The sequence below is a fragment of the Amblyomma americanum genome, chromosome 10 (genome assembly GCF_052857255.1).
Source record: "Amblyomma americanum isolate KBUSLIRL-KWMA chromosome 10, ASM5285725v1, whole genome shotgun sequence".
Taxonomy (NCBI): domain Eukaryota; kingdom Metazoa; phylum Arthropoda; class Arachnida; order Ixodida; family Ixodidae; genus Amblyomma; species Amblyomma americanum.
Window position 1 is genome coordinate 77,284,472 of NC_135506.1, and position 72,089 is coordinate 77,356,560.

The 72,089-nt window shown below is 44.1% G+C and overlaps 2 protein-coding genes across 4 annotated transcripts; both read right to left on the minus strand.

The window, feature by feature from the left end:
• Positions 1-12,509: 12,509 nt before the first annotated feature.
• LOC144107272 (uncharacterized) lies at positions 12,510-34,407 on the minus strand. The gene is made up of 6 exons (XM_077640277.1): positions 34,225-34,407; positions 25,430-25,606; positions 21,910-22,065; positions 15,865-15,991; positions 15,764-15,811; positions 12,510-12,701 (listed from the first exon to the last, which is right to left on the minus strand). The coding sequence occupies exons 3-6, from the start codon at positions 22,056-22,058 to the stop codon at positions 12,510-12,512; spliced, it is 516 nt and encodes a 171-aa protein (XP_077496403.1). The 5' UTR covers positions 22,059-22,065; positions 25,430-25,606; positions 34,225-34,407.
• Positions 34,408-37,132: 2,725 nt separating this feature from the next.
• Positions 37,133-59,697, minus strand: LOC144106838 (uncharacterized). Of its 3 annotated transcripts, none has more exons than XM_077639783.1 (4): positions 59,549-59,697; positions 59,351-59,448; positions 52,811-52,980; positions 37,133-37,315 (listed from the first exon to the last, which is right to left on the minus strand). In XM_077639783.1, the coding sequence occupies exons 1-3, from the start codon at positions 59,634-59,636 to the stop codon at positions 52,849-52,851; spliced, it is 318 nt and encodes a 105-aa protein (XP_077495909.1). In that variant the 5' UTR covers positions 59,637-59,697; the 3' UTR covers positions 37,133-37,315; positions 52,811-52,848. The 3 variants fall into 3 exon arrangements, with proteins under 3 accessions (XP_077495909.1, XP_077495911.1, XP_077495908.1); XM_077639785.1 differs by lacking the exon at positions 37,133-37,315 and adding an exon at positions 47,009-47,213; XM_077639782.1 differs by lacking the exon at positions 37,133-37,315 and adding an exon at positions 47,009-47,280.
• Between the last annotated feature and the right edge of the window lie 12,392 nt (positions 59,698-72,089).

Below are 72,089 nucleotides of genomic sequence, written 5' to 3' on the forward strand. Positions count from 1 at the left end.
TTTCTACCCGGATGGGTGCCCCTTGTTGTTGGAGTATATATAGTGGAACGAATGTAAACACATACAGCACTCCCGTAACTTGACAGTTTTTAGGATGTTTCTTGGGGGTGAGCGGGAAGGAATGGGAGGGCACAACCAATTTTAATGGCTGCCATTTTAGATTCGAGAAGCTAAAACTATTCCGCCATTTCGTCCCCTGACGTCATACTCACATAGTTCCACCTCTATCCGCCATAATGGTTCGTGACGTCATCATTGGCACGCGGCAGGTGGTTGTTTCTACAATGCTATTGTAGATGGCACTACAAGCCTCCAAGTGAGATATGCTGTTTTCTAGTGTCTGCCACAGATGGTGCTGTGATCGCAGGAATCTCGAAAAGTTGATAAGAGCTAATGCTCTTAAAAGGCAGAATTCAAGAATACGAACCCTTATCACAAGGGGCACCTTCACCATACGAATACTTTTAAAATTTCTGTAGCAAACCAACCTTTGAGAATATCGGAGTACAATTTTTTATTCATTGCATTGTGCTAGACCCTGTGAGCTAGAGGCTGGAAATGCTGGGAATGGGGTCGAGCTGCTTCTTATTCACCACCTCTAAAAATAATCAGTGCTTGTATTCAATAAATTCAAGAATTAGAGCACTGGCCTGCACTCACTGAGAAAAAAAAAGGCAAGCTGCGTGTCACGTCATTATCGCATATTCCTGGTAAGAACAGTGACACACACTTCTACTTCAGCAAAGATAAGCATGGTTGCTAATCAGTTGATATTAAAATAAAACAAATCACCTAACTAAGCATTTTGCACCGACTAAGTCCCACTTATTCCATTTGGGATCTTGCAAAAAAACTGATAAAGAACAGACGAAACTCCAGCTACATTTTTTAATTATACCCTTCCGACACATGCTAGTCTCTGGATCATCAATTTTTATATTAAGCAGTCATAATTTGGGCCAGAGAGGGTTAATCGAACTTAGCTGCTAGTGAGTAGATGTCCAGAAGCGTTTCAACATAGTGGAGTAAACTAGACGTTCCAAAGGTTTCTGTTTTGCAGCAATAAATTATATTGCTTTGTCATTCTTGCAATTTTATTCGTCTTCCATTATCTGCCTAAACCCTCTTAAATGGTTGCATTTGTTCTTGATTATTCCAGCGGCAATGAATTCAGCTGTTTTCAATATGTACAATGGGGCTTTGTGCCATTTGCCACTTCAATTGTCCTTAATATTTTCTGCGCAATCAGTACACAAGTGTTTACAGGATGGGAAGGTGTCTGCATCAGTTCATTATTGGCTTCTATCTAGTTATCTATGCAGATATTAATTCAACGGTCCTGTATATCTTAGAACAACCCTTGCCAAATTACCATTTTCTCTTTTTCTCTCTTTCCAGTTTCCTTACTCATATCGCTGTAAGCCTTTTAAATGCTCACATAATTTTAATTCCTTTTACAGCCACGTTCATCCATGTCATCAAAACACTGTTGCATTTCTCTTTATTTGTGCACCTTTGTTCAAAAGGCAAATTTCAGAGATTTTGTTTTCCTGGCCCTCCTAATATGAACATTTAAATAAATTCGCCAGTTAGATTTTTCATGCAATTATTCACTAAAAAATGTCTCGCATGGTTTAGTGAGCTCAACACTAAAGTGGAGAATGGCGGTAGTGTCGTGCACTGCAGAGAAAGGGGAGAGGGGAGGGTGACACGCTGGCCACCGCACCGGGTGCAATTGACCCTAGTGATGCCACTGACTACAATTTTTTATGTTAGGCATCTTCATCCAAGCTTCAATGCCTGAAAATTGTTAACAGAGGGATGCACACATTTATAACAGAAAAATGTGTTAGCAGGAGCAGCTGAGCTGAACTTCTCAAACTGAGGGTTTCACACTGACATGCTGTATGCCTTCACATCTTAGAGTTAGTTAACAGATAACAGTTGCACATTGGTCCACCATAATGCTCTCCAAAGCATCCAAATTCTGTTACAAAACAGACTTCTGCATGCATAAGGCGGACTTGGTCCAGTGGTCAGAGCGAGTGCAGGCTTAATCTGCTTGATTGTGGCTGCCAAACTTGCTTTATTCTAGGTAGATTACTGTTGCACTGAATAACACAGCTTGCTAGTAATGCGGAGGCTGCACAAATGCTTATCTCAATAAGTTACAAACAAAATACTCGCCATGTTGATGTGGTTAGCAACCTTTTGTAAATGCCACAAATCACAAACACTTTCCTCTTAAAAATCAGTGAACCCTTGATAAATTTGCATGTTACTGATAAGAAAACATTGTTTTCTGTGAATATGTGCACTCGGACAAAATAAAATGCCGCGAAGCACAAGAACAGTACGTGTGCTAATGGCCTTTAGCAACGATGTAGTGCTAAACAATGCAAAAAAGTTGCCTTCTCCGCAATGCATGGATGCTTTTCACCTATGTGATCGTGTTTAGTCAATAGACGCGCTAGCGGCGCAGGGAACACAAATGCACAACTCTAGGAACTATACAGTAACTAAAGCAGGTTTGTTAGACTGAATGAACCAAATTCTAGCCATGATTATTAAAAATCCTGGTTAAAGTGTGCGCACCCCTATCAACCAGTGTATGATCATTTGATGTCCTAAGCATGTCCTTCGATCATTGAATATACGGATATCCATGGGAAATCCGCCAATGTCCAACAACTCTTGCACATACCTCCTATGGAGGTACAAATATATTTCCGCCACCAACAGATCTATCCCAGATATCTGCCAGCAGATATTTTGACGATCTTTGCAGGCAATGCCTTCTCCATCATCGTAGTGCAAGCCAGAACTACAACCACCAAGTACATCTTTCAGGGCCCATGGGCTTATTAAAATCCCACAGAAGGTCCAAAATCAGACACACACCTTGCTGTATGTCATATGCAAGAATCTGTAACACAATTCATCAACAACCAAAGTGGCAGTGTATCAAAATAGGGATGATTTTATTGATGACATAAAATGCCATATTCAGTTTTCACAAGAAGTTCTTCAAGCTGGCCATAAACATGGTTTACGCAGCATGAAGATACTGCACAGACCATGGATGAATTTTTAGCCATACTCATTCATTCAAGCAAGCGAATTTGACAGACCACATTCACTTCTATGCAGTAATTCCACAATGCCCAGTAAGTTAGTCATCTGTAGCTATGAGAGCAAAATAACTCGTAAGGTGTAAGCAACGGAGGTGAGCATATTTCTTGAAATAGTTACAGAACTGGAATGGTGCTGAGTTTTTCTGGTTGGTGCCGGTGTTATGATGAGAGATCCAGACCAAGTGCATTATGTATTGAGAGAAATAAATTCTCACCTAAGCTTTCTTCTTCGATGTTCAAGTTGTTCAATTTTATTGATCTCCATTAATGTGGTTGGGGAGACAGTCCTTGCATATTTATTAAAAATAAACCTGAGAGCTCTTCTCTGTATTCTTTCCAGACTTTTTTACATTAGATTTAGTATACGGGTCCCACACTATCCATTCATATTCAAGTTAGGTCGAATTATTGAAGAATAACAAAGTAGCTTAATGTTAGGAAGGTCATTTTTTAGTTTGTCTTAAAGAGCGCAGTTTTGGAAATGCGGAAGAGCAGATATTGTTTAAGTGCAAGTTCCACGATAGGCTCCTACTTATTCTGAATATTAAATTCATTGCTGGTAGAAATGTGATCGAGTTAATTTTGTCATTTGCAAAATGGAACTTCTTTCCAATTTTTGTCTGAGGAAAGATGAAATATAAATGCCATGATGTTTAGTTCACATTCCTAGTGGGATATTTGGAATTTAGTTTAGTTTAGTTTATGGGGTTTAACGTCCCAAAGCGACTCAGGCTATGAGAGACGCCGTAGTGAAGGGCACCGGAAATTTCGACCACCTGGGGTTCTTTAATGTGCACTGACATCGCACAGCACATGGTCCTCTAGAATTTCGCCTCCATCGAAATTCTACTGCCGCGGCCGGGATGGAACCCGCATTTTTCCGGCCATCAGCCGAACGCCATAACCACTCAACCACCGTGGCGGCTGGGATATTTGCAGATGCTCCTTGAACATACACCTCTGGATGCCCTCCAGCCATTAGTTAACGAATGTCCCTTGGACCACCGTTTATAAAGCCTCGGGGCATACACAGAATTCCCGAAGCGTATATTCCGATGTGGACGTCCATAGGATGCCCTACCGAGCATCTTCGCCTGGCACTGGATATTCGGAACTTACTCGAACCTACCACGGATATCTGTGGTTCACTAGTCTTGCGTAAAAGTATAGAATTACTTACAGATGCGCGTTTTGACATGCTTTTTGTGGAACAAATAACTTCGCGCCCCTTTCTGAACTGAGTGAGCATTAAGGGGTAGCTCATTCTTAGTGGCATCACGTATTACCAGCACTGGCCATTTTCCTACTTCACTGTGAACTAATTAGTCTTCCTGCATTGACCTGGTCCCACGTTCTAATGACAAAGCATATACTTTCACTAAAAATGGAGCTTTTAAAAGCTACAAAAGGCAGAAAAATAAAATATAGGAGTCGGCATCATAGACACATTTCAAAAGTAAGCTATTGTGCATCGCCACAGATATTTAGGTGAAGATTCAAGAGGCAAAACTACACTGCCAGTTACTTCAAAGCAGTGGGCACATAGAGTGGTTTTGAATGTTGACAAGAGAAGTTTTATTTGGGTTGAGGGATAAATTTTTAATGCAATTCTTTCAGCAATCAATACATCTTTTGCTGCCAGACAAACATCAACACAGCCAGAAAGATCCATAGAATCAAGTTTCACAAGCAACAAAAATGGAATGCAGTTGTCCTCCATGCACCTTTGGAAAAGCAGCACATTATTAAAGGCATGACACATGGCTGTCAGTTTGTGCTAATCAAAACCACAAATGCCTAGCATGGCAGCATCAGGTGCATATGATGAATGCATGGTTTCTGTAGAACAAATAAATGAAAAAAGATTGCCCGGAGGTTGAGACGACCTATATAGCCCTCGAAATTTCTGAACACTGAGTTCATACTGCATCCTCATTATTGCAGTGGTGATTTCTACATGTAACTAGAAAAAAAAACTGGAGGGGACACTTAAGCTGTCTTGAGGATGTGGAGTCTTAGCAGTAATAAGTTTAGTACCCACATATGCTGAATTGCTCATTTTCTAGCTTAAATTCATAGATCGCTGGTACTAGTCCTCATACCACCCCTGGCAGTAGTTGTGCAGCAGTTAAGCAACATGCCACTGCTGTGAGATGGCAGGTACTGCCATCGGTAGAGCATCTTTATGCATCAAGTTTATGGGTTTATAGAGGTTTAATGCCCCAAAGCGACTGAGGCTATAAGGAACGGCATAGTGAAGGGCTCCGGAAATTTCGATCACCTGGTGTTTTTTAACATGCACTGACATCGCACAGTACATGGGCCTCTAGAATTTTGCCTCCATCGAAATTCATGCATCAAGTATTAGAATAATGATGCAAGGTTTATACCTTCTGCTTCATTCTTCAAAGTGAAGCCTTGAAATCTTGTTTTTATAAAGAGTACTTTGTGCCTGACCACGAACTATACATCTATATTTCCTGTAGACTAGACTAGCTACCACTGTAAGCCATCATCACCACCCTGACTGCACCCACTGCAGCGCAAAGGCCTCTCCCATGTCTCTCCAATTACCTGTCATTTGCCAGCTCCACCCACCCTACGCCTGCAAACTTCTTAATCTCATTCGCCCACCTAACTTTCTGCTCCCCCTGCTATAATTGCCTTCTCTAGGAATCCACTCCTTTACCCTCAAGAACCAGCAGTTATCTTGCCTTCACATTACATGCCCTGCCCAAGCCCATTTCTACTTTATTTAAACTAGAATGACATTAACCCACGTTTGTTCCCTCACCCACTGTCTGCTTCAAGTCTCTTAATGTTACACCTATCATTTCTCTTTCTAAGGCTCGCTGCATTGTCCTTAACTTCAGGTGAACCCTTTCCATTAGCCTCCATGTTTCAGCCCCGTAGGTGAATACCGGTAAGATACATCTGCTGCAGACATTTCTCTTGAGGGATATTGGTAAACTGCCATTCATGATCTGAGAGAACCTGCCATATGCACTCCAGGCCATTCTTATCTTTCTATAGTTATTTCCCTCTCATGATCCGGATCAGCTGTCACCACCTGCCCTCTAAGTAAATAGATTCCTTGTATTGCTTTATCACTTCCAGCACTTTGCTACCAACTCTGAACTGCTCTTCTCTTGCTAGACTGTTGAACATTACTTTGTGAACTAAACCATTGCAAGGCAGTTTTTTTTTCAATGAAAAATTTATCCACCTTCACTGTCTTTTCAGCATATCATTGCACTTTTGTAATGTGACTGAGAAATACTCCTTATCATTTCTTGTATGTGGCTTAATCCTGAAAGTGTGCGCATAATTTTTTTCCACGAACTTATGTCATTAGTTCATATGGGATATCATCATCAGCCTGACTATGCCCTTTGCAGGGCAAAAGTCACTACTGTGTCTCTCCAATTAACCCTGTCTTTTGCCAGATGCACCCATCACATGCTCGCAGACTTCTTAATGTCATCCGCCCACCTAACTTTCTGCCCATATGGCATATACCTTGCCGATTTTTAATATTCTGCCTTTAGTTGCAACAGTGGTTCAGTGGTTATGGCGCTCGGCTGCTGACCCGAAAGACGTGGGTTCGATTTCAGCTGCGGCAATCGAATTTCGATGGAGCCGAAATTCTAGAAGCCCGTGTACTGTGTGATGTCAGTGCACATTAAGGAACCCTAGGTGGTCGAATTCTCCGGAGCCCTTCACTATGGCATCGCTCATATAGCCTAAGTCACGTTGGGACATTAAACCCCCATAAACCATGAACCAATATTCTGCTTTTGTCGCTTCATGTACATGAACGTCAAGTTGTTAAAGAAATTTAACAAATAATATATGGAATACATACCAAATGTCAATGTCTCTAACATGGCATTCATGCTCATTAAAAATGTTTAGGCATTCACGCTGGTGGTATGGCCAGGGATGCGCTCATTATAAAATTATTAAGACAATGCGAGCCACTCCTTGGTGGTGAAATTTTCTTGCAGTATTTATTTATTTACAACAACCTCAATCGTCGAAATATTGCAGAGGGGATTGGGGTTGCAATGATATTACATGCAAAGAAAATGAATACATGGCGACATCTGCTACAGCAGTGAACATTTGTGAGGCCTCTCGGTCAAAGAGTAGCAAGTTGTACGCAGAAGACTTCAGAAAAACCAGTATTAATAACCAAACCGCGACAACAATAGAGTAAACAATAACAAACCATTAAAAAGAGCACGACATAATATTAGCAACAAACACCTAAAAATGAAAAAATGTACATAACAAAACAGACAGTTCAAATTGGTTCTTTCGCAAGTGCGAAAACATAAGTATGACGTGTCTTGGTGTTACTACATAGCATAACTACCCCTTTGCAAAGCAGTTGTTTCTACATAAGTTGCTCATAAAAACATCAAGAGAATTCAACAACTTGTCGTCTTCAGAAAAAATAGAACGTTATCAAAGATGGAGCACAACTTCCTAATGCCTAAATTGTTTCATATGTCTTGGTGTTACTGCTAGAGGTGTGTGAATATTAAACGTTGTGAGATAGAAATATTAAAAATAAAATTGGTTGTGAATCAAATAGATTATGTTCAAATAATTTAGGATATCAGAACGGGTAGTTCAAAGACGAACACTTTTCTATAAAACACAGCTAGCTATGAAAAGGAACATATATTGCTGAAAAATTTTGTTAGTCGCTGTTGAGGAATGGAAATGCCGCAGTGACTGTCTCGCTTCTTGGTGGACAGTGGAGGCGCCATAATGGAGGGCTCCAAAATGAATTCAACCGCGTCCTCAGTCTTCATGTACCTATTACCAAGAATTATATATGGGGGGAGGGGAAAAAAGTAATACCTTAATAAACAGTATTTTGGAGACTAATACCTATTTTTAAAGTTCTATAAACAAAAGGTTGTATTCAATAAAAGTACATCACAGTTTGACTTTTCTCTTGTACTGCAAAACTAAAAGAGTTTTGATCATTGAATTGCATTCCTTTTACTACCTTATAAAAACCTCCACACGTATTACTACAAATAGTGCAATGGCAATTGACTTATTACTAATCTTCCTCATAATAATTTACGAAGTGGTACTTAAGCTGTAGTAACAAGTGATAATTTACCAATATTTGTAGTTGCTGATTCAAAAATTATGCCCACAAAAAAACATATACCAAGTTTTATTATTCAGAATATTATAGAAAATACACTTCAGCTCTTTTGAACTGAAATAGCTCTTATACAGTGGGATGACTTGCTGTCTTACTCTTCACTAAATTTTATTTCACTGTTTTCTTCAATATACAAAAAGCACTTTCCATATAAAGTGGTAAATAAGCCAAAACGTGCACAAAAGCCCTGGATGACTAATAATTTACTAAAATGATAAAGATGAAGACAAGGCTTTATCCCCATTTACTTGAGAGTCGTGACCCTTAAGTTCTAAAGGATTTTAGGAAATATTGAAACTTACTAAATAAATGTTTGAAACATGCAAAGCGCCATTACTATGCACATATATTCAAAAGAATTACGGATTCAAAACAAGCATGGAAAAAGCTTAGTTCAATTCTGCCCTCCAGGCATCAGAGAAGAATTTTGGAAATAGAAATAGATGATCAACAGCATGCAAGAAAACCTCTTGCAGAAAAATTTAATGATTATATTCTATCATTAGTTGAGAACCTTTATAACTCCGACGCCCTGCAGTACCTACCTGCCCCTTAGAACATTCCGTATTTTTAAATCCCACTGATGAGTGTGAAGTCCTCAATTTGTTCTCTGCATTGAAGAGGAGCAAATGCAAGGACATAAGCGGCATGAAAATGCAGCTGCTTAGCTCTGTGATTGATCTTATTGCCTCATATCTAACTGATTTTTACAACCTAGTTTTGTATGCTGGTCTATTTCCTGACCAACTAAAGAACGCCAAAGTGACAGTATTCTACAAAAGTGGCGAAAAAGATAACTTGGGAAATTATAGCCTGATCTCAATAGTGCCAATATTTTCAAAACCTCTTGAGAAAGTAATAGTTAAAAGACTTAGTAGTTTCTTTGATGCTAATTCTGTTGCAGTGTCTTTGCAATATGGCTTCCGCACTGGTTGATCTCCTGAGGCAGCTCTACTTCATCAAAAAGAACTAATTTTAGACAATATTGAAAGATGACAACTGACGCTAGGACTTTCGTGATTTTTCAAAGGCATTTGATAGTATTAATCCCAATATTTTACTCGAGAAATTATCTTGCTATGGTGTTCGTGGTATTTCTTTTAATCTGTTTAAAAGCTACTTGACAAATCGATATCAAGCAACATGTATTGGAAATAAAATGTCCTTACTACAAAAAAATAGGCATGGCATACCTCAGGGGAGTATTCTGGGCTCAGTGCTTTTTAATGCTTGCAGTATTGACCTTATATCTCTAGATAAAACCATAAATTATGTTATATGTGCCGACGATACTAATACATTCTTTACAGGAAGCACTGGAAATGACCTTGTCAAAACTGCCAACATATTTTTGGACAAACTATATAAGTGGTAAAATGCATGTAGTCCAAAAATAAACTTTTTCAAATCAAAAGCAGTCCTCTTTAGGCTAAACAAACAAATGTTCGCTTAATTCACTGAGGTGCACTACTACTGAAATTGAATTTTCTTCATCGGTAAAAACTCTGGGCATTGTTTTTCATAAAAATATGCTCTGGAATTTTCACGCAGACAACATAAAACTAAACATTGCAAAGCATAAGGTATATAAAGAAAAGTGCAGCACTTTTTATTTTCCTCCAAAAGCTAATGCTCTATAACACATACTTTTTGCATCACATCTACGGTATTGTCATTTGGTTTGAAGTATAATGGCACCAAGAAATCAGTCACTAGATTGGTTATTTTACAGAAAAAAGCAATTCGTGCAATTGCAAACTCTCCATACAATGCCCACACTCCTGATCACTTCCGTAAACACAAGACTGCAAAACTTTCTTCCCTTAATGAGCATCAGCTGTTTACTTCTCTGAAATTCAAAATCCATAAAAATAGAACAACACTTCTGGCCGTTGCCAACATGCAGATCAGCATGTCATCTCTTTCCACCTGTCATCATGAACATTGGCATGTTCCACGACCACGTACGAACTACGGTCTTCAGATGCTTCGAAACAGCCTGCCAAGTGCACTAAACAACTATAAGCTAACGGAAGAGCAGCTGCATGCTTTAACAAAGAAAAATCTATTTGACAATATTAACTGAATTTTACTGTATTATCTGACTGTAATTCAACAACTGCACTATTTATTGCTTCCTTTTTTTGCACTTATCATAGTATGTATATTTTTGCTAAGATGAAATGATTGCTCCTTGATGTTATTCTCACTACATGTGTACAGTTCTTTTAAAACTGTTTGTGCTTGCTGCCATGTTGTGTTGTGTGGTGAGGCGGGGCCAGTCAAGCTGCCCTTGATGCAGCTTTTATCCTGTCACCCTCATCACACCTCATACATGCCCTGTACTTGTTGTGGGAAATAAAATGAAACTGAGGCTGACTTTATGCTCACATAAGCAGCAATAATGACATGAAGCATTGTAGGTTGGACAGATACCCCTATCTGGACGAGTGCACATCAGCGGTCGGTTATAGGAGGGGCAAGGCCAACACTTTCTATGGAGAAGGTGCAGTCCACTGGTGGCAAAACATAACAAAACAGCTTGCAAGAGCTTGCAGCAATACACATTTTAACCATTCCCCAAAAACACTTGTGGAACACCCATAAGGGAGGGGATATATACGCGAGTATGAGCTCATATGCTATTACAATGAAATTGTACAAGTTCCACGTGGGTGCAAGTTGTACGTATTGTAGCACTTTATTGTAGCTCTAGTTGCTGCTTTTTGAGTGGGGTTTAAAGCTGTACTTCCATTCCTACTATGGGCAGATGTGCATGGACTTGCAAGATGACTTAACAGTTTTACCTTAGCTACGAGTATTTTTTGCTATTTTTTTATGCGTGCTTAACGTTTCGGATGTTAGTTTAAGGAGAGACGCGGGTCTTGAAATGAAAATTTTTATTATTGAAGATATCATAATGAAATTGGGTGTGCACATGTTTGTTCTTCCTGTTTTCAAAAATATAATTAGTTACAGTATACCTCAATTAGTTCTCATAATAGGCAAAAATATCGAAGCCTTTAGCTAAATACTTAGTGAAAGCTCGTTAATTCGACCCCCGTTAATTCGGACAATCGGATAATTCGACCTGCACGCATGGTCCCTACAATTATATATAGGAGTCTATGGGGCAAAACTCTCGTTAATTCGGACAAATTTTACCGCCCATCGGTTAATTCGACCTAGTTCCACGGCCCGCCAAGAGCGGCGCTACTGTAAAGTTGGAAAAAAAGAATGTAGCGTAGGCCATCCGTACGGTCATCGTCATCAGCAGTGCGAGGGCGAGGGAAGCAAGGTTAGCAGTGGCCGAAGCGACCGGCGTCTTTCTTTGTGCTTCGTTGCCTCTTGCAGTCATGCTCAGTCGTCGTGTTAAACCTATCTTCAGCAAGTCTCGTTTTGGCGTGTGTCGTAGTTGCCCAGTGTTTCTTGCTGCTACGATCGCAGTTATTGAACCCTAACACGCCTTTTCTGGATATTGCGTGCTTTGCCAGCGTGTTTACTGTGCTGTTTTCGAGCGCGTAGCGCGCCGTGCCTGCACGCCTCGCCATCGCGTCCTGCTCCGATGGCGACACCGGCAAAGCGGCTGAAGTACAACCAGGCGAAGGACCTAGCCACGAAAGTGGAAATATTGAAGGTGCTGAAGGATGGTGTTTCACGCTCTGACGTGATGGTCAAGTATGATGTTAAAAGAACCACCTTGGCCACTTACGTGAAGAAAGAAAACAGCATTATGGAGGCGTTTGACAGTGAAGCGTACGGTGACAAAAGGAAACGACTGCGGACTGCGGCCCACCCGGAACTCGAAGAAGCCGTAATGCGATGGATTAGAAACGCACATGAGGCCTACCTCCCTGTGAGTGGGCCATTATTTTTTGCCCAGGCTGAAAGGTTCGCCACAAAAATGAACCTTGAAGAGTTCAAAGCTTCTGAAGGTTGGCTTGCTCACTTCAGAAGCCGTCACAATCTGACTTTTAAGAGTGTGTGTGGCGAAAGAGCATCCGTGGACGAAGACAGGATTGAGGAGTGGCGGATCACCGGGCTTCGTGAACACCTAGCTGCATACGATGCTCCGAATATATTTAATGCCGACGAAACAGCGCTTTTCTTTAAAGCACTCCCGGATAAGACGATCACCTTTAAAGGTGACCCCTGCACAGCAGGGAAAAGAAGAAAAGAAAGGGTCACTGTGCTACTTGCGGCCAACATGACGGGAACAGAGCGTCTGCCTCTCCTAGTGATCGGAAAGGCTGAGAAGCCGAGGTGCTTCGAGAACGCGCGGTGCCTTCCGGTTGAATACCAAGCCAACAGGAAGGCTTGGATGACGTCCAGCATATTTCAGTCCTGGCTTCATCAAATGGACCGGCATTTTCGAGCTGAGAAATGGAAGGTCCTCATGGTTGTGAACAATTGCAGTGCTCACTGCAAGGTGTCGGGCCTGGAATGGATTAAGCTTGTGTTCCTCCCGCCAAATACAACCGCAGCCCTTCAGCCCATGGACCAGGGCATAATCCAGCATATAAAATGCAAGTACAGAAAGCATGTATTGCAGCGCATGCTTCTCTGTATGGAAGCTGGGAAGAAGTACGACCTTACGCTCCTCAGCGCTTTGAACATTCTGGCGCACGAATGGGCCAACACGCCTACAGCAGTTATTGCGAACTGCTTTCGGCACAGCGGTTTTGCACAACCGAACTGCGGTGTGGGGGAACTGCCGACAGAAGCAGCTGATGCAACCACAGAAGACGACAGCTGTTTCGACAGCGTTTTGCCTCCTGCCGTGCGGCTCGCGGATTACGTGTCCATCAATGATGGTGTCGCCATTGCCGGTCAGCTGACCAAGGACGAAATCATCCAAGAAGTGACAGGCGCCGACAATGACGATTCGTCGGAAGATGACGATTGTGAGCACCTGCCCCAAACGCCGAAGCGCACGGTGAAAGAAGCCGCAGAAGTCTTGTCCGTGCTGGAAGACTTCTGTGAACAAATTCCGGATGGTTCGCGTGCCGCGGAGCATCTGGCAGCTGTTAGAGCTATTGTAGCCGCTCAAATTCACCCGAAAAAGCAGACGACGATAACAAACTTCTTTGCCAAATAAAGGTATGTCGATAAAGAAATGCCGATAAAGACATGCGCCGACAATCTTTTTCTTGAGCCTACCGACGAATTAGAAGTTTACAGGACATTCATGAACTTAAACAATAGCAAGGCCTTAGACGCAGGTAACCTTAAAATAAAACCAGTTAAATATGTCATAGAATTCATAGCTCCTGTGATTGCTCTTATTTTTAACTTGGTTCTAGAAACAGGCGTCCATCCTGTCGAAATGAAGAAAAGTAGGGTGAGCGTCATATTCAAGGGCGGTGACAGAAACGACACAAGCAATTATAGGCCAGTCTCTGTCATTCCTGTCTTTTCTAAAGAATTAGAGTAGGTGATACTCACTCGCATGTCTAAATTTTTCCATTGTAAGAATAATATATGTGACGCCCAATTCGGCTTCCGGAAAGGGCGATCAACAGAAACCGCCCTGCTAACGCTTAAGGAAATTACTGTGCAAAATATCCAAGAAAACCTTTTCACTCTCAGCCTGTTTATCGATTTTAGTAAGGCGTTTGACTGCCTCAACCCATAATATTTTAATTTACAACCTTTCACTTAGTGGAATCCGTGGAACACCTCTTGCTTTAATAAAGTCGTACTTAGAAAACAGGAAGCAGGCAGTGTACATAGAGAATCAGAAATCCCGTTTTTTACCAGTGCAAAATGGTGTACCACAAGGCAGTGTATTAGGGCCTTCACTTTTTAATATATACATAAATGATATCGTGAACATTGATTCAAGCGTAAAATTTATCATATATGCAGATGACAGCAGCATAATAATTTCGGGTCCGAATGTAGATGATTTAATTATCAAATGTAATCAAATACTTGACAAATTACACCTCTGGTCCAATTTAAATTGCATTAGGATAAATCCTACGAAGACGAAAGTAGTAATATTTACAGCTAAAAATAAGATAGTCAAAACATGCCATGCTGTCAGATGCCAAGGCCAAGAAGTTCAAGTAGTGAATGAACATAGAATTCTCGGGGTTACGTTTTCTTCAAACTTAAGTTGGGATAAACACATAGAAAACTGGCCGCAGTGATGGGAATCTTATCTCGCTGGCGACATCTTCTAACACAGGCCAAAATCCAAATTTATCACGCACTGTTTGCTCCACATATCGACTACTGTGGTCTAGTATGGGCCACAACGACAAAAGGAAACGTTGCAAAGATAGTTGTACTTCAAAAAAGGATGATGCGACATATTGCAAACCTTGACTACCTGTCTCCCACGCGAAGTGCTTTTATAAGCTACAACATCATTAGTGCTGAATATATGTATCCGTATCGCCTGCTCCGCTCTTTTTACTTTTGCACTGTAGCTTTTCAAGACTTTTTAATGAATCTAGGATCTCTAAAAAGAAGACATGTTACACTATCCACACGTAATGATGATGTCTGGGTCCATCAGAAATTTGGAAATAATTATAAATTTCAGTCACTACAGCATAATCTGCCATTTATTCTAAATGAGCATAAATGTGTGATGAGTTGCGGCATTAAAGAACTGAGATTGTATTTTCTATTCAAAGAATGAATGGCTATGCATGTTTACCTTTTCATTTGCAAGTGCCGTTTTTCATGAACATGTATGTATTCTATTTTTCTTTATATTTCTGTCTGCTTAACTTCTCTTGTTGGTATTGTGCTGTGTTCAAAACTATAAGTACAGTTACTAAAGACACATTTTGAAATCACATGCTGTTTAGTTAATAATTTGATTGCATTTCTGCTATTGTATAACTCATTGTTCTTTGCATTTCTTGATGTCAATTAATATGGACACTACCTGTTGCTGTAAACCACTACTGCCTTGTAGAAGGCGTCATGGGCCTAGTCAAGCTGTCGAGACAGCTTTTAGCTCTTGACCCTTTCCAGGATCCATTATTTCTAGAAAAATAAAGAATTCAATTGAATTGTATCGATAGGGGAGATTCCTGTCTCCATCACGTCACACATATTTCTAAACACAGTTCGAGGCATCCTAAAATTGATTTTTAGAAGTACGGAAAGCTGAGCAAGTTGGTTACTGTTATTCATGGTAAAACAGCGCGGAAAAAACACAAGGACGGAACAAACAAAACGACACGAGCGCTGTACACACGTGCGTAATAAATCACCAGTTGAAACAGCGCTCGTGTCGTCCTGTTTGTTCCGTCCTTGTGTTTTTTCCGCGCTCTTTTACCATGGATAAAATTGATTTTGTTCACCTCTCTGAAAAAAAAATGCTTGAAGGCCTTACCGACCAAGATGTCATAAATGTTCAGTGGATAAAGATCCAGCAGTATAACAAGGAAATAGACACGAAACACCTGATCCTCACTTTCAACACCAGCACTGTGCACTGCTTGAAATCATTGAAGTCGGCTACCTGAAAATAAATGTGCAGATGTTTCAATTGCCATAGGTTTGGTCACTACTCACAGAGTTGTCCCGGCCGCAAAACTTGTGCAAAATGTTAGAAGAACCACCAATCAGATGAATGTGTTGCTGCCCCGCGGTGCGCAAATTCTGAAGGAGACCATGCTGTATACTCCAGGACTTGTCCGTTCTGGAAAAAAGAAGAAATAATTACTCTGAAAACTACTGAAAACATTTCTTTCAAAGAAGCTAGAAGGCGATACGCTAAAACAAGCAGATTCTCCGTCACTGCAAAAACAAACTTCGGCAATGTGGTGCGTGGCCGCAGCACACCACACCAGGCTTTGGCACCTGTCCAGGCTACACGCGGTGAGCCTCTGGCGGGGCCACCCGCACCCTCGGGTGGAGTAGCTAACACTAATCTGCCAACGCCAAAGACCCGCGTCTCCCCTTAATGAGTCAGTGAGGCCATCATACCTTAAACAACTGGATCCAGTACATAATTTAGGTTTGCAGCTTTCCACTGGAACATACAGGATGTGACCCATAAACAGTCTGTATGTAGAAACTAACGAACCATCACTTACATACAGAAGAACGATGCTCACATGTTCATACATTCTAAAAATTTGTTTACTACCTAAACACATCTGTCACCAAATAGTAACAAAGTGCCTATCTAAAACCCTGTTTAAAAAAAAACTGCAAAGTACCAGGCCACTCCCCTTGCATTTTGAAGAGACGTGCCAAAATCTTGACGTACTAGATCAACTACTTGGCATTGCTCGAAGACGAGGTCCACTGCCTCCATGGTACAAATTTTCTGCAATATGTGATTTCACTCTTACACAGCTTCGTAAAAAACAAACTCAACAGCAACATATAATACAAGAATTTCTTGCACTTGAGGAAATATATGGTGACTTCATAGATTTTTATACTGATGGTTCAAAGACGGATGTTTATGTAGGAAGCGCAGATGATTGGCGTGCGTTTGCACCATTGAGCCTTGACAGTGCAAATGGATGCGCGGGGAATGAAAAGTCATAATCGCGACAGCCCAGAACCCTCGCCTAAACGGACCCGTAAGGCACGAAGGATACCCTGGGTATGGTCCCTACCCTGAGAAGCCTGGGAAAAGCAAAGAAGCCAAGAGAACGCGCATTACGAAGTGCTTTCCAACTTTGTTCTCTGAATGACGGACACCGAGCGATAGAGAGAAAACCTGCCTGGTGATCACAGGAGTGAGGCTTAGACAAGACAGGGTAGGAAAACCCGGGAAGCCGGCAAGTCAGCAGCCGATGGAAATGCTCGAGATGAGGCAAAGATGCAGGTGAGACGAAGCCCGCTCCCGCCCGGCTTGCTGATCGATCCCCAGTACGTTGGCGGCACTCCAGGCGTTAAGAACTAACCATTAACTGCGTTAGTTCACGACAGTTTACCCTTATATTTGATTAGATTTAGGTTTTAATGCAGACGTCACCAATTAATAGTTTGCAATCAATTTCGCGGGTTAATGGAAGTGTACCGTAGGTAAGGTTAGGTTTAAGGCTAGGTTTGGTTTCTGTTAACATACTGCAAGGCTTCAGTGCAGCGATTTTTTGTCCGGGGTCACAAAAGAAAGCAATAGGCTGTTTTCCGGATCAGTCCAAAACTAACGAGCTTTCTCTCCTGCAGGACTATTAAAGCCTCCCTCAATGCAGCAGTATGATGCAGCCTCATCGGGCGAGCCAGCCACCGCACAACTCTCGTCTCTCCAGTCTCTAATCATTATGATCTCGCTCGTCTATAGTCTGATTCATACAACAGGTGCAATGGCATGAAACGTACGGAAATAGTCCGCATTAAAAATAAACGAAAGCATGTTAGTCCGCGCTCATTTTGTGGCCAGACGGTTTAAGGCACGACAAAGCGATTGAGTAGTCAGTAATGAGAGTGCATTTATATGAGCTCATGATCAAAGTTTCATGAAATAAGCCTACAGGTAAAGCATTTATTTTTTGGACGGCACAAGGAACGCTTTATTTTTTGGTAGCAGATGTAGGCAGTACAAACAAGAAGTCCTAGGGTGTTTCCTGTGCGTACGTGCCCAGAGCCGGCGCTCTTGGTGTACGCCAGAAAGAGTCTGCGCATGCGCAGGAGACGCCAGCGAACCTCGGTGAGTGCTTGATATCGGCGCCAGCGTACACGTCGGAAAAGAGGTCCGGTTTACAACAATCGAAGGACCGTGGGGCTCTCGGTGATTCTCCATGGCTTGAAGCTCTTTCAGGTTCCCCGAGCTCTACTTCACAGTTTGAGTTCTCCCTTCAGTGCCTCCCCAACCCCTTTTTTTCACGGCTTGAAATTCTTTGTCGGCTCGAGAGGGGGAGCAAGCCAGTGCTAGGAGCATGGAGATGCATGCCCCTTTTCGACGCCCGGGAAGCGCCCTTGGAAAATGGAGTTCCATCTGTCTGGGGGGCATGCAGAGTTTCCGACCACAGCCATGCTATGAATACCCATCACACGGCCAGTTTCAATGGCCATCGAGTGAGGGCCTTCGAAATTTTCAATCGCCTTTGAACTCGAAGTTGTGCCGCGGCTACATGGTAAATCTCAGCGTGGCGCCACAATCGCTACTTTGGATTTTCCAAAAATAACAAAAATAATTGATAAATGTATACCAAATGCTGAAATATGCACATGTCATTTAAAACCCTTTTAACTGCACGTATGCGACGGACAGATGCAGACACCGGGCCTCTTCAATTATCCGCCTCTGGCAGCCCGTGGGCTACCTGCGGGCTGCCAGAGCACGGAGCCAGGTGCTCGATTTTCTCGGGTTGCTCCGCACACTTCCGATGGCTGCCCACAACACATTCGTTTTTCTCTGGCTGGGCAGTTTCAGGCTGCCAGCGGGCAGCCAGACTCGCCAGGACGATTTTGTGCAGGCAGTACTCGGGCTACTAGCAGACAACGGAGAGGTGGTGTTGTAGCGGGAAGCGCGCGTGGCCATTTTTATATGGACTAGAAGGACCGCGGTTCTTCATGCGATGTTTTGCGTGATGCAGGCGCTTTTTTCGACTTGACGACGATGTATATCGTCTGTGTCGCCTGTAATGGTACCTTTTGCGATAGTTGTCGCTGTTTATCTGTTTCTTTTGCATACGTGTGTGTGATCGCAGTTTCAACGTCTCACCGCCTCGCAAGCACAAATGCGACGCTTCATTTTACGATTGCAAGTAGTTCTGATTCACAAAATATTTTCGGCTGTTAATTTCGTGCGCCCGGCTGATATTGCGATGGTGTTCAGGGCCTTTCAAGAGAGCGGCCGTAGGTTCCAGCTTCGAGTACACACTCAGACACGCGCGTATATGCATGTGCTGAATGTGTTTGGCGAGGTGTTAGTTGATCGCGATACCACAGCTTACGGTCTTCATTGCGTCCTGCACAATGGAAAGGCGAATATGATTAGAGAAATGCTTGACTGATTGAAACATGTGCTTTATTAAAAGCCTTCATGAGCACACTGCTCGATGCATCTCAGTGCGCGCATATACGAGGCGACACAGTTGTCACTTATGGCAGCCAATTTAGCTAGTGCTGGTTCTGTCGTCGCCAACTGTCGTACAGGTTGATGACTACGATGACCATGTGACTATGATACCGTTTGCTGTCAGGGGCGAACTTGCTGGCAGGCAGCGGCTGCCCGAGCCCGGTTAATCGAAGAGGCCCACTGCTGTAGCCACTCTAATACAAGACGAGCCAAAACCAAGCCAGTCCAACTGTGTCAGAGCGCTGCAGGCTTAACACCTGGAAAATCTTGATATCGCCTTGATATCTGAAAACCAAAGCTATTGGCTTTTCCCACAATGCTGTGGCGGTCTTTAAACTGTTGCAACCACCCAGTGCCACCACAAAAGTTCTCTTCACCAAGTGCCATGGCAAACCATTTGGCCTTCTCCGTTAACATGGGGCCATCCACAGGGATGTTTTTCGCTCAGACTTTGAGAAACCACACACATACAGCACCTTCTCAACTTTGTCGAAAACAGCAGGGCGCACAAGACAAGCTCCCGAGCGACTTTGCTCACCTGCTTTGAGTGTGATGTCCTGCTTGTTTTTTAACAGTGCGATTAGAGAGCTCAGTGGAATTCCGAATGCGTGTACCACGGACTTCCTTTTGCCATTCTCAATGCGCTGCCTCATCTCAAGCTTTGTTGCGAAGTCGATTCTCTTTTTTACGTTCGTAGATGCCATAGCTCACTAGATGACAGTAGTCCCGCACGCTACAACGGACACGTTGAAACAAAAACACGCACATAAAAACGCGACAGGCCCCACACTGGCCGTTGGAGTCAACTGGAGTCGGTCAAGGAGGCACAAAGGAAAACAAAGGAGAGAGACGAAGAAAACTCAGCGGAAATGCGCCATTGGTGCTAGTTACGCCAGTCATGGGGCACAGTGGGTGCAACCAGGTAAACTACCTCCTGACTCGTGGCCTTCGCAATCGGCTCCTGCGGGGTGCCAGGCATGGAGGCCTCGCCTCACTCTTTCCAGTTCTCTCGTCTTCCTCACCAGTGAGGAGGTGCTGCCCTCACTTAAGAGCCGGTTTTCTGCCTTTACCGAGGAGGCATGGCTTGCAAACGTCGCTGCTCGCCTCCGTACCGTGCGTTGTGCGACCCAAGATGCGAGTGTCTTTGAGGAAAGCGCACTTCCCAGGGGCCCCGTGCGGTGTTCGAAATATCGAATGGCCAGCGAAACTGGAGTTCGATATACTATGCAACTGTCCTTTATTTTTGCACAGTATTTTCAAAGGGATAATCTTTGTGTTCAATACAGCCAATAATTCGAAATATGCGGGTTCGACTGTACTTGTGTAATGAACACACTTCCATAATGAACCCACACCCCTCTTTTGTCAGTGAAAATTATTTTTTTTAAATGGATAGCTTTTCATACCCCTTCCTGTTTTCATGCCGTCCGCAGCGCAGACCTTGGCAGTGTTACAATATGCTGGGAGCTGATAACATTACGGCATGCTTACTTTTAGAGGAGAGCTCCAATGGAAGGCCAGGGGAGGGGGCTCTCCGAACTGGGCAGAGCGCCAAGGCGCTGGTGGTGGTGGCTCGCTGGGCACAATCTGTGCTACTGTGTGCTTAGAAAGGCGGCGAGTGCTCCAGCATCAGAGAGAAACGTAGCAAAAATGCCTAACCCCTCACTGTCCTGCGTGTTATTTTCAACTTGGTGTAAACAACGCGCACCAGACCTTGATGGCCGGAGTTCAGTATGTTCGTTTTATCTCGCCGCAATTCGCCATCACGGCCGGGTATCACAATGTGATATAGCACACGCCTTCCGGTGTGAACGATGCATTCGCCGCTGTCTGAATGCATGCTTTTGCTGATGGTGGGTGGGTGGATAATTGACGGACGGATGGGTGGGCAGATGCATGATATGAAATATTGGCTCTCCAAAAAAAACCTCTTTAAACTTTTTTCCCACGTAATAAACTATCCCCCAAATTGATGTCAACTTTTCTGGAAGAAAAGTGGGTTCATTACGAGAGTATATACTGCAGGTTAGGTTAGGTTTAACGTCACAAAGCAATTTATGATATGAGGGATGTCGTAGCAGATGGCTCCGGATAATTTCGACGACCTGAGGTTCTTTAGAGTGCACTGACATCGCACGGAAAATGGGGCTCTAGCATTTCGCATCCATCGAAATGCACAAAGACAAAAGGAGAATTGCTGTCCAATGATTTGTGTTCATCCTCTCCCACTCTTTTTTTGCACTTCTACCTGCCAGGTTGGATCAGTGGTTAGGGCGCTTGGATACTGGGCCGGAGGGCACGAGTTCAATTCCAACCACAGTGGTCATGCTTTGATAAAGGTGAAATGGAAATGGCACCTGTGTGCTGTACATTGTGAGTGCATGTTAAACTCCAGGTGGTCGAAATTAATCCATAGGTGCATGTTAAACTCCAGGTGGTCGAAATTAATCCATAGCCCCTCACTATGGCGTCCTTTTCAGTCCAGCTTTGGGACGTTAAATCCAAACCTTTTTTTTTGCTTTTTGGAATATGTGGCAAAGGCAGACAATGCCCTTGCCAAACATTGCCACGCTTACCTTTTGCAGTGCACCTGGGGCACTAAGTTGTCAGCCACATGGTCCTCGAGAAAGTACTGATTCAGAGGATGGATCTTTCCAGGAATCCTGATGATGGGCGCACCATTGAAGTACTCAGAAAACTTCTCCACATTGATAGTGGCACTCATCAGGACCCTGTTACGTGAAGCGAGAAAAATGTCTGTCTCCAAAAAGCACCGTAAAATTTCTTTATTTCAAAGTCATCGGGACCACACAAATATTCTAATTAAGAGCGTTTTCGATTTAACCAAGTACAGCCAAAAAATTCACAGGGACACCTAATTACATAATGTGTTGGCCAAGCTACAGTATTAGAAGCTGTTCATGCCTTTACCGGAGGTGACGTCATTTTCCTCCAGTTAGCTAGCAAAGTTTGAATGACGACACATTTTCTTTCCGATGATTTTCTTTCTAGTGCCACTGCATTAAAACAGGACCCAGGCAAAATATTTTACTGCGGGAATGCATCATCCTTATTGGACAAACTTTGCAATTACATGAAGTAATTGGAGACAATGGTAACCTAACCCTCTAACCATGGCACACCACACAAGGAAACTGTGCAAGCCAGCATGGCACACAGTCAGCCGGTCACCGACAAGGAACAAGAAAAAACTAGAATTCCGCTGTTATGTTCTTGGATGCTGCATTTTCCTGGCTGCTATGTCTTCGTGAGCCAGTCCTGTCCAAGCTTCCATAGAAATCCGTGCAACAGAAACTTGGCTGTTACATTGTAACTGTGGCAGCTTTCCCACACGCTACGTCACGAATGTCATTTCAAGGTAGTGGTTCATCCCGTGCCAGCATTCTGACAGCCAACAATCGGGGCGCACAGAATGGCAATGGAGCCAAAGAGGTACTCTATACTCAATAGCAGGTTGGCCGTCACCATGTTCGGTGACCTGCAGCATGTTGCACCTATGTCAATGCCGAGCACACTTACAGTCAGCGTGAAGCTTGTCTTGACTGCTGGTGCAGCTTCATCACTATTGAGACACGAGCACAAACTAATGAAGGCGCGAAAACAAAACTATGCCACGACAAACGCCACCTTGGCAATGCTGTACTATGTGCAGTCATCTGCCTTTTCCCTGTCGCTAGCAGCTTAAAAATGCAATTTCTGGTTCCAACAGACAAGTATTGTGTAGGATTGAAGCGGCCGCCTCAAAAACGACGCACAAGAAGCACACACGTGAACTAACTTTGCCCATACTCTGTGCCCGCACCCCAGATCTGTGAAATAACCGTGTTGATGCAGGCCACCAGACCTAATTATTTGGTAAAATTTACATTAGAAATTACGCAGCTGCAATATTTCCTAGAATTATCTGGGATAGAATTACCTGGGAAAGAATTACCATGCCTCAAACTGAAACAGAAGCGCTAGCACACCTAATTCAAATTTGGACTAGCCATGCTAAATCGACCGTCATTTTTTAAAATGTTTCTCTTAGTTTTGCGGACCTCCATACAGTAGGCACAAAGCACTGCACACTGCAGCATGTTTGGTTTTGCATCTGAACCTTGTCTCATCAGTGGCAGAGCAGCCACTGAACACGAAGTTAATGAAAGCAGTCACCGTCAGTTGTCTGTTTTCTTGTGACATGCCTGGATGGGGGGTCTAAGACCCTAATTAGTATACGTTAATTTGCCAAATACATATTTTCTTCCGGGTGAAATATTTGAAATCTTAATGAATATCCAAAAGACGCATCCTATGATATACCTCAAAGTTAAACTTCACCAAAGTATGTTAACAAATAAAAAAATTTAAGACTCTCATAACCCCTTAATTTAAAGCAGTACAAAAAAGTCAGAATGTGCAGAAAACTATACACCCCTTTCTCCAAAGGTGCTTCGCAACTGAAATGTGAATTTGGGCTTTTTTTTTTGCATGAATTTAACCTTTCGATTTCAGCTGTGTATAGAGAGTCCAAAAAATTCATCAGTTACTGTAACAAGACACACGGTACCTGTTACTGCTCGCTGATTAATTGATTAGCTGTTGACTTTCTGCATACATTGTGGATTATCAAGCAAACTGTCAGAATTAACTAGGCCAGTGGAAATACCAGTTTTTTTCTAAGATTTTCTGTCCCTTAAAGTTCACCCTCATGTTGAAACCAAACACCGTGATTTGACTGCCCTAAAGCAGTGTTGCGGTGCAGCCATTGTGAAGCAATCGCAACTAGGTTTCGGATTCCACAGTTTTGGGGTATTACGTCTGTTGGCAACATGAGTACCATGGAAGCCAAGTCCAAGTCTATCCAAAAGTCAAAACGTCACCCTTTGTGTTAATTGGGATACCGTGCCTCCCGCGTTGTGGCGTCACGTTCTTTAAATGCAGCACCGTACACATCGCACATCAATCACTGCCCCGTGTAAGGCACCGGAGGGAGACCCATCTCTATGTGCTAGCTTACTGAGGTGGGTGCACTGTACCGCTTGCTTGGCGAATTTCACACTGAGAAGAGCAGCTGCCACAGCCGCAGTCAGCCCAGGCTCATCCCGCAAAGGACAAGAGAGCCGCGCATCCTCTGGTGCATGCTGCCGTGCCGGTTCCAGCATGTGCGCACTGAGGGTAGCGCAGGCTCAGGCACCTGGCAGGTACAGCTCTTAAGCTCTGGGCGCTGTGTGCATGCGCAGACTGGCTCTAACACACGTGCAGGCATGCTATGCACATCCTTAGGAAGTGTTCATGGAGTTGGGCTATGGCAACACGCATGATGCCATCTCAGAGGAAGTATGCTGAACTGAAACCACACCAAGCAAGGATTCCAGAAACGTTACTCGCATGCAATAAATACTTGAAGAATTCAAGTACCAACATTCGGATCAAATCAAATATCGAATACTTTACTATTTGATCGAACATTTGAAATTACTGAATATTTGCTCATGCCTAGAAATAACCCCTTAGGCATTAATTATCGGGTGGGAGAAAATTTTCAAATTTTTCGAGAGAGCATATCAAGACTGTGCACTAAGAATTCTCAGCCTCTCGAACGATTACCTATGCCTTATCTCTCAGTCAACAGACCACTACATATTAGGCATTTTAAGCACACATGCTTGTGCAGAACAAGCAGTCAGGTGCATTCACTGGAGTCATACCAGAACTACCATAATACAAAGGGGCGTCCATCTTAAGGGGAGACATGGCTCTTCACAGCCGAAAAATAGAATAAAAAAATCGAATTTTTTATATTAAGTTTTCTCTATCCTGAGATCTTTTTGCAGCTATCTACAAATTTTTTTACAACACACCACCTCATTCGTGCGTTGTAGAATTCAAAATATGTGAATCTGTGCACTTAAATTGAAGTCAAATCGTACTAAACATTGAGTCCCCGCAGTTAGAGAAATATGCGCTCTGCTCGCAACATTTTGGCTTCGTTTGAAAGGCCGTGATTCAGGCTATTTCCATATTTTCGGTTGGTGACAATAAGCAAACAATGGAAGAGGTAAACAAAGGTACAAAACTGTGCAAAACACGTACTGCTATTGGTCTCCAAAATCACGTGACCAAGATGCCGACATTTAGTTGGCTGGTGGCTTCAACCGCTTGCAACTCGGTGCGAGTTGGTCGCACTGCGCCGTTCCACTGTCACTGCCGAGCTTGGTTCATCAGTGCAAAATTAGGAATACACATTTCGAGATGTGCAACATCTTCAGCCTAAGAGGGATCAAAAGATAGAGATCTGAAGCTGCTCGGTACACTGGATCATCACAACCTGTTATCTACGATCAGCAACCAGCTCAGCGCTCAGCACTACAGCGAGGAGTGAGCACAGATCCTCTCAAGAGATTCCTGCTGCATACAGGCAGCATAATCTTGAGTGTGCAGATGAGGAAGTGATACCTAAGGAGCTTTTGTTGATAGCCAGCAAGGGCACGATAGATCGAGCCTTACAGCAATGCTAGTGGTGTGACGGCAGTGGAGGTCACAAACCGACGTCCCACAACGTGCAGAATCTCAAAGCTTGACGAAATAAACTTTGTTCTCAATCTTTTGAGGTGCAAGACAAGCGAAGAGCACAATTAATTACTTATGGGTCGATTGCAATCACAGCATTGTTGTGCGATACACACATGCACACCTCTACTTTGGCAACAACTTCTGGGAAGTCATGATGCAAAGGCATTCATCTCTGGTACCAGCCTCCAGATCATGCCATTTCTTCTCCGGCAATTTCCTTGTTGCAAGCGCTATTATGTCGAGCAGAAATGGTGGTACGCCCACCCCAGAAACAGCCAGAGCTCATTTCAGTGATTTTTAGTTGGCCTTGGTGGCACAAAAATATGCCAAAAATGTCTTTCCCCAATTTCACACAGCTGCCTTTCTGACACAATCAGAATTTTAGAGGAGCAATATCTCCAGTTCTATAACAGCTATTACTATAATTCTATTTGTGAAAGAAAGATAAATGCACAGGCTCTGCAGTAATACTAACTTTAGACCATTAGATCATCAAGAAAATGCTCAAAATATATAATTTTCACCAGCCCCCAAAACGAGCTTTCTTCAAGTTTGACCAGTTGAAACTTTCTTCCACATCGTCCTAGGACGCTCATATATGCCTTACAGCACTCCTAATGACCCTAGATTATTTATAAATAGAAATGTTCTTCGTAAAATGTCATGTTTGTTAACCAAGATTCCACCAAAGAAAGACATGCTTTCCTTGATCTATGTACAAGTGACTGCTGCAGGAGAAAAACAATTGCAGTTTCGGAATCAGCACATGAAAATGCACAGACAGTAAAAATTTGGTGTAAATCTGTCCATAAATTAAAAGAAAAATGTGTCTAAGAGAGGTGCCCCTTTTAAAAACGATTTTCCGCATTCAACTGGTACACCTGGCTCGAGATGCTTCTAGGAAACGTTTTCCAGATTTAACGGTGCCCTGCAACGTAAATCAAGCATGAGGTCTTCATCCTCTGTTAGCAAAGTAAAAGACACTGTGACGCCTGAATGCCCAAAGAGATCAGATATGCACATTTCGAGCCGATGGTGTCACAACGTAGTGGCGATTTTTGGCCGCAGTAATCCAGATTGGGCACTGTCATTCTGACCGGCTGGGCATCCAGTTTGAACCTAGTTGCTTTATACTCGCAAAATGGATCCAAAATATTATGTCTCCGAGTGCTGCAAGGTTTTCACATGCCACAGAAACTTATTCTCAGTGAAAGCGAACAGAAACTGACAAGAATAACGCTTAGGGAAACAGTTTCCATTTTGCTTCAAACTTCCTTGGAGACAAACACTGTTTTTCAAGGCAGCAAAAAAAAAAAGGAAGAAAAGCCAGTGACACAACCTGTCCACAAATGTGAAGGGAGAAGCCGGACAGGAGGTGAGGTTGGAGAGGATGAGCTTCCTTTGTAGACTTAGTGACCTCTGTTATGTGTAAAGTCACACATGTATGCAAAACCACTAGATTAACAGTGAGAACTACTGCAAAAGTTGCCACTGAACCCGACACAAACAATATTGCACCGTGTTCCAGCCGAAACAAGCACCTGCATTCCGCAAAACATCACACAAAGAACCGCAGTCTTTCTAGTCCAAATAAATATGGCCACGCACACTTACCGCTAACATACCACCTCTCCGTAATCTGCTAGTTGCCGAAGCGCTGCCAGCACAAAGTCGTCCTGGCGAGTGTGGCTGCCCGCTGGCAGCCCAAAACCCAGAAAAAAAACGGCCATGGCTTAGCTTGGTTAAGCCTGGTGATTGCGAAGCAATAGTGTGTTATTCTCGAATCAGCTGGTAGTATATGGCTGGTGGTAGTCTTGGGTTATGCTAGTGTTACAGCTTACAGTGAATCATCTAAGAGGAAGTCATCCGTCGAATCCGTGTATGCCGATAAACATTTCCCTCACCAGCGTGCCCATTACAAAATCTTCCAGTATCGATTGGCCGACGGTGCGGTAACACTCCATTTTCTCCGCGTCGTAAGATATGCCCACTCGGTGCTTGCAGTAGCGTTCATTAAAGTACGGCAGCGTTACGCCGTAATAAATGTTGGGGTTATTGTCCGCATCTAAAATGCGATACAGATTGTTGTACGTCTCCTCGTCGTCTTCACGATGCATTAGCGGTAGCTTGTATGTTTCAGCCACGTTGTAGATGGCCAAGTTGTCTGCATAACAACCCCATCGTTCGTCGGTCATCTTAAGTTTGCCCCACTTGTGCATCTGTGTGTACGGCGTGTCGCTGGTTGCCCCGGGGTCCGGCAGTAGACCCATCTTGCATCTTACAATGTCATTCTTGTAGCGCGGTACGCGCCCATACGCGTCGCCTATAGAGACCTCGTCCAGGTAGCAAAACACGTTTTTATTGTTTTTGTTGAACATGGTTCGAGTAGACCGCTTTATGGGGTTGAGCGGCGTCTTTGACGGATCGGCGTAAGTTTGTCCCTATGCCACAACCGGTCACACACTGTACACGCATAGCCGAACGGGTTGTTAGTAAAGCGTCTGTTGAATTCACGCGTTGCCGTCTCAAACTCCTTTACTCTTCTCGCATGTTCTTCACGTCGTTCTACTGCAATGTGTCCTTCGGGCTGAGTCGGGCCAGCCTTGGTGAGACATTTCTCCTGTCTTTTCTTCGAATGCTCTTGTCTCTGCTGAGGTGTTTCTTCTGCACACTGTTTTCTTCGCTTTTCGTTGTCCTTCTCTCGAAACGCACGTTCCTTCTCGAGCCGCTGCTGCCGCTGTTCCGGGGTTTCTTGAACACGCCTCTGCCGTTTAGTCGCGTTCCAGCGTTCTGAACTAGTAGAAGGAGACTCACTGTCGGGCAAACTCATATTTTTTTCCTTTGCTTCTGCTGTTTCCACAGAGGAGGTTGCACGTTGTCGCCGAGCTGCATACTGGGCACGCCGCTTAGAAAGTCGTTCTCATTCTTCTTCCGTCTCCGTAGCTCGCTGATGCTTCCTCTTTGCATTCTGCCGAGCTGCCTTGTTCGTAGGCACCATTGTAACCTCTGGCTGTATGACTGCCTTGGCGAGAGAAGCGGAGCTGTTTTATACAGCTGGTGTGACGTCACTCTGACCGTTGCGCCCCTGGTGAGAGGAGCGGGAGTTAGGCCGCCGTTGGTGGCTACCGCCTCGCCTCGCGACGGCGTGAGATGGGGCCCCGTTTTTACACAGCTGGTGTGACATCACTCTAGGTCACGTGGTATGACGTCACGCAGCGAGGTCACGCTAAAGGTCAATGGTGCCTACCACCGCCTCGCCACGGAACGGGCTGAAGTGCGACCTGAAGTAGTATTGCTTCGCAATAAAACAAACGCGTTCTGGGCAGCCACCGGAAGTGCACGGAGCAGCCCAAGAAAATCAAGCGCCTGGCTGTGCCCTCTGGCAGCCAGAGGCGGATAATCGAAGAGGCCCACTTAAGTGCATCCACATCTGTGGAGATTGGAGCCCGTACACAAGGGTTAGACATTGTTCAGGCTATAGAGAATAAACGAGTGTAGAGACACCCACTCTGAGGTTGCAGTTCAGCTCCAGCACCCCCTGGAGGAGCACTAGCAGGAAGTCGGTGCAGACGTCCCTTTCATGCACCTCATCCACAATGACGTGCGAGATGCCGCGCAGCTTTGGATTGCCCTTGAGGTGCTGCAGGAGGATGCCCACAGTGCAGAAGAGCAAGCCCCCGTGGCTCGACAACAGCTGTTTGGAAATCCGCACTTGGAAGCCGATCGTCTCACCCAGCTGCAAGGCAATAAACGCACTGCACTTGTAGGGGATGGCTTTATTGGGTTTAACGTCCCAAAGTGACTCGGGCTATTAGGGACGCCATTGTTGAGGGCTCTGGAATATAATTTCGGCCACCTGGGATTCTTTAACGCGCACTGATATCGCACAGTACACGGGCCTCTAGAATTTTGCCTCCATCAAAATGCGGCCACCGCGGCTGCCTTCACACCCGCACGTTTCAGGTCAACAGCCGAGCGCCATAACCACTGAGCTACCGCAGAGGAGCACTTGAAGGATATGTGACACCATGAAGTCAGGAGACAAAATCGCCATTGCCGATTTCACAAACAGCTTCAATAAATAAAAATTTTATTTGACATAAACTGCACACAAAATGTTGAATAATTATCTTGATCCAAAGCCGGGCTGTCACGGCTGGTGATGTATCCAGTGCAAAACTTTCACACTTTTACTAAACATTTGGATAAGCAAGAAAATGATAAGATGTGGGGTTTAATGTCATGATGACACCTAAGCTGTGAGGGATACCGAAGTGGAAGGCTCCGAATTAACTTAGACCACCTGTGGTTCCTTAATGTGCCTGACGTTGCAAAACTTCTGTTTCATTATTAAAAATTAGGCTTGTGCGAATATTCAATATTTTCGAATAATGTGATATTCGATATTCGCTTCGATTCGAATTTTGCTATTCAGAAATTTCGAACTATTCGTCTCAAACGAATAGCCGCATGCGGCAGGGAGAAGGCGTTTTCGGAAGTTTCGGTTTTTAATACAGTAATACTTCTTCCAATCCAATCCAATCCAAACCAAGCCAGCAAAGCTCAGAACAAAGGCATACAAAAACGCATCTTGTCAGTGTGGCAGCATGTGGTGGTGTGGTCGATTGCATTTAGTGGGCGACTCTGTCTCTGCCGCGGCGGCATTGGACCACTTCAGAAAGCACCATGGGGGGCTTGCATGTGGCCAGCAATCCGATTTGGACCTTTTTGTAAAGATTCCACCGGGAACCGAAGCTTGATGTTTTAAATGCAAGGCAGTCCTGAAGACCACGACAAGTATGACAACAACCCTAGCAACACATTTAAAGAGGAACCCTGACTTGCACAAGGGCTACCAACAGAAGTGGGACGCACACGAAGGCCTTCCAAGCTCAGGGGGGCAAGCAAGGCAAGTGGTCAACAACCATCCACAGCCAACTGTTTCAAGCCGAAAATGAAGGCGTTGGCCCCAAAAGCCCAACAGATGACGAAAATGATAGCTCGCTTCGTAACTCATGGTATGCACCCCTACAACATTGTTGAAGAACTGGGTTTCCTCGACATGATGAAGTTCGCAATGCCAGATTATGGCGTGCCATCTCAGACAATGTTCTCGAGAGCGATTAATCCTGACTTCTACGCATCAAGCAAAGAGAAGGTGAAAAAGAAGCTCGGGGACATTTTTGTAAGTGGAGTGGAGTCGCTTTCAATCACAGCTGATGGCTGGACATCATGGGCAAATGACAGCTACGTTTGTGTAACTTGTCACGTCATGGACAGGGACTTCATGCAACACGTGCATGCATTGGCTTGCATAGAGATGACAAACTCTCACACTGCAGAAAACCTGGAGCTATTTATCACAGGTGTCATCGAGGAGTCGGAACTTCCGGCCCACGATATTGTGCCAATCTTCGTCATTACAGATAATGCAAGTAACTTTACTTCTGCAGTAGCGCGGCCATCCTGGAGTGGTGTGCATTGTTTTGGACACACCCTTCAGTTGTGTGTCAGTGATGCCAAAAGAGAAGTGTCGGGGTTTTTGCAGTTCTGTGCTAAGGCCAGGGCAATTGTGGCTAGATACAAACGAAGTCCCAAGGTCCGAGGACGGCTTCAGGAAATTCAGAGAAACATGCAGCTGGACCCTGTCGAGGTTATACAAGACGTCCCGACACGATGGAACAGTGAGCATGCCATGATGGCCAGACTCGTGAAGCTCCATACAGTCATCACTGTAGAACTTTCAGAATCTGATGCAGTTCCAAACTTGAACGCAAGTGAGTGGAAGCTTATGAATGCTGCAGTGCACATCTTGAAGCCACTTGACCATGCCACAACTGAACTGTCAGGGGACAGATATCACACGCTGTCACAAGTCATTCCCCATGTTGCAGTGTACCAAGGTGGTTCTAGCTGAACATGTTTCCGAAGGTGGTGAGGCAGCATTGCTTGCCTCAAGCCTTTGCGTAGCATCAAGACGAGGTTACCTGATATCAAGATGTCATGCCTTCATGCATTGTCAATGTTGGTCAATCCTAGATAAAAAGATGTCTGTTATGCTGAACGACCCGCAAAGTAATGGGCGTTCACTCTACTCACAACGGCAGCAGAAGGGATTGTGCCAGTTGATCAACATGGTACAGCAACAAGTGAGAACAGCACCTGCTCTGCAAACCAATCACGGGGATCTATGTGGAGTGCTTTTACACACTTCAGCTTGCGTGCACATCATCAGTCAAGCCGTACAATCTCGGATGAGGTTGCTGGGTATTTGAAGGCCTCCTTCTTTCCCGGTTCCAAGACCCCCTTGTGTGGTGGAAAAGCAAGGGCAGCCACCTTTACCCAACCCTGGTTGCAGACGCCCATAGGTACCTTCCGATACCAGCCACCCAGACAAGAAGTGAAAGACTTTTTTTGACTGCAGGAGCCATTGTAAGCTGCAGAAGGGAGCACCTCAAACACCAGCATGTGGAACAGCCAGTGTTTTTACACTAAAATTTGTAGACTTTCGTAAATAATCAAGTTGTTTACTTTCCTTGAATAAATCCCAGACCTTAGCCCTCGGCCTTTTTTTAGTATTCGCTTCGAAATTATTAGAGAATAATTAATATTTGCTTCGAATTTACTTCGAACGAAAAAAGCACTATTTGCAAAAGCCAACTAAAAATCTGATCCACTACTAAAAAATTTTTCTTTTAGCGACACACACAAATTTGTAGAAATGGAACAAACTGTTCGCATATCCTTTTAGTGAGGACACAAAATTGGATGTTCTTTTCAGCTTATATGAAATGTTATTGCATAATTTAGCCCCGTCAAAACATTTTAGGCGGTGCCAGTACGTGTTATACAATGAAATTGAGAAATGTCTGCAATTTTTCGTTACACTGGCAGTTTTTCACTACTTGACGTTTTCGCACAGACTCGAAAGTGCAATGCGAAAAGAAAATGAAGATAAGAAATAAATTTAGGTGAAATCATCTACGAAATGTTGGAGTAAACCCCCGTTACTCGAATTCATAAACATGGAGAACCATCTCACAATCGCAGTCGCCACTACTAGCTCTGCCGCGGCTCGCACGACGCTGTTACGAGTGGGGTGAAGAGTGAAAGAGACAGAGGAGTTGGTGACACCATGGGCCGGTAGGGCTGGCTGTGTTTGATGCATTTGACTTGACTGGCAGTCACGTTTTACTAGTTTTTACTGTTGCTCTTCGTCAATAGTCGTTAGTGGTGCACATCCAGGAAGCGTCCAGCACTTGTCCATGGCCATGTTCAAGATGGCTGTCATTCTTTGCGCCGAAGAAACGAACTGCATGCCAGGCCACAAGTTTTGGGAAGGGTGATGCAGGTGTGGCTGCAGCGAGTCAAAATTTTCAGCTGTTCCCTGTGATGTTGTGGTGCAGTTGTTTGCGAAGTGCGGGATTTCACACTGGATGACGATGGTAGCACGACGTGCTGTGGGACCGCAGCAGCAATGACAATGGCAGCACTAGTGAGGACGATAGCGCAAGTGTGAACGAGTAGTCCAGTAACAAATACATTTGTGTTGTGGAATGTGGCCATGGGCACACATTATTTTTTTTCATGATGTGACATGGGGGAGGGGTCGACTTATATTCGAATTGACATACAATCGTGTAAATGCAGTAATGAGCTTATACTGCACAGGTGAGATTTGACAGTGTTCAGATTGCATCCACATATGTGGACACACTTACCAGGATAATGAATTGCAGCATGAAAAGATGCAAGACAAAGCAGCTAAATAAAAGGGTTTGATTTTGTTGGGTTTTACGGTACATAAGCAATCAAGGCCATCATAAGCTAAGCACAAGCTAAAAAAGAGGGGTGGTGGATTGAAACATGCAAGGACTTAGGTTCTCCGGCAACACAAAAAGCAAAGAACAAATCGGTTCCCTGAAACCCAGTTTGAGGACCCCTGGTTTAAGGCCCCGAAATTCCACAGCCGAGGCCAGCAAGTTGATGTCGCTTCTTCAGGGCCACCCCTCAGGCCCTTTTCCAGTGCAGCCCTGATAGCACCCCAAAAATGAACAGACCTAAAGTTTACCTCAAAAGCTCACTTAGATTCCGTCAAACTCGTTTTTGAAAATTTCCGTGTCGCCACCTATCAGCAGTGTACCTTAAAATAATGGAGTGTTAGGCTAGCTGCTTATGCATATACATTATAGCGCAAGACAACAAAGACGATACACTAGAAGACTGGACGAGCACTCATCCAGTCTTCCAGTCTGTCGTCTTTGTCTTGCACTATGACAGCATTGTACGATGCCAGTAAACGAAAAACCACCAACCTCTTCGCCTTGCTCCTGTGCCACCTGCTTTGCTATGCTGATGGCTTCTGTCCTCCGCGGCTGGGTGACGACTACGTTGCAGGCAGAGCCCTCACCTCTGCAGATGAACTCCTCAAGGATGAACTGGGGCCCTTGCATCATCTTTCCCGAGCCAGTCTCGCCATAGACCACCACCACTCGATAGCGCTCTGCCATGTGAACACTGTTCTGCCTGCAGTACAAGCATGAATTTTAGATTCCGGAATGTAACATTCCCAATATAGTGGCATTTATCAGCAATGCCTGTACCATTACGTGGACCATTACCAACTTCACGACCACTCCCTCCCTCTTCAAGCGAGGCCGATTCCCAACGCTATGCCCATGGTTTAGCCACGGCCATTGGCAACGATACAAAGAACACAACGGTACCAGCAACTCTTGAACCTTCTTCCATGTTAGCACACAGTATTATAAAAAAAATACCAGAACAAAATCTGGTGCTACCATCATCAGGATGAACGCTCGAAAAAACCTACATGCGGTTTTACGTGTGGGTTTTACTGAATAAATGAGTTAGAAGTCTCACCCATGTCTGCCTCATTGTGAGTGTCTCAAACTTGTAGTGCTTTTGAAATGATTACACAGCTTGTGCCATGAACATTTACGATCTGCACTGAAACATTCAGAAGCAGAAGCAAACAACTCTGATGTAAGAGGGGAGGCAGGTTTCGGGACTTAAGTTTTTACTTTTCGACCAAGAGCAGTGAAATCTGGCATGCTTTTTGGAAAGTGCACTAAATGAATAAATACAAATTTTCCCTCATATATCATGAGTACTTTTGACAATATAAATTTTTATGTGCTTCATTGAGATGCCAAACTTGCAGTAAGCCTGGCATGACAACGAAACATGGTAAGAGCCTGCAGTCACCCTCAAGTGTTACACAAGGATATGTTATACAGTGACACTCTCCAAATAGCTTCAGTAGGCTGATTTTTTCTACACAAAAAGTTCTGTCCCTGCTTCCATAATGCACTCATTATCACCATGCCAAAAGAGTGGCAGAGTGAAAAAATGGAGTAATTTATAAATGTAGGAATGTCACTGTTTGATGGCTTTTGGGAGTTTAACGTCCCAAAGTGGTTCAGGCTTTGAGGGATGCCGTAGTGAAGGGCTCCGGAACTTTCGACCACCTGGGGTTCTTTAACATGCACCGACTTCGAACAGTACACAGCCCTCTTCAATTTCGCCTCCATCGAAATTCGTCCGCCGCGGCCGGGATCAAACCCGCGTCTTTCAGGTCAGTATAAAAAATTTAACAAAGAACACAATGCAACATACTACATGAAAATCCAAAGAAGCTATTTTCATGCTATGCTTTCTGCAAACAGGGCAGCCATGGTCAAGAAAAAATTTGAGAAAACTGGTATTTTCCAAGGGTATCAGCCAGTTTTTTGCTACCTCCGCTTACAAAAACGTTTTTTGAAGGCACTTCTGTGCTTTATTTGGCTTTCTCGTGCTGTTTCGGTTTTGGTTTCCACAGCTGAATGAGCACTGTGGCGTCAAAGTGTACTTACAGGTCACGTGAGAGATGGGAAACGCCCATATATTCGCTGTTTCCACATTCATTGTCATTCCGAATCTTGAGGAAGGCTGGCATCAACACAGCAGTAAATTAAAACGATAAAGCAGCGATTATATGGATGTTTTCCATGATTAACATGACACAAAAGTACTCTGACATCACAGCCATCGTTCGGTTGTTGAAACAGATACCGAAACAGCTCGACAGAAAAAATTCGATTATAAATTATTTAGTGGTCGTAGATGAGCGCCACATGGTGATTCATGCATAGTAGTGTCTTCTGCATCATTGCAGAGAAGGAAATATGCTAACAAAATTAGGTGTCTATACTCCTTTAAGAGGCATTACGAGACGACGCAACTTGCGGCACGAGAGCTTAACTTCAAAAATTCTTGTTTCGCTTCAAACAAAAATTAACTCCATAAAAATTTCAGAAATGAAACCCAATAAACTGTTATACGTAACCCGCTATTGCTTATATTTTTACTTGGACCACCTCACGGTGAAATTACCGAGCGTTTTTGGCTCAAAACACTTTTTCAACTTCATTATTTCTTTTACTTTCGATGTACGCAGTTTTATCACCTGCAACATTTGTTTAGGTACTAGACATCTAGACAATCTAAACGGCTATTTTCGAATTTCCATGAGCAAGTTGATAAATAAAAAAACGATAGAAATGGTAGATTTTAATGCATCTTTTTGATTTTTTAAATATATTTCTGCCATATAAAGCTGCATAATCCGAATTTTATCGAAAACCAGAATTGTGCAAATATCAATAAAAAAAATTGTGAAGCATTCTCTAAAATTTGAATTTTTTAATAATTATTTAGCAGTGCCTGGTTGCTCGCCTTTTCTAAATATTCAAACTGCCCTCACCTCATGAATAAACTTTTTCCGGCAAAAATATTTTAGGCTTTGATTACACACATTAGGATAAGTCTCCATCAATTTTTTTGAACAAATTGAAAGATGGTCAAGCGCAATGTCTGGAACTTTTGGCGTGGAATGACACAGACCTAATGTACCTGACCTCGGCCATTGCTTTTTTGCGTGCTGGGAGAGTTGGAACAAGCCAAGAAGTTTGAATTCAGCGAATTTAAAAGAATGTGCAGTACGAATTAAGTGGCTTTAAAATGCATTGAAAATATAGCCAGTCAACCAAAACTTCCAAAGTTATCTGAATTCACCGAAAGTTCGAATTACCGCAAGTTCAATGTACTTCAATCTGTCCTCAATGTCCTTTCATGCGGCACAAATAAGGGCGCAACTGATAACCGCCACCAAGCGCCAGGTTTCTCACCTCTGCGGGAATATGGGGAGAGCTTGTTTGGCCTGCTGCATCGTGGACAAGTAATGGGAGGCCCCCTCAAGCCTGGCCAAAAGCTCCCTGTCTCTTTGGGGCTGAAACTCACTGGAAACAGTGAGCAGCCGTCCGGTCATGATGTCATACACGACACGGTGTGAACTTGCGCGAGTGGCTTCGGTCTCTACGCTGCAGTCTTCTTCTCTCGCATCATCTGGAAGGTGCGCTGCATTTTACCGACCGTCCGAGGAAAAGAAGAAAAAGTGATCTTTCACAGATCTTTCACAAATAAATTAACGACTTGGAGAGAAAAGAATGGTTACACATGAATTATGAGCATAAAAGACCACATGGTATGATTAAATCACTAAAGGATCCATGAACAACTTTGTCGCAGCCTTTCTTTTATCAGCACAAAATGCAATTCTGGTTGCACGATTGCAGAGTTGCTAGACTATGTTAAATATCTGTAACGTGTAGCAGCCCAGAATTTCAGTATTTTCAAGTGAACAAACTATGCAAAGATTTGCCATTAATGTGAACTTATTGTTCCACAGTACCAATACACCATTCACTACTAGATAATGCACAGAAACCAATAATTGATTGCACTTCACCCCTATTTTGACATGCTGCACAGTTATTCGCATAGTGCAGCATGCAGTACTTTTGTGACACAAATATGCACTGCTTCAGTTTTAGCCATTTTCTCGTCTTTGTCTTGAAGGGCTGAGGTATGAGTGTAGGATATATAACACAGCGGATCCGAAGCAAAAGAACATGCCACCCGGAACAAAATGCCGCCAGGGGCTGCAGCACTGTCTATCCACCTTATCCAGGAGACCAGGATAGGGCGGCCACAGGTGGAACAGGACAACGCTAATTGTGGAGCAGCTGGGAAAGGGCTTTGTAGTGCAGTGGATGTGATTGGGTTGTTGCCGATGACGATGACGACATTGCTGATGATGACAACTAAAAGCTTAGGATCATAAGACTTTACAACATTTTAAATTGATGTGTGCGACCACTGGAAGAGACCACTAAGAAGTAGGCTTCCTCTACCTTGAAGGAAGACATGAATATGCACGGAAGCTATGTACATGACGCTGTCTACTCAGTTGTGTATGCTGCAACAAGCTCATTGTAACGGGCCAGAATGGAGCCCTTAGACAAGGTTCACCATGAAAGTAGCTAGCCCAAACAAGCACGGACAAGGCAGGGTCCTGTGAAATTGCTGTGATAGTATAATAAAAACAAGTGCCTCAGATAAACTATCTGAAATAAACGTCACTTACAGGAGATATTTGAATAATGGAAAGTTACTTCTGGAAGCATCTAGGAGCACACACCAAACCTTGCTGTCAGCACGGTAACCCAGTTTAGAGCCCCACGGGACGACATTGTCTCCTAATCCTTCCTGACAATTATCCACGCTTCCCAATTTACCTTGAGTAGCCCTTCCTGTTAGTCGACAGTGCAACTGAGCTGAAAAGCATCATAAGTGCTGTGCCATACAACAAAGTCCACTTGTTGTACCATTTACACAGTAACATAGACATGTGACAGCCCACCGGCCTGCCTTTGCGTATCAAGAAGCTTAAGGTCACTCTAAAGTTCAAGCACCCTTGATACCTCCTGCTGGCTTCAAAAATGCATAATTAAAAACAAAAACAAATGCCCAGCATGACAAGGATAACACCAAGCACTGGAAGCATAGCATGAAGACTCGCAACCAAAAGTACAAAAGAACTTCATGGCCCCTCCTTACAAAGGTATTGCTGCAGCCAGACTAGTTATTAGAGGGGAGAAAAAATAGACGCATGCAAACTACAGCTGGCTGCATAAGCTAGTAGATGAAGACAGATTGGGGAAAAGGACCCTGATTTCTCAAGCATGTGGGCTTGAAAGGAAGCATAGGAGTCTGCTGTTGTTTGCCCGACAAATGCTGCAAAAATATAACTTGAACACACTTCCCAAACAAATTGGCTTTTGAATACGCTTTGTCAAGCACCATTAATCCAAACGAGTTTTAGTTAAACAAATTCAAACACATGGTTCAGTTCAATGAAATAGAGAACACTGAAGAACTGCTTGGGGCTTGACATTTTACTCCGGTTCATAAAGCACTCAATGTTCAATTCAGGTGAGCCAGCTGTCCTTTAAGCAAACAATTCCTTAAAGCACCCTGAGGTTTCTTTAAGCGGCATTTCACAGTACACATCATGCTTAAGAATTCCAGACTTCCCACAAAGTTTTCAAAAACGGTTTTCTTCTTTCTTAGAACTATAGCAGCCAGCAAGCTTTCCCTGAGAAAAGTTGAATGGAGGCTAAATGGTGCCGCATTTTACGTTTAAGGAATTTTTTCGTTTCTGCACCTAAATTAATCAAAATGCACACCCTTGACTAGTCTCTTGTGCTGATTAAAAAAATATGACTGCTTTTATGATAGGTAGGTTAGTTCTTAAAATACGTTTAATTAACACCCTACCATTAACAGGAACAATGAAAAGAGAACGCACACCATAAAGGGTCACAAATAGTGCTTGGTTACACTCTAGAAAAAAAAGAAGATGCAATGCTGGAAACAGTTTTATCTTATCATCATAGGCGGTTTTAAAAGACATTGAAACTCAAGGTACAAATAGTGCCTAAAGTGTAATCAATTACAGCAAATTAAAAAAAATTGCTGAATCTTAATTAAAAATTCTGCTCCCAACATCGCGTGGTCTGCACACCTACTGCATGCTAAAAGAATTATGGTCCTATCTGCCATAGATGCTCAGATATGCTAGTTAGGAATTCATTTTGAGAAAAACAAAGTGCCATTTCTGGCAAAATAATCGAAAGTTCGGACGCCTGATTTTTGGGACAGGCTTGACTATTCGGACTTTTTCGCAGCACCGTGACATGGCCCATAGAGCCAATGTACAAGAGCACTTAAAATTTCGGACGCACCGCAACTGACTGCTCAATTTTTCGGACCTCATTTGCACTCGGCAGAAATATCCAAGTAAGACTTTCTGACGGGCTAGTTGGTACATATTCATTTCTGGAGGCTGTGCGCTAATAAAAGACGTTCACAGGAGAAAGGAGACAACAGAGAAGAAGCACAACTTTCAACTTTAATGACGACAAAAGAAGCCAGGCGCACTTATATACCACCTGTTATCCAGAGATCCAAGCTGCCATATCCAATCTGCCATACACCATAAAAACCCGCAAGTAATATGAGGTTTATTTCCCATAATTAGCATCCTAAATTTCTGCCTCGTACTATTTGCGGATCCAAACAAAAATTTTCGAAGTTTTGATTTCGTTATTGCGGCGTGGCTACGGCTTGGCTTTGCTGTTGGTACGTGGCTATGGCTTGGCTACATTACTCTCGACAAACGACATCACGGTCGTTTTTTGTTGCTGATCCATTGGGTGTGCCGGGGGGTCGTGGTGTGCCGTGTGCCTGTTGACAATGCACATGCTCGCATGTAAGCCACACTTCGTCAAGTGGATGTTTTTTTTTGGGAGCAAGATGTCAGGGTCTCGAAAACAGTACTCGGCTGCTTTCAAGTGAAGTGGTTTTAGCTGCGGAGAACATTGGCAACAGTGCAGCCGAGAGGCAGTTTGGTGTCACTGAGGGAAGCATTCGTGGATGGCAACGACAGAAAGAAGCCCTTTTCGAGTGCAGCGGAACACGGCAAAGCTGTGAAAATGTATTGTGGATGCATGGGAGGCCATCCCAGATCTTGTACGTCGTTCTTTTAAGAAGTGCGGCATCTCGAACGCCCTCGATGGCACGGGAAATGAGTACATTTGGGATGATTTGTCGGACAAAGAAATGTCTGAAGAAAGCGCTGCTGAAGATGAAAGTGATTGAAGTGCGGGATGCGATTTGAATAAATGGCTTCTCTGAGCTTATGTCACTCGTATTACACGCGGGTAAAACTTTTTTTTCATTTCGCGTCTCTAAAACTTCACCTCACATTATATTCGGGTTTGTATTATATGCAGGTTTTTACGGTAATGTGTACAGTGGAATCTCATTCATTCAAACTGCAGGAGAGACCGAAAGCTTGATCAAACAAAACGTTATTCATGCTTAAAGGGAGCCTCTTAGCTTGAGATGCTGGACTTCTGCGCGAGTCGGCACACTGCGTCCGCGTGGTTTCAAATTCGTACTGTTCTTGAATGACTTCCGCCGCACGAACTTGAACAGCAGTCAAAGTTCGCAGAACTCATCTGTGCCGAGTCTTTCGTCTCGAATACGAGAAGAGGTAGCAGCGAAGCGCGTTGGAGGCATACGGCTTCACGGAAACGGCGAGCGTGGGAGGAGATGGTGGTGCATTTCAAAGCGAGGCAAGCATATCCACGGCAAAATGCACCGCAACCCTGAGTCTTCTAATGTAAAACAGTAAACAGCTGGCGTTTCGATGACAGGCAAGATGCCTCTCATTATAAGCAAGCCACCGCAGAGTGCACACCCCCGGATACGATGTTGATTTTGGCTCTAGTTGCTAGGCTTAATGACGAAGGCCAACGCCGACAGAGCACTTGCTCCAGCCATTTCTCAGTTCTTATTGTTTCGCCATCTTCGCGTTGTTGTCCCGGGACCATCGCACTGCGGGTGCAGCGCAGTTCCTGTGGTGGCGTGTTCACTCTCCCGTCTATAGACTTTGTCCCAATCCGTGCGTTCATCGGTGATATGCCAAAGGCAGCACACCCAGGCTGAGCTCGTGAAAGCGACCGCCGCCCGTCATCTTTTGATATGCCGCGCAGCAAAATTTTGTCATGAGGAGCTTTAGAATGTGTGCAATACAACTGATCCCTTCCTCCGGCATAATGGCAAGAAGTTTGTGATTTTTTCGGTAAAATTTGATTTTCTGGATTGCCTGAATTTTCGGTCATTCTCGCGGTCCCTAAGGGGTCCGAAAAATCTGTCGTCGACTGTATTTCGCTTTTATTTACATACTGGCATTAGCAGATGCCTAATAGCCTCCTGGAATGTAATCAGTCTGACCAGAAGCATTGAAATGGTGCTTTTTCAGTGTGCACTGCAGATTTTCCACACATCTGCATTTCTGTAAAGATTCAGTTCGTCTTTGGTTATCCTTCTCCTGCGTGCGCGTTTGTCTTGGGGCTAGGAGTTAGGCTGAGCTCTTGCAATATACATGTAGCAGTCCTTTCACTCCCCACATTGGATTTCATCATGGCTTCAGCCACAGACACAGTGAAGAGAGAGGAATGTTGTTCATTTTGGGCAAGTGCCCATATCATCGAACACAAACTGTTGTTGTTTTGGGTGTTGCCTCGTTGGCAAAATTCAAGCAGCCTCCTGTCCAAAAGCCTTTCATATATAGGAAGTAAGGGCTCGCAAACATGAAGAGGCAGATTGTACCGGTAACGTGGCATAGCCTCACCTCTGGCCTCTGCCGCATTCTGCCGGCACCAAGAATCCCCGCCTGTTAGTCAGCTGGTTGAGTTTAGCACCCATGAATTATAGGAGCTCAATTTAGAGATCAAATCTTGAGTGAGCTTGCCTCTCTCGCCAAGCCATTTTCCAGCAGGACATTTCTGCTTGGCGACCACGTTGTGCAGAGCAATGCCCATGCATTTTTACACATGATTCACGCAATCTGCCTTCTGGACTCCAATGTATCCATACACTTCCGCTTCTTTCAAAGCAGGGAAGATGAAACTGCCACCATAAGACAGCACTGTGGTATAAAGAAGGTTGTGCTGCTGTAGAGACCGCTGGAATAAGATCACCGCAGCTTCAATGTCCATTTCGCCAGCCTTCTTGTTTGTGTTTTTCTGGCAGGTGTGGCTCTGTTTCCAGGCGGGGTATGTTGGGTCACCTTCTTTTGGGCCCCGTTCGCACACGGCGCAAAAATTCTCAGTACAACAAAGTTAACAAGTCCAGTGAACAGTTCAATCACAGTGCTGATGCTGATGTGTGATGAGTGTCTACAGGTCATCCGTGAGCCATCAAATGACACAGTGATGTTGCCTGAATTCTCAAGATTCAACTCCATGTAAACTTCCCAAACTGCTCATGCACAGTAGGAAGTCAACTTTTGGGCCACATGATCCACTGCGAATGTCAACTTCTCGACATATTTCTGCCAAGATGTTTATGTAGCGCAGCATGCTGATATCCTGTCAAGTGCATTGCGCGCATAGCGGGTATGTCTACCCCAAACGGGATCACTGTCTGGTCGGTCTTCATACGTGGTAAGTTTCATCAACATGAAATGTTGCCACAGTCCGTACATGTCAAGATCAGTTTGGCAGCAAGGCCATACTCTTTCTGGATTTATCAATTGTCACGTCACCGTCGCACATTTTGCATTTCACTGATGCCAGCATCTCGTTCGCCAACTACCAACTCTTGTTAACCATCTCATTCGCCAGCGACAATGGAGAATGTTGTGTCGCCAAACACGAAGGTTGTGAAATCTCCAGTTCTATCAAGAATGCCATCCTGTGCTCTGATGCTGCAGCTGATGCCATCCACCAAGTTTCTTCCAATCTTTCTTGTCCATTTCTTCCATCTCACAAAGCCGTAGCATTGGGGTATCATGATCAACGCGACCGCTGTCCGAAAACGTATCTGCGGCCGGCGCTGCCATCAGGCCTAGCCCAATCGGCACTTCGTTACATGCTGGCGAAGGCATATCCAAGATACTCTAGATGTACACAGCGCTCTTCTTGAGATTGCTAATGAGCGATTTTTCCTCCTTTTTTTCGTACCTGTGAGATGTGCGGAACTTCGGCGCTGGCGCTGACATTGTTGAGACACACCAGCGAATGCACTTTGATAAGATTGCCATTGCTTGCGCTCAATAGACGTTTCCAGCAGATGACGCAAGGGGCATCAGCCAATTGGGTACAGTCGACTCCGGTTAGCACGAAGTCCACGGGGACGGCAAAAGCTTTGAATTGAACAAGATTCCAATTAAGCAAGAGCACATAAAAACATCCTTATTTCCAATGAAACCTTGCCAGCGTTCACGAGAAATAGTCTGTCATCTTTCTCTGCTTATTGAATCCTGCAGCAGAAAGCATGTTTTGAAGACTATAAATGTGCCTAAACACTTCTGCTGGATTATTGTCTGCTGGAAAACGCTTCACAACAGCAAGGCCCGCAGCTGCATCTGCAGCCGTCAGATGCAGTGCGTCATGATCGCAGTCATGAACAGATTTGCTGGGCCGAACAATCAGCCCAATTTCACTGTCCGTAAGAGCGTCGCATGTTTCGACTTCATTGTCCATGGCTATAAATTCTTTGAAACGGACGTCACCAAAAGCAACATCAAAATCGGTGCCAACATCGGCGTCAAAATCGGCAACAAGTAGAGAGCACTCTACCGACTCACAGCAAGGAGTTGTCCATGCACAAAATCATTCACTCAAGGCGCTTGTTTTAAAGGACATTAACATTATTGATTATGCCCTGGTCCATAGGCTGCGGGACAGATGCGGTATTTGCAGGAAGGTATGCAATGTGGATAGCACTTAAGATCATGCGCATTGCACTGGTCTACAAGAAAGAGCACTTTCCGGATGAATGACATAACTTTCCAAACCAGCTTCATCAGCCAATCTGGAAATTTCTGACATCATCTACGCCTTCTTGTTTGATGTGTAGTCAACAGGAAGCATTTTCACGCCTTTAAAACATCTTGGCTTGGCAGCTTTCCTCACCACGAGCGGGCGACATAGTTCTGTGCCAGTCATGTTGGCCGCACGAACAGCACTGAAACACTCTCCTTGCTCCGTTTGCCCCCGCCGCATTAATCCGTTTTGAAAGTAAGTCTTCTCAGGGACAAGCCGATAAAAGTGAGCAGACTCATCTGCATTAAAGGTATATTCCGGCTGGTACTCAGCCAAGAATCTCGGAAGCTTTTCGTCCTTCCACATCGAGATTGTTTCAGGATATACTGACGCATTCTCTCCAAATACGCTCTTGAAAACCAGATCATGGCAGTCTTTAAAGCATGTGAGCCATTCATCAGATGAAGCAAAGTCGTCGATCCCCAACATTGCTCTGAGAGATTGGGCTTTCGCAACAATCTCCCCGCTGTTATTCCGTGCTCCTTGAATACATACCAATAGAACCTTCTCTAGCTCCGGATGGCAGCCTGAACGCATTCACTTACGCGACATCTTAAACATGTCGTGCTCAAAAGCATCCCGTATTAAGTGCTTATTCTTAATGAAGTTAGAATGCGTGTTAGGCTTAATGCCATACTTCCGCCCGATACCTTGCTTGGTGGTTCCTTCCTTTTCCACTTCTCTCATAATCTCGACTTTCGTCGCCATGTACAGCATGCGATATGGTCCACGAGTCGCCATGACTGGTACAACCGCTGCATGTGAAGTCCAAATTGTAATCGAAACATGGAACCATCTGCGACAAACAAATGGCCAAAATGACTCCGTCGCCCTGCCATTGCACTGACATATCAGCTATATCAGCTCACTTCAAGCCTCATCTGACCACTTTGAGATGAGCGGTGCTATAGGCACTTACAATGGCAGTGGTGTATTTTGCCGTTTTAAGAAAGTAGCCTCAAGATAGTCAAAATGGTACCAAAAATGACGGTCATGATTATCGATTGAAAAATAACTTTTAATTAAATGACACTTTAAGCTGTTTAACATCGAATTATTGAGTGATATTTCTACAGGAATACATGCAAAAATGACGGGATCAACATTTCACTTCTAATTAATCGAAAATTCTAAGTGAGCAGCTTCAAATTATCGAAGCCGCCTGCAGCAGCCTTCAGCAACCTGCATCGACTAGCGAATAGCATGGCACGTTATGACAGCAAATTGGCGGCATTTTCTTCCTTATCCAGTAAGCATAAAAGAGCAGCAATGACAAAAAATAAAAATGAAAAGCAGCTCTTTCAAATGAGGCCAAGATGGTGGCGATCACTACAGTAGAACGATAATAGCATGTCGTAAAAAAAGCCCTGTTCTTGTGTGAAAATCGACCCAGAGAGAGCATGGATCAAAGTTTTATACTCATTTTACAGCTCAAATATTGACTCTCAAGGTTACAAAATTCACAGACTACACCAAAAAAGCTGCAGATTTTGAAAAGTAAATTTTTAGAAAATCGATTTTTTTTGCAATTTTTTTTGCTCCAAATTTTTTTGCCTTCCCCCTTAAAGAGAGTATAGACACCTAATTTTCATGGCATGTTCTCTTCTCTACAATGAAGCAGAAGACACTACTATGCATGAATAACCATGTGGTATTCGCCTATGGCTGCCAAATAATTTACAATCAAACTTTTCTGTCACGCTGTTTCTGTTTCCATTTCAACAGCCAGACGATGGCTGTGACGTCAAAGTGCAATTATATGTCATATGAGCCTTGGAAAAACGACTATATAATTGCTGCTTCATCGTTTTAATTCACTAGAGCACTGAAACCATCCTTCCTCGAGAGCCGTAATGACAGCGAATGTAGAAGCAGTGATTATATTGCATGCCTCACGTGACCTATAACCACACTTTTACATCACAGCTACCATTCCGCTGTTTAAACCAAAACAGCACGAGAAAGTAATTCGATCATAAATAAATTAGCGGTCGTAGGAAAATACCACACGGTAATTCATGTATAATAATGCCTTATGCATCATTAAAAACAAAAAAACACACCCAAAAGTTAGGTGTCTATACCCCTTCAAAGTACCGACACAACTTCAGAACACACGGCAGAAACGGCCATAAAGACACAACGAATCCACTCATTGTGTCCTCATGCATGCATATCAGCCACATTTTCTGAACTTGCACAAAAGGGTTAAGGCGTGAGCAAAACTTTTACATCCAATGCAGGACACATGAGTCGGCAGAAAGAGAGTCGGACACTGGTTGTCGGCCCTTGCCTCAAACTGTGTGACGAGATCTTGCATGGCAGGCACAGAGCTCTCTAGCAGGGCCACTGACAAGGGCGCCATGCGCTGGCTCATTCACTTCCTCAGCTCCTGGTCCGAGCATGTCTTAGGGCTCAGGTTGAGGTCAATGTGACCCCTCGTGACAAGATACTCAACAAGGTGGGAGGCCGCCAGTGCTTTTGCCTCCTTCTTGGTCCGAGCGCTGCCATTGAACGAAAGGTTGCACGGCCACTTCACGGTCAACGTACATGTCTCACAGAGATGGTGTGCTGGCAAAAAGAAAAAAAAATACAGATGACGCATTTATATAGTCTACGGAGACATTACATTTCAATGAAGCCATGCACCTTACTAGCCCAAACACCACGTTGGCTGGCTGTGCTTTGTGATGATGCGCAAGACATTAGCAAAAGTAAAATGCCATGTGGAATTTACTTACACCTAGTAAGCAGCTCATAACTGAATCTCTCCTCTCACGCTCTTTGAATTCAGCAGTGAAACGATGGATACGATGTCAGTGCTAGTTTACGTCACGTGAGGCACACAAAAACATATTAGCCACTCCTTCATTTATTGTCAATCCAGCTCTTGAACAGGGTGCCACAAGAGTAGCAATGAATCAAAAACGACAAAGCAACAATTATACTGTTTTTTTCAGGCCTCGCATGATAAACTAACGTTCAATATAATGCCCATCATTTTGCTGTTGAAACAGAATTTAATACTGCATGAAATAAATAATTATAAATTATTTAAAAGGTGTAAGCGAATTCCATATGGGGATGTATGTACAGTTGTGCCTCGTTAATACGACCCCTGTTAATATGGACGACTCAAATTATGGACAATTTTTCTTGGGACACAACCTCTTCAAGGTCTTTATGCCAGCCCAGATAGTGGACGGGGGGGAAAATGGACAGAGTCCATTGGGGTCCACGTATTTTTGCCCCTTTAATACGGGCAAAATCTCTACCGCCACAAACAGACAATGTATTTTCTGCATTTTGAGTGCAGGGCACCAGAGGAATACAGTGAAAAAGTGTAAATGACCGAGTGGTGGCATTTTTCTTTTGTGGCAGCATGTTTAACAGTGCGAAGACGCCCAGTAAGCGCACCTTACCATTTTTCGTGTTCCAAGCATGGTTGTGAAGAAATCTCTCTCTGCAGGTTGTAGAACTACATACAAAGCCGCGTTCAGCTCCTGTCTGCCGACAGAGTCCTGGTAAATAGTAGCGGTTCGTGGGGTGTGGACAGATGTAGGAGTTAAGTCATGTTGCCATGAAACGCCATGAAGTGTATCACAGATTACTAGGCATGTCAAGCTGCAGCGCATTATTTTAAGCATAACAGTGACTAAAATAATGGGCTTGTGGGTACTAAAGCAACATCTGATTTCAACTTCACTTCCAGCCACTATGCACAGAAGCAGGCCTTATTCATAGCTAGTTATTTTTCTGAATACTTTTTTCTGCCATCCATTATTTCGAATGACTCGCGTTATAGAGTTTTTTTCGGGAACCAAATGTGCATATTAAAGCATTGAACACACTCGCATATGAACCCCCTCCCCTCTAGTTAGTCCGGGAAAATTTGTTTTTAAACCATCAACTTTTGGTACCGCATTCCTCAGCTTTCAAGCAGATCGCAGTGCAGACCTTGGCAGCTCGCCAAGATGCTGCCCGAATAACATCATAGCGTGTTGATATTTTGACGAGAGCTCCTATCAAAGATGAAGCGACAAGGGGGGGGGGGGGGGGTCTGCTCAGCCAAGACGTGCGGTCTTGACAGAAGTGCTGGCGGTGGTGGCTTGCTTGGCGTGCTGCTGCGCGCCAGCCTTAGAAAGCTGGCGGACGCTCGAGCAATGGAGAGGAGCACAGCAGTTTAAACCAGAACCCTATAAAACATCCTCTACCTGAAGTGCTGTGAAGGAAGCAGGACCTTCAGACCCCAAAGCGATTTGGTAAGCACAAGATCGAAAGCGAAAATGATTAACCCCTCACCACCCTGCATGTTTTTTTAACCTCACGCAAACAATGCACACCTGACCTTGAGGGCCAGTGTTCAGAATGTACGCTTTATCTCGCCACGATTTGCCGGCACCGCTGGCTATCACAAAATGGTCGGAATGCGCTGTTTTCCACCGAAGCATACATCGGCGTACAAGCAGGATAACCGGCATATAGTGGAAAACACCTTAGAACTGAACGATTCAAAACAATGCCAACACGAACACGTCTGACCGCGTGCTTTTGTTGATGATGGATGGACGGACAGACGTAAGTACGGGCTGGCGGCGCATGATGAAATTTTGACACTAAAAAAATACTTGAAACTTTTTCCCACGTAATGCACCCACCCCCCAAATAGACTCCGAAAATAGGTGGGTTCATTACGCGAGTATATACGGTAAATATCTCAGACATTCCAAAAGAAAAAAATGTAAATGAAAATTTGGTGTTTATACTCCTTTAACTCTTTAACTGCCAACCCTGAGCTGTACTTGTCATAAAAGATTGTACCAATATCCCCAATGACTGAGTCACACTCGTCCTGCCCATGTTATGCTGCTCCCAAGACCGAAGACATGTTATGGTCGCCAAATGCGTTGCTTGCAATTTTCAACACCAGAGGGAGACACATCTCCGCGAACAAAACACATTTCGCACCTTTAACGTGTGTTTTAAGCCTGACAACAGTCATTTCCTAATGACATCACACATGAAAAATGCCAATGCCAGCGCTGTCCTGAGAAAAAGAGTTGCTTTTTGAAGCAGTTCAGGCAGCAGCATTACTGACGATCTAAAGTGTTTTCGACAGTGACCAACTTCGTTCAAAAGCTGGAGACGTCTTCAGATGATGGCAACGACGCGCTCGGTAGTGCATGCTTACTAATGATGAAACCTTGTATCTGTTAAGACACAGCAACTTTTATGCACTCTGCAATGTGTTATAGTGCATCGGATGAAATAATTACCACGCTGTATAGTACACTGCAACCCATTACCATGCCATGCACGGAGGGAAAGCCACCCTCAAGAGCAGCTTTCTTTTTAAGGGGGGATGCTAGGTTGAACAGCCAACTTTGGCACCACTGAACCAACTGTGATACAATTTTCAGGGATGGTGTATCTTCTCATTAGACTACATTCAAAATTTCAGCTCCCTAGCTCAAACAGAAAAGAAGTTATGGCTATCATAATAAGCAGTCAGATGTGTCTGCTTAAGAAAACTATCATTTCGAAAACAATGGAGTAATACTAACTGTTGATAATTAGATATCTTCTAGAATGTGTATAGTGCAGGATAAGGCTGGCTACATGTTTTTATACCATTTGTGTAAAAGTTCAATTTTTTGTTGTGATTATATGTCAGACATCTCGAAATATTTTGTGTTAGAAAATATTTAGCCACCTAAAGAGTACCTTACCTTGTTCCTGAGAAAATTCCAGTCGAGAAACCACCTTGAAAGCAGCCTTTGGCAATGCAGTTTGGAAATGATAGTTTTCCTAACAGTTCTAACGGTGTTGTTTTCTCAAAAACTGCAAACTGAGAAAAATGAGCAAAGGTTTCAAACATGCTATTTTATTTTGGGGTAAAAAAAAATATTACTCAAAGTGCCCTGCTTCATAGGTCGGGCCCTCCTCTTCAACACGATGCTGCTCTGTGGCGATTGCTTCTAGCCTTTTTATTCTTTTTTTCAGCTTTAGAGCTGTCTATTGCCCTTGCCTTCACTCGTGAAATACTTTGATGGCCTGCTTGCTGGACGTGCTTCATCGTCTGGACTCCATGTTCTAGTTCCAGCTTTTCAAGCACTCTCTTGATGCCACGTGCAACCTCGTCAAATTCTAGTACAGTCTGCAGTACTATTCTAGTAGCTCTGCAACCTCCACGGTTCTTAGTGATGTAAATTCGGTATTCGGGTAAAGAACCAACATTGGAGTTTCAAAAGTTCACGTCTGTCGCCAGAGGCAGGCATGCAGCCAGGCAGCCATCCAAAAGTAACCACGCGCAGGGAGGATGTGCTTTCAATCGCCCACACAACGGAGAGAAATGGGACGTTGTGTGATCAAGAAGACAGAGGGAGATGAAAAAATGTTAAAGGAAAGTTTGAGGGGCTTTACGTTTACTGCTGCAAGCCAGAAGCGAGGGTGCGGCGAGAGAGCGAAAGCAGCAATCGAGTCATGTGTCCGCCTCGTTTTGGAGAGGCAATGACATGTGCCCCTGAACTTGATGCCCCGTAGCAGATACGCCAACAGAAGAAAGATAAAAACCTTCAAACCAGCGGAGATGGCAGAACAACCCTTGAACCCATAACCACATGCGTGACGCATGATCCAGCGAATGCAGAGCGACCATGCCATTCAGCAAAGAAATAGATGGAGTGACAGTCACCCCGTACTCTTCAATACATGTACCAAAACAGTGCGGGACGAAAATACGAACTTGTAGAAAGTTTCAAAAGATGGCGGCCAGTTCAGGAGCGCCAGCTTTGCGCTCCAGCACGAAATTTTGAACGCACAATAAAGAACGCACCGGTACGTCAGTGACACTGTGGGGGGAAGCACGAAGACAAACCGGTACGTCCGTGACGGCGAAAGGTTTAAACCAGCAATCTAAAACAACTCAAAATTAAAAACACAATTTTTTTTCCGAAAATCCGTATTTTAGTTCCACATCCCCCTTAAACATTTGTCAACTCTAACCAGAAACCAATGAAGTAATACATTTTCAGAATTAGAAGTACACAGATAAATTTACGACTACTTAAAAATTTTTTCAAAGCATCCGAAAATGACTCTCAAGAGGTCCTACTTTCACCACAGCAGTCGCCGGCCTAGACACTCAATAAGATTATTTCGCGCTAAAGAGAACGCAAATGAGACTGGACTCTATAAGCACCACTGAAGTTCTTCAGATCTTGTGCCATCAAGCATAAACCAACCTTTAGAGGAAGCCAAAGTGTCAATAAATGCCTTTGTACCTCCATTCTCAGTCACATTTTTCAAAACCTTGGTGGTTTTGAATCTAGTTTTCTGGATGATTTTTTTCATCAAACTCTTTAGAAAATGTATCAATGAAGTTTCACTGCATTTGCCATCACTACCTCACATTTAAGAGGCTTTCCTTGAAGTACTCAATATTTCATGATTTTCAAGGCTTTGCAAATGGCACTTCAAAAATCAATAGTTTTCAGTAGTGTTACTACAGCCTCTTAGTACTATACACTGAACTTGCATGTACAGCCGGCAGTAAAAGTTTACGGGATGTGGGTGTGTAGAAAAATCAATTCTGGGACCGTCACGTCTCGCGAGCCAACCACATGAAAGGACAGCACGTATGAGGGGCTGTGCATGCTCCATCCATTAATACCAATACCAGGAGGTGGCATGAAACAGCACTGCGATGAATCTGATCCTCAGCACTCACAATCATCAAACTCTTGCTGCCGATTGAGCCAGCAGCACCAAGATCCATGAAACACAAGCTTCCAAAGCTGCGTTTTGATGCGAGATTGACAGTAAAATACGCAACCAGCTGTCCTTCAAAGTGCATGCAGTTCTCAATTCTGTCAAGAAAATGAGCACCTTAGAGTGTATATATATATGTACCTCTCTTGACGCCAGAACCCGCCGGCAAGCAAGAAAAAAATGACCACAAAATTCCATCCAACCCAATCATATGAGGCCTTCCCTACAATAATTTCAGGCCCAACAGCATCCCACCATTCCATTCAAAAACATATTTTGAAGACCTGTGCCCTGAACTGAAAGAATGGAGCCATGCACACATGGAACTTACTCTGTGAGAGAACCACCGTGTATGAAGGCAAGAGCGCCTCATCGCCTTTCAGGATGCACACAGATGTTGTGTACCACAGACTTGGCTCGACCCAATTCTCGCTTCTCAGTCCAGGCGCTAAGTCTCTCACTTGGCACGTGCACTGAGAGGTTTTCCATTCGTGTCAGGTACTGAAAATGTAAAAGCAATCACATGAATTAGCAAAGAAGTTGCAAGAATGTTTGCGCACCTTTGAATTGGAGTCATCAATATTTACGTGCTGAAGCTATAAGGCATCAGGGCTGGAATTTAGTGAGGAAGTTTCTAGGATAAAAAATTTATGACTCATGAAAAACTTACTAAAAAAAAGTTACGACTGCGTGGATCCTCGAGTAATTACATAAAAATCCTAATGTCTTTAATGCTGCAATTTCTAACCACTGCAGCACTTAGTACACAACTGTGTACATGACCGCCAGAAAATAGCAGTTAATTTTTCCACAATACAAAACTAGCTTTAATTAGGTCTAAATATACTGTTAAGGTGGAAAAACCCTTCCTTGAATTTAAATGATGAGTGCAGTCTAAAAGGATATGCCCACTTTGCACAACAACAGCCATACCAACAAGCTGTAAAGGTAAAAAATTTAATTTCTAGAAAACATTCCGAGACAGAATAGGTGACGAGAGCTGCTTGTGCTAATTTAATTAGTGAGGATGGACTATAACAAAATGCCAAGAAAAATTGATGATTGCCTAGCTCTGTTAAGCCAGGATATACGTAGCGTAAGCGCGGCGACATCTGGTTTGGAAGAGTTAATATATGAAAGGTGCTCATTCACTACATGCGTCCTTATTCACTGTTAAACCTGGAGCTTTAGTGGCGGAGTTGTAGCATCTCCGCCTCAAATGCCAAAGGCCCTGGTACGATCCCCAGCCTCGACACAGGGTTTTTTTTATTGAGTGAGTGTGCAGGAGGGGTTGATCACGCGGTTGGCCACGTGGTCGGTCACATAGCGCGGAGCAGCTGCCGGTGACGTGGCGCCGTGGCTGGTCACATGATTGATCACACGGTTGGTCACGTGACCAGTCACGTGGTGCGGTTTCCAGAAGATGCGCAGACCGGCGAGGCGTGCGAGGCGTGCGAGGCATGCGCGGCGGCGGCGCGCCAGCTGTGTGCCGTGTGATGTCACTGCCCCCCGCGCATGCGCAGCACGGCTCTCCAGGAACCACGCGAAACTGCTCAGCCTTGGCACAGAGAAAGGAACAAAGCGTTAGCGACTCACTCTAATGCAGAACAGGAGAAGGCACGACGACGCCACTCTTGACCATGGTCCCAGCTGCCTTGGAAGCTTCAGCTGGGCTTTTTTGCAGCTCCATTTCAGAAGCCCTGGCCATCATGTCATTTGCCTGATCAGACATCAACTGCTGCGTGAAATCCCCAGCATCTCTTCTTTCCCGGTTTTGCTTGAGTTGTTGAGTTGAACCCTTGATGTCGGGAGCAGCTACACCCGGCCTTTTCTGTGGCTGTTGTGCAGAGCCAGCGATGTTGAAAACTCGCAGATCCTGAGAACAGACCGAAAGGCAGCAATGTCTACACATCCCGTCCATATCTAAATCTGCCATCCCATACTGCCTTGGTCGGATTTGATTCTTCTTTTGGATTTGCTTATCACCAATGTAAAGCTGTACTAATGGCACCCTTTGAATATACTTCTGCTACGTGAGAAGGACAGTCGTCCTCACTTTTCATGACCTTCCGAGTCTTCCGGGCTGCCGCATCTGCTCCTGCTGTGCAACCCAAAAGCAAGCCATGTAGACAAAAGACTTATGACCGGAGGTGTACATACAAGGCGCAATATTGCATGCTATGATTGTGATGCTACGTTTGTAAGCAGACATCAATGATTTCCCGAACAGAGCGATGCAACAGTCCACCGCAAGCCCCCTGCAATGACACCCAGCTTGTGGGTGGAAGGAAGCTGGAAAGAGTGAAAGTTAACATTCCTCCACTTTTGAACAGAGACAAGTCAGTCTACTTGATGGCAAGAGTGCATACTGTCATTTTCGGGGAGCCACCTCCCGTTCTGCCCTCTTCAAAAAGTGTGTCGGCAATCCGTTCAGCAACTGCTTGCAGGCTCGGCCAAAACAATCCTGCAATGCAGACTATCCACATTACAAACATAGCCACCCGTTTACCTTGTTACCAAGGATAACCACGGACACGTTTGCAATAGGAAGCACAGTAGCATATGGCCCTGCAGAAATAATTTAGCCAAAGTACAGTCTATATAGTGCAGCTCCTAAGAAAGCATTTCTTGAAGACTCAGCTACCTGAAGCACAGAGTTTGTACTCTCAAACCTGCCGTCAATAATTTAGGCCCCCGAGTAAGTAGAATTTTTGGAGACAAAAGGTATTAAGTTTTGCAATTGTTAACATTGCTTTCTACTTCAGTTGGAATCTGTGTAGCAGTGCACTAAACCTTCCGTGCTTATCCTCTTGGAAATTTCCTTTAGCATCATTCAAAAATTCATTCATTCACAATTATGTGCCTCATTCCTTGGCACAGAGGAAAACATCTTTTTAAGGAGGAAGCTTATAAACGAAAGAGCCCAATTTTTTAGTGTGCTACACATCTAGAACCATGGTGCCAAATGTTCTTGACCATCTTATAATGGAGACCATACAAACAACTGAAAGTACCTTGGCTTGTTAGTAAAGGCTTTTTGAGTTGGGTGCCTAAGTCTACTTAGGTAATATGGTACTTGCGAAGTATGTACACAAGTTCCGGAAAGAATTGTAAACCATGAGATTTAACATCCCAAAGCAGCAGCACATTGTCTATGAGGGATGCAGTAGTGAAGGGCTCTGGATTAATTTAGACCACCCCCGGTTCTCCGACTTGCGCAGACATCGCAATGCACAAAGGCACCTTTTGCGTTTCGCCTCAATCGAAGCATAGCCACCATTGCGGGAAATGGACCCAGAAAGATTACGAGTGCCTACATGGACCAATTTTCATGAAAGGATTATTAGAGGAGGCAGTGCCACAAACACTTTAAAACCAGTGTTACAAGGAAACGTTTGATACAAGGTACTTTGCAAATGAGGATGAAACAGACCTCTTTCTGCAAATGAGGTCTATAGATCGTAATTCAAAACTTTAAACTTGTAGTTCACTGGCAACAAAACTAAGAAGTTAAGTCTTCACTGATATTTAGTCTGTAACTAGTTTCCAACCAACGAAGCTTATGCTGAAACAGACAGGAAGTATCTGTGAGCCCATGAAAGTGCTTTTAGTTGGTAATTTTTAGTCTACACATGAGCTTTCTTGAGATTAAAATTACGTTAGCTCTTGTTTACAAGCTGCTTAAAAAAATATATTAAAGGTAAAACATCTTGATTAGTGGATTCCTGGGATCAAAATTTGAATTCCATCTACTCAGGTTTGTCAAGGCACACAACTACGACCCTCGTTAAACTGACTCAGAGGTTCTTAAGTGAGGATCGGAAGCCACAAAAAAGTCAGCTATCTTCCAAGAGCTTCGTGGCTACTCTTCAACTCCTCACTAGGGAAGAAGGTGCTATATTAAGCCACATGCAAATTCAATACTAATGGCTACCCCAGTACACATACTATATACTATGGCTTCCCAGACACCCTCGCTGCCACTTTTGAGGGGCCACGTACATACAGAATGCAGGACTGGCCCCACACAAGACCACTAACAACCAACGCCTTACACTGCCTCCCCTTTCTTAGAAGAATGGCCAGAGCATCAAATTTGGTGCTGGAAATGAAGTTGCTCTCTCTCCATCTGCTATCATCTTTGGTGACACGTGCCAAAAACCCTGGCATGCCACTCACACACAGAACATCAAACATACAAGCCCTTGCATCCGCTAGAGACTCCTTCTTCAATGATGACAGAGCATCAACAGTCAGATGTTGCGGCCAAGAGACCGAGATTTCAGTCTTCCATTTTGATAAACCACCTGCAAGATAGTACAGTGGTGACTTAACCAGTATCGCATCACCTGAAAATTTCTGAAGAATACTGACAGTTCATGCATGTTAGTACACATGTAAGTAGTCATCCAGAAAGCAGTCAGTGTCCACAACCACACAAACAACTAGCTAAAAATTTCAAACAACCATCAAACGCAATCTATTTAAATGTGGGTGCAGTAACCTCACTGGGTGCAGCAACATAACATGAGCCTCACCTAGGTGAAGCTTGGGTTTTGTGTGTGCACTTTTCTGGAGCTGGCGATTTCCATTTTGCGCAACAATTGTCCTGAAGAGGATGCACATTACCCTTTTCATAAACTACTGAGCCAATGGTTTTGCTGCTCTCTCAAGGTTTAGAAAGTTGTCTGTGCAATGACAAAGCCATGTCAGGCAAGCAGTATGAACAGCGCAACAAGAATTTACCAACCCTTAAACCTCTCCTAGCAATTTCAGTTGCTAAAAAATTCAGAGACGACAAACAGCAAGATGTCGATCTTCAGCCACTTGCAATAGCCTTTCCAGTTCTGCCATAAACCCTTCCAGGCACCACTTGCCAATCCTCTTCCAGAAAATCTTTTTTTGTGTCTAAAGACTCAATGCCAGTCTTAAGAACGCCAACTAGGTTAGCAATGCAAAACGCAAAATAGCTACTCCTTTGGAGGCATGTATTAAATTCCGTCCAAAGAGTCACACTAGATAGAAATCGTAACGTTGAGACACCCGGATCTGTCAAACGAGTAATTGGTGGACCACAGGATTACATTCTTTATTAAATTGAAACGATGCTAGAAAGGCAGGAAAAAATATATTACAGCCGAAAAAAATATCTGCGGGCAAATGGCAAAGGACATGTCACCAGGATCCAAGTTCTGAGAAATATTATTTACTGTGTTCACTCGCAATCATGAAAAATCATCCCAGTTTTAAATATCAAGAAAGTTCGATTCCCCTGAAGCAAAGAAATTGCAGCAACCTCTGCACACTCCCTGAAAATCCTGTGCATTCACATTGCACACAACTATGCAAAGGAACCCAAAAAGGTGAAATACACCCGCTATAACAAGCAGCATCTCCCTCTCTCATTACATTCATATTCATGCAAAAACCAACCTGTGCACTTTCAATCAGGGACTGCACAACAGTAACAATGAATATATACGTTACTAAGAGAATGAAAAAAAACAAATTAGGCCACAATGCACCAGAAGCATGCATCTTGCAGTATGACTTCCTCGTTCCAGCTAAAAATTTTCTATGCATTACAGTTCCTTTGTGCATTTGTGTGTGATTTGTTTTCCACACATTACAGTTCTTTTTTGTCATAAGGAAGACTGTTGAGTTTTGAACTTCATGTATATGCATGTTGTTTGCTACAAGCGTGTTTTGTCTCTATGAATTTCCTGTACGTATGTATCTATATTACTTGTTCATGTGTTGATGTTGAAGTTTCATGAACGATTTTATCTTCTACAAGCGAAAGAGTACATGTTGAATCGTAAGTTATGGTTCCAGTTAAGTGAGCTGTCTTGTGTCTTGCCTTTGTGTATGTGTATGTTGTAACTTGACTGTGTCACGTAAATTAAGGTTATAAATACCAGTGTCTTCGTCAAATAAAGACTTGCAGACAAAGCAAATTTACACTACAAATGTAACCATAAATATGTCAAAAGCTGGGCGGGCACAATCAAGACGTCCAAAATGCATGTGCATGCACATGGTGCATGTCATAAACAAGTAACAACAAATCAATGCTGCGCTGCAGTTGAATTAATCACTACAGATCACCACATCCATGAAAATTCAAAACACGAAGTGAAAATAATGAAAGGAGTGCTGTTGCATCAATTACGAAGTGAGACCGGAGGATACTTAGAATGCGTTTACAGGGTGACTGCACAGTGCATGTAATCGGCCATGAGTTATTCAAAGGAAATCAATGACGCAACACTGCCGCGGCTTGCTTGAGCTAGTCGTTATACATCATAAACAACACAGGAATGCCAGAATGATGCCGAAGTTACACCGCAATTAAAGCTATACACTTTCAATAAATCACAATTGCTAAAGAATTCAATATTGTTGCGGGAAAGAATATATTTACAGCTATATGTACACAAGCGAAGTAACAGCTACGAGCGGCACTCAGAACACAGCCAGAACTTCGTCTTCGTCCATTCGTTCACTCGCTCAATGCCGTTGTTGTCGTCTACCCGCTTCAATATAGAGGAAAATTAACGAAATCTGCGCTCTTCATCGTATCAGTCAAGAAAGCCCGGTGGCATCAGTTTTTCAAGCGACTGAAACAGAGAAAATTCACTTCAGATACTGTAGAAAAAGTTTATGCATTTTGTGTGGCAAGTTCTCTCTGCATTTATGGCCGCGGTTGGTTTTTCGAGCAGCAGTTTCTGAACCGTGGGCACTCGGTGTGTGATAGAGAGAACGCAGGCGGCCCGTGTTCTGTACCGTGGAAATGGCTCAGGATAAACTGAACACGACTCGCGCGGTATTTGCGAAAATTTAGCGAACAGAATTCGCCAGCGCGACTCACCTTGGCAAACCGGCGCGTCGTGACGCTGTGACCTTCGCCGCCTCTTTTCATTGACACAGAATCGAATTCTTGGAGCAGGCTGGCAGGGTTCGTGGTCCCTGAAACAATGACAACACCCACACACAATATAAGCGCTATTGGCGCCGATGTGACGCCGCTGCTAGCTTCAAAGGTTAGAACGTCGCTAATGAACCGCACCGCTTTCGACGACAGCGGCAGAAATCTTCGGACTCTTGCCTGGGCGACACATGTGGTCCGAATACATGGTTCGAGCGGTATTCTGCATTAGCCGGCATCCGCAAGAACGTGAGGCAGTCGAGTACAGCCGAACGCGGACACGTTCATCCCAAACTGTACAACACGCGACCTGATACACAGCTACCACGCGCGCCATGTGCGAAACCGCGTGACCACGTTGTATTTTTTTTTTTGGCCGGGGTTATCACGTGACCATAACAAAGTAGCGGCAGCTGACTGACGGAGCCATAGAGCTATTACTAAGTTCTGTCAGTTTCGTGGTTTCGTTCTGCGCACGGTGGTTTCCTGCACAGCAAGTTACGCCGAAGTACCGCCGCGTCAGCACTCACAGAATGTTAAGCGTATCAGTGCGAGGCATCGACAGCGTCTCACTGATTTCACTTCCAATCAAATGGGCACCTAGCCCACCTCGGCGCTGACAGCAAGGGTTCAGTGAACTAGAACATTTACAGTGTTGTGCGTTTTTATCGTGAACACTTTAAAAAATTTCCCCGCCTCAACCGCTGGCTCATGCCGTGAAACTGCACACAGAGCATGCGTATTATGGTAACTTTTGTATCGTAGTAAGTTTCACAACGGTGCTTACTTAGTTGAGCCGTGCATGATGCGAAAACGTAATCGTCTACGTAGAGATCGGCAACCAAAACCCGCAGACGACGCTTTTTCGCTGAATGGCGGCAGTGGCGCCATCTATTTTGGGCAGTGGAAACCGTCACGACAAGGCCGCCGAGGCGAGCATTGCAAACAATATTCTTTAAAAGGTAAAGCCTCGTTAAATCATTTGTTCTGATGTTTTTCCGTTTAATTAGTCGAAAATGTTGTAAGCGCTTCAGTAGAAGCAGACGAAACGACAGGAACGGCATATTCAAACGGCCCGCGCTCCTTGCAAAGCACTCCTCGACGGCCTTGTCGTGACGCTTTGCGCTACAGCAAACAGATTGCGCCACTGCCGCCCTTCAGCGAAAAGGCGTCGTCTGCGGGTTTTGGTTGCCGATCTCTACGTAGACGATTATGTTTTCGCATCATGCACGGCTCAACTAAGTAAGTGCCGTTGTCAGACTTCCTACGATACAAAAGTTACCATAATACGCAAGCTCTGTGTGCAGTATCACCGCAAACGAGCCAGCGGATGAGGCGGGAAAAATTTTGAAAGTCTTCACGATAAAAACGCACAGTGGCTCGAGCGGAGGCCCGGCTCACCGTTCGCCGCGTGCCTCCTTCCGGAGAAAGTAGCGGCGGCGCTGTCGTCGCTGGCACTTGAAGCGAGCGCGCTCGTCGTCTGCTACTGCGCACAACGCCTGCTTTCTGCGCATCGCTTCGCATTGCTTCCGTCGCGGCACCTCGCCCCTTTCGTGCCTTATTCTGCGTCAGTGTCTTGATGATGCCGCCCAAGCGGCGGTTAAACCACTGTTACGCGCCAGGCTTCACAACTGGGTACGCAAGAACAGCCCAAGAGCGGAAGTTATCTCTTTTCAAGGCTCCCGAAGATGAAACCCAAAAGCTTGTTTGGCAGCGAAATCTGCGCAGGATTGACATGCCGCTTGGCCCCGATTGTGCAGTTTGCGAACTCCACTTTGAACCGCGCCTTATTTTGAGGGATTATGTCAACGTTATAGATGGAAAGGAAGTCAGATACCCGAGGGGGACTGCAAAGCTCGCCCCTAATGCAGTTCCAACCCTTCTTGCGAACTTGCCCGCCCATTTGAGCAAGACAACTCCGACTCCAAGGCTTCAAAGAAAAAGACGGCAGCAAGAGGAGCCATGCGATACCAGATGTAAAGTTCGGACCGCGATCAAGAGAGAGATCATGGTGCGGACGTTGCAGTGGGCAACGAAGAATGCGAAGGTGTTGCCTCAACGGACAAAGTTGTTAATGTCGGCGACCTGCGTGGACTCACACCTCCTTCGAAATCTTGGGCGCTGCATGAGTACCCTGGACATACCGGAGTGTGCTACGTGTGCTGTGCACTAAATGCTGCGACGAATGAAATTACTGTCGCGAGAGCAGTATTTTTCGAAACTGAGGCCGAAAGCACCGTGACGTGCAAGGTGCATCTTTTGGGCAAGCTAGTAGAATAGAGTAATATTGTGTCATTTCAACAAGCTGAAGATGTCCTAAGGAGGGCAGCTAGTATTCCGATTTGTTGTGGAGCAGCAGAAGTGTCGTCGGTATCGTTGGAATTGACGAAAGGTCTTTTTGCACAAACGGAAACTAATGGAGGCATCTACTTCAGCGTGAACTGAGTTGGGAAAGCACCAAAAGAAGGTGAGCACAAGGTGAACACAACTGTTCTGCTAAAGTTTAATTTGAGGGAGAAAAATTGTTTTTAGCGCAACACAGCGCTTGTCTCGACCTGTATACAGAAGGCACTGTGTTCTCTATTGCGCTAAACATTTTCCACCCTCAAACATATGAACGAATTAACTTGCCGTCCAATTAGCACCGCTCAACTTAGTTTGTGACATGACTTTAACAGGTTCAGTGAAATTTTAAGTCAATTCGTAATTTATAGTGCATGCGTCAAGGTATCTAATATTCAAGAATATATAATTCCGCGTTGCGTCTAGCTGGAATAGCTTTAAAAGAAATCTCAGTCTCGCTGGCAGCAGTCACTATCTATTTATTCCATTTCAGGAGAGAGAGAGAAAGAGTGTGTGTGTGTGTGTGTGTGTGTGTGTGTGTGTGTGTGTGTGTGTGTGTGTGTGTGTGTGTGTGTGTGTGTGTGTGTGTGTGTGTGTGTGTGTGTGTGTGTGTGTGTGTGTGTGTGTGTGTGTGTGTGTGTGTGTGTGTGTGTGTGTGTGTGTGTGTGTGTGTGTGTGTGTGTGTGTGTGTGTGTGTGTGTGTGTGTGTGTGTGTGTGCGTGCGTGCGTGCGTGCGTGCGTGCGTGCGTGCGTGCGTGGGTGCACGTTGATTGTGAGAAGGATCCGAAAGTGTTCGATTAGGCTCTTGTAATACATAGCATTTATGTCTGTGAAGTGTTTTGATTCCTACCTAAAAATTACATTGTCTTTTTCCAGGGCAACCTTGCTTGCGTTGCAAATATCTACGTAAATCTCTGCAAACAAGAAAATGCCGCCGGCAGAAAAAGGTTCCCAAGCCTAGTTGCAAGACATCCCGCCGACTCCTAGCTGCAAATATGAAGATCAGGAAGCTAGAATCCAAAGTTGAGACCTTGAGCGAAAGCATTTCAAGAATGATAAATGAAACTGCAGCCACAAGCGAGAAAATTCTGCAAGTCAGGTTAAAACACTTGTCTCCAAAGCAGCAACTATAGCTGTAAGGCAATGTTTTGAGGCAGCGAAGCGAAAGAACATACGAGGAATGAATTTCAATAAGGAATGGATGCTCGAGTGTATTCTGCTAAATATGCTTAGTCCCAAGCTCTACTATTACATTCGGAGGCAAAACATTTTAGTACCTACAGGAAAGACGACAATACGGAAGTACACGTCAAACTACATGGGTAGCTTTGGATTTAATGAAAAGATGCTTGAAACAATAAAACAAAAGACATCAGGAATGGACCCCTTCATGTGCCATGGGGGCTTAGTAATTGACGAGATGAAACTCTCGGAGCATCTCTCTGCTGACACAGCGGGTAAAGTTGCTGGTTTCGTCGATCTCGGGCCCTACGCGCCGAAAGGAGGAAAACATGTCTTTACCAATCATGGCCTCGTGGTGATGTTTGCGCCTCTAACTGGAAGGTGGACCCAGATCTTGGGTACATTTGCGACAAACACCAATGTGAAAGGACATTTATTGTAAAAAAAAAAATCATTCTCGAAGCTGTCATGCTAGAAGAAAAAGCAGGATTATTCGTTGATTACATTACTTATTGTGATGCGGCACCCTGGAACCGCAAGATGTGGAAAATAATGGGGATAAAAGGAAATTCACAGCAAATATCGGGAAAAGGACGCACCCAGTGGACAATAAAAGATTCCTCCATTTTTTCTCCGATTTTCTTTATTTGATGAAAAATATTCGCAATAGACTGCTACATACAAGCTTCAACACACAAGATGGAATTGTATGCATACCTCTGCGTTAGAGAAGAGCATTTTGTGCATTTTTATCAGTTGCATATTATATGCAAGTTTTTTAATAACTACTAACAAAGTATGTGCTTTTACTTCAGGTATCACTGGAGCCACTTCGGAAAGCTTTCGAGCTTGACTCCAATAATGGCACCATGAAGGCAATGCCTCGGTTAACTAGGACACACCTTGAGCCAAACAACTTTGAAAAAATGAGAGTCGCCTATGCTTTTCATTTATTCAGTTCCGAGTCATTGAGAGGCCTTCAGCTCTTCAAGGCACAAGTAGAAACCAACTGTGGAAAAATTGATGCAACACAAAAATTTTTCAGGTTTGTACTTTGGATTTTTATAAAATATACCTATATATGAACTGATGCTTCGAAGGTGTCTTTGAAACTTAAATTTATTGCTATGATTTCCATCCTTAAGTTTTCAGTCTAATGGTATTTTCACTGGAAACTGTTTTCTTCTGGATTTTTATTTATGTTTTCTGTTTGTTTTCTTGCGCAGGAGAATGCAGTCACTGATCGAAATCATGACGTCACGCTTCCCTGCCGAAGCCCTGAAGCCAAATTCGCCGAAATTACGAGAGCTTGAGGATTTTTTAGATTTCTTAAACCAGTGGGAGAAACATGCAGACACAAAACACTTTTTAAGTTCCTCAACAGCAGAAGGCCTCAGAGTGTCGATTAACAGCACTTTAGAGCTTCGGAAATATCTCAGTTCCGAAGTAGGATACACTTATATCATGACATCTCGTCTTAGCCAAGACAAAATTGAAAACCTGTTCGGCATCGTGAGGCAATCATCAGGTTGCAATGCGCATCCAACCCCTCAGCAGTTCCTGACCACAGTTAACTGCTTGAGCTATTATAATCTGGCCAGGAGCATTCCTGGTGCAAATGTAGCTAGTGCAGTATTGAATTCCCCCTTGACGGTACAGGACCAACGACAAGGTTTCCGTAAACAGCAGTTGGTTGATGTGCTGCTCAGAAATGGAGACCTGGCAGGAGCAGAATCTGCAATCAATGATATGCGTGTACAAAGCCACGATTATAACCTACAAAATAGTGACTCAAGACCCATCTATTATGTGGCTGGCTATGTGGCAAGGAAGTGCGTTTTAAAGTCGAAGTGCCTTGACTGCACGAACGAGGTTCTACTCCCTGCTTCAGAAGGGAGGAACTTGGATGCAGCACAGTTCACAAGTGGCTGTGACTTCGGTGGCCTATTGTATCTCTCCGTGAAACTTTTCAAGTTTATTACTGACCTTGAGGACCTATTTACAGGGTGTTTTAGCTCTAACAAGCTCCACCAAGACAGCATCATGGATATACTGGCTGTCATACATACCAAAGAGATGGCAGCTATCGGATGCGATGAACACAGAAAAACACTAACAGCAAGTATGATTGGATTTTATGTAGTTACGCGAATGCACTTTTATATCAGAGGCTTAAATAAGGCCCGGGATGCAGCACGCAGGAAGTCTCACCAACATTTAAAACTAAGTCGACTATGACAGTGTATTGAATCTGTTGAACAATGATTAACTATGACATGCAGTGAGCATATGCTGCGTAAATAAAAGTGCACTGGTGGATATGACAACTGTTCTGTTCACTATTGTAGATATGATTCTTCAAATAACTTGTGTATACCGATACCAAAGATCTAAAAAAGAAGTAAGGAAAAAATTACACCAGCAATTAAACCAGGAATGCATGCATTCAATATAGGGCATTCGAGCGCGTTGCGTTCGTAAAAAAGCCGTCTCGGCGCAAATAACGCAGTGAATTTGAAAGTTTTTGCCAAATATGGTGCTATTAAGGAAACAATTAAGTATACTACCATTGCCTTACACCTGCGACAAGCTTCCTTTTTCATGCGTTTTCGTTTTGGGGCCTATGATTATTGCTGAACCTAGACAGTACACTTTTTTTTATTTTGTCATTGAAGACGCTCAAAAGTGAGGACACACGCGCAATTAGGCACGTATTTTATGCGGAGTGCGCCATCAGTCACAGATAGAAGTTAGCCATATATACGACGCCCAAGTATCCAGCTCAACCACGCGCGGGAAAACTGATATGCGATGCAGTGCCCGTTTCCGGCCTGACAGCACAAATACAACTTTTTCCCACGACAGTATCGGAGCCTTGACATGAGTAAAACGAAGCTGCAAGAAACAAAAAGCAAATGCAAGAACGTCTGGCCCTGGCTACTCTTACAACACCCCGTGGTAGTAAATTGAAGCCGCATCAAACGCCGCACGAAGCGCTTATCCTAGCACAACAGCGGCCCTAAGGCTGACGCGATTTCAAGTGCGGTCGACTTCAGCGCCGCCGCAACTTACTACCGGTCAAGGCACGCTCCGGCGGAGGCGGTCGCGCCACTGGGTATGCAAGGGGATGCAAGGGAATGCAAGGGGATGCAAGGGAATGACTGGGATAACCGTATGGATGCATGAGGATGGGTACGCAATGGTAATGGGTGGATGATACCAGTGTCTCTCTTTGAAGTCCACATAGAAACTCTACCGACTCAACATTGAAGACTGCCTGTAAGTTCCGCGCTGGATGAAACGACGAGGTCTTACGCATGTCGTACATGAATGCGAAGAGTCCGTCATAATCGTTCTTGCGGTGGCTCGCCAAGACTGACATGTAGGAAGCGCTTGCGCTATGTCAGTGCTATCCATGGGCCAGTGATTTTGCGGCAAGTTTAAACGCATATCGATCAGAGCAAGAGCAGCGCTCGAGAAAATGGTTTACGCCGTGCATCTCTTCGTGTCGATCGCTTGCTGCTCAAAAGGCTAAGGCTGCATTTACACTACTACCGTTATACAACGAGTCATCCGAGTCGCGAGTTCAAAGCGAACGCAGAACAAATGATTCCGGTGCCATTCGATGACTTCCACTTTCTTCTTGACTGCGCAGCTGTTCCACATCGCATATAAAAAGGCAGCAACACCACTGGCAGCGACAGAGACAATGGGAATACGGACCGCAAAACTGCAGCGTAAATAGACCCTTTTGGAAAGGAAGAGGTGCCTGTTGCACACAACTGCAGCTAGTTCCGCCGTCAATAATTATGCAGGGGCCGTCCGGCAGTCGAATTGCGACAACGTCTGTATCGACGCTTTATATCACGTTACGAAGAGATCGCGACCTCATATTCCGTATCGGGCGCAAACAGACTTCCTTGCGCTTGTGAACAAAGTAATGCTTACCTTCGTTATCTCGATCGTTTTTCTTCTGCACGACCCTCGTTTGACCTTGTGGCCGCGAAAATTCGGGACGATGCGCGAATAAAAATTTGTCTCCTTTGTATTTTTTTTTTCGGGCGCGACGTTCGGGAGGGTATTTTTCAAAAATTGTGGATACTAGACATCAGCAACTAGGTACATGAGTGTAAAATGACCACATGTCCCTTCCAAATACCCATATATGTGTTGCTCTCGATAAGTACCAAGATAACGATGACTTGCAAACAAATATATACAATATATTCTTGGTTTTAAAAGTATGGTACGTATTTGCTGAAAGTCTTTCGATCGTGATCTCGACTTCGCATTCAACAGTTCCATCGTCTATTTGCATTTTTTGTTCAGCAGTCCTAACGGGAGAGGATTAAGCGTGATAATTTCTTTGTACGTTTGGGAAAAGACGTCTTGCATTGCCACAATGCCTTCTACCTATTTAGGCGTGGTGTCAAGATTTACGTTTTTTTTTCCGAGATCAGTGCGACCCTTTTCTGCGGACTTTGATGCAAGTAAGGTTTTCTTCAGCTATGCCATGTTTTGTTGTTGCCACTGAAGACTGACTGCGATACATTGCACGGCACGCAATTTTTGAAAAAAAAGTGATCTTTGCTTTCCGGTTTCAGAATTCTCGTTTCAGTTTGGAGTATTCCTCGGGCCAATTGTACCGATCTTTGCATATATTGAGGGTCAAGGAAGAAATGTTTTAAAAAAGGTGCGGAAAATGGTGGTGTGATTGGATGTGCACTTTTTCTTCAAGTTGCACACGGCTACGTTGCCAGTGAAAACATATGGATGGAGGAGAAGGGATTGTTTTAAAACGAAAGCTTTACTACTTCAGCCAGCGAGCCATTTCGGCTCGTCGCGACGCATGTCATATATGCCGTGGCCCATGAACGACCTTGAGTCGCCGTTGTCTAGCAAGGCTGCAGCCGTTGCTTATATTAGGCAACATGAACGAACATATAGAAGACCTGGATGGGTATACCGATTCGACAGGAAGCATGCTGCAGGACATGTGTGACAGGCATGATTTAGTTGTATGCAACGGTATCGAGAAGCGTGAAGGGCTCATAACATGGGAGGCAGGGAGTCTGCACTCGACGATAGATTATGCACTAATGTCACAGAGGATGTATAATAGACTAGGGGTAATGAGCATAGATGAACATGGTTCCAGAGGTCTAGGTAGTGACCACAAGTATTTCAAGTTGAGTTTTAGAAGAGAAACCAATGTAGGGCTGAAGCGAGATGAGCAATCAGAGGGTAATTTTTACTCAGAAAAGCAATTGGAAGCAGGAGCCAAACAAATTGAGAGAGTAATTTTTGAGGATAGTGGAACAGAATTGACTTATACCAAATTAACTCAATTACTGGAGCTAGAGGTGTCTAGGGTGCGAGTAAAGCTAAAAGGGAAAAGACGCAAACCCAAGAATTGGTGGGATGAGGAGTTCAAGAAGGCGATAGAGAAACATCAGGAAGCACCCAGGAACACATATATTCCAATTAGAGGGGGAACAAGAAGTTGAAGTGGACAGAAAATGAAATACCTTGATAAAGTGTAGAAGGGAAGCATCCTATTTTATTCATGAGAAAATTAGAAGAAAGGGTGCCCAATGGATGTCAAAAGTAAATAAAAAGGATAGAAAAGCAGCTCAAAAATTCTGGAAACCTCAAGATGCAATGAGTAACAAGACTAGGCTAAAGCAAATGTTGATTGTTACAGATCAGGGTATTCGACTAGAAGGGGATGAAGCGATACAACACATAGGAACAAGCATGACGGAAAAATTAAAAGAAAGAAATGTTGCACATAATTTATCGAAAGAGGATAGACCGATTACAGCAATAGCTTCATTTGAGCAAAAAGGGTGGGAAAGGGCAGAGAAGAAGGTTCCTAGTGGCATATCAGCAGGACCAGATGGTATTCCGATTATGTTAATAAAGAAGTTAGGACCAAAATACAAGCAAATATTAATACAGGTAGTGAATAAAATGATAGCGGATGGGAAAGCCTCCGATGAATGGCTACAAAGTAGAATGAACATCATATATAATGGAACGGCGGACAAAGCTGACGTAACTACCGTCCAATAACAGTGACATCTTTGGTTTACAGGGTGGTGACGCAAATTATAAAGGTCAGATTGCAGGCTTGGGTGGAGAACGAGGGGGCGCTAGGGGAGCTACAGAATTGGTTCCGGAAACAAAGGAGGTTGGAGGACAATCTGTTTTCATTGCCACAGTGTATAGAGATTGCTGAAAAGGAACAAAGGCCCGCTAGCATTTCTGGATATTAAGAGAGCCTTCGACAACGTTATTCAAGAGTACCTCTGGGACATACTGGGCACATTGTACGTGAAGATGGAGTACTTAATCTTTTAAAAGATATACATAAATCTAACAGAGCGCTTATAAACTGGGAAAAAAGTATCAGAGCCAGTAGAGATACAGCGGGGGCTTAGGCAAGGATGTCCTCTGTGTCCTTTGTTGTCCATGTTGTACATGCAAGTGTTGGAGAACAAGCTAGAGAGGAGAGGACTAAGCTTCAGCCTTTCTTTTTTCAAGCAAGGAGAATAGATTAAACTGTCATTACCGGGACTAATATGCGCTGATGATATAGTGCTAATAGCTGACAACAAGGAAGATTTACAGAAGTTCGTTGATAGACATATATGTGGTACAGAGGGAGATAGATTAGGTTTCAAGTTTAGTAAGGAAAAATCTGCAGTCAGGATATTTAATGATAAGGGCGGCGAGCACACAATACAGGAGTTCACGCTAGAAGTAGTGGATGAGTACAAATATCTTGGGGTGTGGATAAATAACGGTTCTGATTATCTGACAGAGCATGAAAAATATGTAATTAATAAAGCTAGGAGGAATGCAGCTGTCATGAAAAATAGGGCATTGTGGAATTACAATAGGTATGAAGTGGTAAGAGGGATCTGGAAAGGGCTGATGGTTCCTAGCCTAACTTTCGGTAATGCGGTCCTGAGCATGAGACCAGATGTTCAAGCAAGGTTAGAAATTAAACAACGTGGCGTAGGGAGGCTAGCTTTGGGAGCACATGACAGTGCACCAAATCAGGGGGTACAGGGTGGTATGGGATGGGCGTCGTCCGAGAGCAGAGAACCTAGCAGTAAGACAGCAACTGAGGAGCGATTGAGAAAAATGGGGGAAAAGCAGTGGGCTAGGAAAGTTTTCAGATACCTGTATATAAGGAACGTTGAGATGAAATGGAGAAAGCGAACACTGAAATTGACAAGGATATATCTGGACAGCAGTAGGGGGCAAATCAGCAATTATCGGTTAAGAAAAAGGTTAAAGAAACAGAGAGAGCTCTGTGGAAAACAGGGATGCTGACGAAATCAGCACTGGAAACAAACAGGATTTTTGAGGAGCAGAATTGCCAAAGAAACTATCTATGATAATTGTAGGGGAAGCTCTTTGTTGCTTGAGGCCAGGACAGGAGTTTTGCGGACTAAGACATATAGCGTCCGGTACCACGAGGTACACACGTTGTGCGTTGCGTGCGGAGAGAAGGAAACGGCTGAACACTTGATACTTTTCAGTAAAGTTCTTCACCCTACAGTGGAAAGCAGCGGGGCTGATTTATCCAAGGCATTGAGGTTTAAGGACATTGAAGGGAAAGTTGATTTTAAGCGGGTAGAATTAACCAAGCGAAGGTTATCTGATTGGTGGCTAAAATCAAAACAAGAGTAAAATTTCATGTCATGGCTAGGAGGCTTGAACCACCGCCCGATTTAAAGGGTTCAGCCGTTTCCTTTCTGCCTTCCTTACTTCCATCCATCCATCCATCCATCCACACACACACACACACACACACACACACACACACACACACACACACACACACACACACACACACACACACACACACACACACACACACACACACACACCCACACACACCCACCCACCCATCCATCCATCCATCCATCCATCCATCCACCCACCCATCCACCCATTCGTCCGTCCGTCCGTCCGTCCGTCCGTCCATCCATCCATCCACCCACTCACCCATCCATCCATCCATCCATCCATCCATCCATCCATCCATCCATCCATCCATCCATCCATCCACCCATTCGTCCGTCCGTCCGTCCGTCCATCCATCCATCCATCCATCCATCCATCCATCCATCCATCCATCCATCCATCCATCCATCCATCCATCCATCCATCCATCCATCCATCCATCCCATAGAGTTTCTTACTATTAACTAGAGGGAAAGCTGGCGGCACTGCACCTGTGCCTCCATGGGCGGCGCGCAAAGCATCATGGGGCGATGAGCTACTTGGTGCAGGACAGTAGGTTTTTTTCAGGAACACAGAGTTGCATTACAGAGATCCACGGCACGCTCCGCGCGCAGACGACTTCAGCGTAAAAGTAGTGGGCAAAAGCCATAGTAGAGAGAACGCAACAGCACACGACACCAATAAAAGCTTTTTGATTTCCGAAATGCTGTGAAAAAACCTTTTAAATTGTTGAAGCGACAATTTTTCTTCCAAAAACGTATATCTTTTTAAAACTGCGCCTCTTAAGCACGAAATATTGGCTTTTGTGGTCTGCAATGCTTGGTTAATAGGAGAGCAAGCCATGGCTTATTTTGGGTAAACTTTGCATTTACATGCTTTTCTGCTCGTTTGTTGCAATTTATAGACAGGTTTTGAATGTTAGGACATTCTTGATTATCGAACGTTTGTTTTTTATTATTTTTTGCCCAAAAGTGGTAGTTCTGCAGTCGGTAGCTCTCCGCCCCATGAAGCTTAGAGCGCATGTGGTGGTACAGGTGGTCTCGACGAAGTTCCATGCAAACTCTCATAGGCGGGGCGCCAGCTTTCCCTCTAGTTATAGTAAGAAAGAAACTCTGTGATCCATCCATGCATCCCATCCCATTTTGGTTTCAATGGCTGTGAGACTGTGATGCGCGGCGCCCGATCCGCCTTGCCCGATCATGCTGTTTCATCTGACAGCGCCGCCATACGGCGGACGCGCGCTCTACGGCGAGCAGAAAAACCTCTGACGCTTCAGGCATGTTCTTCAGGAGGCTTGCAGCATTGCTTTAACCACTACCGCCGCTCCAAGGATGAACCGCGCTTGGCAGCCGCTGCTATAGCTATATAACGCCCGGCGCAACGCTGAATTTCATAC

What these genes read in the sequence shown, in the direction of transcription:
- LOC144106838 (XM_077639783.1), bottom strand. Translation starts at nt 59,636, where the DNA reads ATGCAGAATACCGCTCGAACCATGTATTCGGACCACATGTGTCGCCCA. An exon ending in TGCCGCTGTCGTCGAAAGCG is followed by an intron (nt 59,449 to 59,548) that starts GTGCGGTTCATT and finishes TCATTGTTTCAG; the next exon opens with GGACCACGAACCCTGCCAGC. An exon ending in CGACGCGCCGGTTTGCCAAG is followed by an intron (nt 52,981 to 59,350) that starts GTGAGTCGCGCT and finishes TTACATTTTCAG; the next exon opens with TACCTGACACGAATGGAAAA.
- LOC144107272 (XM_077640277.1), bottom strand. Translation starts at nt 22,058, where the DNA reads ATGAGTGCCACTATCAATGTGGAGAAGTTTTCTGAGTACTTCAATGGT. An exon ending in CCCCAGGTGCACTGCAAAAG is followed by an intron (nt 15,992 to 21,909) that starts GTAAGCGTGGCA and finishes TCTTTTTTCCAG; the next exon opens with AACGGACAAGTCCTGGAGTA. An exon ending in TTTGCGGCCGGGACAACTCT is followed by an intron (nt 15,812 to 15,864) that starts GTGAGTAGTGAC and finishes ATTTATTTTCAG; the next exon opens with GTAGCCGACTTCAATGATTT.